We start from the raw sequence: 64,236 nt of genomic DNA, 5'->3' as shown, positions 1-64,236 counted from the left end.
GGCCCCAGCTAGGATGCATGGGAGGCCCGTGGGTTCGAAGGATGCTTTGGCACAACCTAATCCTTGGATCATCAACACTCAAAATCTATCTCATGAGAATCTTTCGGGTTATGGTTATCGTTGCGGGACGCCCCAACATTAGAACCTATTCCTGAGAATATAGAGCTCTATGAAACTTACACCAGTGTACATGAGACGTGGGATAGAAAATCCATCATAATTGATGATGTAGTTGCGCATTTCATTGCGCATGAGTTTGTTGAGTCCGATGATATCAAACCACACTCCGTTGATGAATGAATGCCAACGTAGAGAGATTTGGCCTAAATGGAAAGATGCGATCTAGGTTAAGTTGGATTCTTTAACGAAGAGGAAGGTTTTCGAGCCAGTGATGCCAACACCTCCTAACATAAAACCTATTGACTAATGGGCCTTCGTTAGAAAGCGTGATGAGAAAAAAAGATGGCAATCTCGCCTTATGGCGCAAGGCTTCTCACAAAACGCCCTGGAATCGACTACAATGAGACATATTCTCTCGTAATGGATGTCATTGCACTCCACTACCCTGTCAGTTTGGTAGTTTCCCAAGAACTGAACATGCAGCCTACAAATGTGGTCACTATGTATCTATATGGGGATCTATATATGAAATATACATGAAGGTTCATGGTGAACTTCATTTACCCAAGTCAAGTGGCTCTAGACCACGGAGCGCGTTTACAAAAAGGTTGAAACGCTCACTAAAGTGACTACTTGATTGGGAAGGGATATGCCCACGCGTTTCCATAATAAGTTTCAGATTCTATCGCGGTTCATGTTGGACATGATCTTCATTAGAAACCCTTAAAGAGTTAAGGGAAACCGCTGAACACTTGAAATCTGAGTTTGAGATGAAGGATTTTGGGAGAACACGATTATGTCTCGGTTTGGAACTTGAGCATCGTGTTGATAGATGCTTAGGCATTTTGACAAGCTCAAACCTTCAAGCACCCCCATGATCGTTCGTAGTCTTGATCCTAAAAATGATCCTCTTCGTTCGAAGGATGATAATGAAGATGTGCTAGAGGCAGGAATGCCTTACTTGAGTACAATAGGCGTATTATTGTACTTAGCTCAATGCATAAGACCGAACATCTTATTTGCCATGAACTTGTTAGCTAGATATAGCCCTGCGCTAACGCGACGCCATTGGATTGGTGTAAAAGATATCTTTCGATACTTGAGATGTATGATTGATATGGGCTTGTTCTATCCCTACAAAGAGATGATAGATTCGGACCCATCACACACCAGGAACGCCGCCAACACTGGCCTGCGTCCACTATCCCCATCCCAAAATGATATGTGTTTTGGAAGGTTTTGCTGATGTTGGGTATCTCTCTTACCCACACAAAGGTCATTCCCAAAATGGTTAAGTGTTCACCATGGGTAAAGACCTTGATATCTTGGAGGTCTACAGAAATAGACCCTAGTCGCTATATCTTCGAACAATGCAGAGATTATTGCTCTTCACAAAGTGGTTCGTGAATGTATATGGATTGGATTCATGTTCGAATAATTGTGGTTTGAAGTTTACCAAAGATGAGCCTACGAGCATTTAATATAATGCTGCTTGTTTTGAATAAAGAAGCAAAAGCTACATCAAAAGCGACAACACCAAGCATAATCAGCAACAACAGACTCTCCTCAAGATCAAAGTGAACTAGGTTCGATCTGAGTACAGTGTGGCGGACTTGCTCATTAAGTCATTGCCTAAATTCCACTTTCGAGAAACATGTTGGTAGCATCTTTTGCGGAAGTTATCCGAACTCCCATGACCGTTGTCATCAGGGGGAGATACAGACATTAGGAGGAGATGTCTACATGTATGGTCTCGAAACGTGAAGGGTGTGTTGTGCTATTTTTCCCCTTCGACCGAGGTTATTTTTGTCCCACAAGGTTTTTGTTACTCAGCAAGGTTTTTAATGAGGCAACGAAATGAGCACCACGTTTGTGAGACACAAGGGGGAGTGTTTAAGTAAATCCAGAATATGTGTCTGGCCCAAACTCGAGGTTACTTGCTCTAGTTGAAATAGGGTTTATATTAGAGATATTCACGGAGAATCTTAGGAGATATCCAATCAATGTACGATTATGTTTCCATATACAATTCTATCTCTATGCTTGTAATCATCTATATAAAGAGGCCTCTATTATCAATGAAAGTACGATTCAATTTTCTCCCAATTCAGTTTCCCTTAAACATGTACATGTATATACAAATTTAGTATTAGTAATATCATTCATATGTCTTGCCTTATTTATCTTGTGCGTGGAGGAGATCTTTAAATTCTATATGATCATACACTCACACATATAAAACACATCCCAATTGGGTATGAAGAATTAATTTGGGTATTATGAAGATTAGTTTAATGTGAAAACACAAGAATGTAAAGTGTGATTAGTGCAAAGAAAATACGAAATGAAGAGCGGCATAGACCGGCACATATGATATATGGAAATGGAAAACGACGTGCCGTCATTTATCTCTAATGACATACTCTCACACAAGCTAGGACTTTACCAAACCCATCTTGCTCTTTTTAGGGGTCAACTCCTTTAGGTTTCAAACCGTGACAAGAACAACACCACCACCTTTGAGATACTCAAATGGATTATTGTATAGGAAAGTAACCACACAAAATTATCCAACCTCATTCCCCCAAATATCTGAGATTGAGTTTGGCTTAGGCTTAAGCTATAGCAAACAATTTAAGGCGATGCAGGCCCGGATATAGAAGGAGAACAAGGCACGTTTGGTTTGAGGTATCTCTTTGACCAAATTCATATAAAATTATTCAAGGCAGACCAAAGACCTAATGAAATCTTGAATTATTGAGAGGCTCTCACTAGCCCTACAATTAGATTTTTATCATTTTTATTTTATTTTCTCACTATGGGAAAATCATTCATGTTACAATGACAGAATGACAAGGCATTGAGCAGGTTTTTTAGTTGAATACGTAGGAATCTTGTGTAAAAGATGTCTTGTGTTCGACCGTCATGAATATTGATGGTGAGAAGCACTAAAACTCATGCAGGATATAAATGTCATGTGTAGCTTCTCTGGAGATGTCACCCTCTCTCATTTGAAGTTTTTTATTTCACAATAAAAAAATATTAGAAAAATAACACATTAAACATTAACTTTTTTTTTTTTTTTTTTTGAGAATGACATTAAACATTAACTTAATTATTAAAATTCAATAAATCCACACATTGCATGGGTCAACGTCTTTGGCTAGCTATTGGGATTGTACTAAATAAGTTTTATACATCCACTTGGTTAATTTGGTCTTTGGATATAGATACATGAAACCAGATCATGCCTCCAATCTTGATTCAGAAAGCCACCTTGTGTTTGTTATTTTCCGAAAGTGTGGATTTGATGACGGTGGATTCCTCTATTTCTGTTAAGAAAATGACAAAAGCCTTATAAATGTCACCATGAAATGGAAGTATCTCTCCGCGCGATACTAACACTGCTTAGCTGTGTTTGACAGTGTTGAAAACAATGCTTTGATTCAACATGCCTAAGGAAAGTGATTTCCCACTTTTTGAATTGAGGTGTTTGATTTGTTCAAAGTTGTGTTTGCTAGTGATTCTGGTTTTTATCCTTGGAAGGGAATGATTTTTGGTTCATATACAGAAAAATAGTGTTTCGTTTTCAACGAATATTGAAAATGATAAGTCTGTAACCATTATACATATAGATGTTAATAAAACATTTTTCAAGAATTGAGGATGAAACTTTGAGCCTTCGTATAATATTTGAATGAGAAAACAAAAGGGTTTCTCAATTTAAGAAAAGAATTAATTAAGTGAAGAAAAAATGGACATGGTTGGCCAAAAGAATCAAAGAAAACATTTATGTCCTCCCACAAGAATTTGTTACACTAAGCAACTTTGAAAATTTTCTATGTACAGTGTGAATGGCTTGCTTTACATTGTTATACGAGTACTCTATGCTCCCTTGACTCCATGGTGCAAAGGAGAGTTCAAATCAAGACTTCTGCGACGTTGGCGCACCAAATTTTCCGAGTAACAGTTAGGAGACTTTGGAGGAGTCCTTTGATGATGCCTATGGCCATGGTGGAGCTGCTGGTTTTGGTGATGGTGGCCGCACTTCTTCTTTGATTCCCTCTGTGCATTGCCTTCCTTCACATCCTTAATTGAATTATCGGATTTATCAGTAGGAACTGTGTACACAAAGGGTCCAATGGGAATGTCATCAAAATCCTTGAGGGGTTCTAATGTCTTCACCACATCACACATTTTCGGTCTTTGTTTAGGCCGGTGGCTTAGGCATTGGTAAGCCAATGCAGCAGCCTTTCTGGCCCCCATTTCAGAGTATTGTCCTTCTAGTCTCGGATCCATTATTCTGCTGAGTTTTCGGGGTTCATTCAGCATTGGCCTTGCCCATTCTACCAAGTTCTGCTCTCTATGAGGACGGCTCTTTTCCACCGATCTCCTTCCTGTTAGTAGCTCCAATAGTACCACTCCGAAGCTATACACATCACTCATCGCCGTCAAGTGACCTAAAAACAATTGAAATCATCAAGCAAATTAGTCTAAGAACTTATAGCCTAAATTACCAATCTGTGAACAGAGTTGAACTGAATGGTGTGAGAATTAGTACCTGTCATAATGTATTCAGGAGCAGCATAGCCTTGTGTTCCCATGACTCTTGTCGAAACATGTGTGTCATCTCCTTCTGGACCATCTTTTGCTAGACCAAAATCTGAGAGCTTGGGAGTATAGTCCTGGAAATCAAAAAGAGAAATACTTAAGCATTTAGAATTAACAAAAGGAATACTACCCTGTTATAAATGCTAAGCAGAGCAATACTTACAGAATCTAACAAGATGTTCGAAGCTTTGAAATCTCGGTATATAACTGGTTTCTCTGCTTCATGTAGGAAAGCAAGACCCTTTGCAGCTCCAAGAGCAATCTTCATTCTGGTTGACCATGGCAGTGATACTGAATACCCTGTAGACCAGATTTTAGACATTAAAGTTACTGACTGAGATTTTTAAAGCTTCTAAAAATGAAAATCTGTACGTAGAGGGAAAAAAAAAACTCAGAAAGCATACTTCTGAATAGCTGATTCTCTAAGCTGCCTCTTGGCATATATTCATACACCAGTAGCCTATGTTCATCTTCACAGCAATACCCTATGAGCTTCACAAGGTGTGGATGCCTCAATTGCCCAAGAAAGATAACCTCAGTCTGCAAACCAGAATCAAGAATATGATTGAAACAGAGGATTCAAGAAAACCCCAAGTAATTATTTCTCAGTAGTGCAAAAAAAAAAAAAATACTCACCAACCACTCTCTATGCCCCTGTGTTCCATCCAAGTCCAAGAGCTTAACAGCCACAGGCTGAGCAGCCAAACCGGGTCTAAGCTTGTCATCGATGAACCCTTTGTGGACGGGCCCAAACCCGCCCTCTCCAAGAAAGTTGCTGGATGAGAAGCTCTGTGTGATCACCTTCAGCTCCCCAAGTGTGAAAATATGAAGATTGGAACCCGCAAGAGATATGGAGAGATCTTCTGAAAGTGTAGTCGAGCTGGGATTGCTCAAATCCGAAAGCGAAAGCCTCTGGAATGAGTTCTGCTTTGCTATCACCTTTGCTTTGTTCTTGGGAGCTTGGAACTCAGACTTGTAGCAACTTGGGACTATAGACCAACATGTGATTTTCTTGACTGTCATTGTTCTTGATGATCAAAATGCCTTCAAACTTGTCTGTGCTGGTTTTTCTAAGATTGAATGGATTATCCAGAAGTTCAACAATGTTTGAAGAAGGGAGAATTGGGTTAGGAAATGACAAGGGAGAGATGGTGGAAATGAGCAATGGTAGGGAAGACTTTTAAAGGAGAAGACAAGGCCTATTATTCAAAATCACCAACTGCCCTCCAAACTAGACAATGGAGAAAGAGGTCTGCAACTTCTTTCTATCAACCCCTCTTGATTTGTTTTTGTAACATTCTATGCATCACCTTCTAATATATTTATAGATTTCAGATATAGATGTCAGACTATATCATATCATAAAAAGGGGTAATGAGTCCTTAGTCCACATAGTTGGTTTTAACCTAAAATTACATGGCTGCCCTCCTTGACCTTGACTTCTAATTAGCATAAGGGTGATTAAAATTAATAACTAAGCTGCAATCAAGAAGTTATTATAGTTTTTAAATCACTGATTTTCTTTCTGTCATTGGGTTAGATCATGGAAAGCATTAGAACTTAGCAGCCTATAGGGGATATTGACAAAAGTGGCTGAAGAAGAACTTAATGCTCCCAATAGAACAAAGAAATCCAGCTATGATATTGAAAAGTTTGCAAAGAGTGTTTGAGAAAACCAGCTGTTTCACACCGAGGTATGAAATGGTTGGAGGTTTCCTAGTAGTTTAGAGTTTAGACTTGTGGTTAATTAGCAAAAAAGGGTTGGTCCAGTTGCAATAAACTTCAGGTTCTAGAATATTGGTTGATCAATATAATGCATTATCCCCAAAATGCAATCATCAACCCTCAAATACAATGCGTCATCTTAAGCATCACACTATGTTTATATCATCATAACCCTTTAGTTTAAATGTTTAATAGAGTTTTCTCTCTGGGGTGCACACCTGCGGATTTAAGTTTGATAGAGTCCGCTCAACATCTATTAAAGCATGTTTTGCCATGCTCTTTGAGGGGCAAAGATATCATTGGAGCTGAAAAAGTGATCAGTGAATTTTTTTTCCTAAATAAGTTCCTTTTTATTTAGAAAAAAGGTGGGTCCCCTTGTATGGCGGTTAAGGTGTCACTAGTTGCATTATGCTAATGAAATGTTTAATCTTGTTTTTAACAAGTGTTTCAAAGAGATGTCATCGATCAAAAAAAAAAAAAAAAGTAGTGTTTCAAAGAGATTAATAGGAATCTTGCAGACGAATTGAACTAGTAGGAAGAGTCAATGTCTCAGACTCTCTGAAAGAAGCTTCGGCAGCTTAACTAGATGTGGGGATTAGGTAAAAGGATATATTTTATTGATTCATCCATGTAAGATGTCACAAAATCCGGTGGGCAATTCTTGGTGGGGAAGAGAACATTGTTTTACTCGTCACTTCATGAAAGTCAATGGGCATTATCGTCATTTCTGATCATAAACAACGACTGTTTCATTGCCTAATAGCAGAAAGATGTAATCAGAGCAGAAACTGCCAAACTACCCTGCGATATACAAATGAGTCGATATGACGTGGTACTTAAAGGTTGTTTTAATTAGTAAAAAAGTAAATCTTTATTGACTTTGCGTTGGTAAGAAGTGGAAAATGAACCAGCACGAGCAAAATGTATATGTGAGTTTAGAATATAAAGTGAGATGAAAAATAACGTGTTGAACTGAAAATATAAATAATATGAAAAAGATGTTTTTTCTACTTTGTACAATATAATCTTGAATGATATAGGTGTACACGCTTAGTTTGGATTTAGCAACTAGGAGCCAATACAATTAGTGGCTAGTGGATTGATCGAAGTTAGGGAAGACTAACACGATTATGATGAGGAAACCCTTTTTTTATGTGCCCTAACAAAGCCAAAACCATAAAGTTAGCTCATGATGAATTAGTAGGGATTTGAGAAAAGCTTAATCTATTGTATCCATCATCCTTGGACACTCTCTGCCCTGCAACAAGTTAAATTTTTCTGAACTTCTTAAATTTTTTTCTATTTTTAGAGAAAATGACCAGTATTTTATTGGTTATTATCAATATTACAGGATAATTAGATGCATAGATAGACCTAAAAATGTAGTACTTGCATTTGAGATGACCAAATAATCCTGAAACAAAATTTAATCTTACAAAACGATCTCAAACTTACTTGCTGAATAAAGCTCGCTAGAGTTATCAAAACTTGTAACAAGCTCATGGCCTAACAATAACCAAAAACTGGGACCGTTGTCCAATCAAGTATGGATATTTAGATTTAGAGTACACCTGAATTCGACTTGAGTCCCAAATTAATTTCCGGCCGAAACTTGCCCGAAAGCCGAATTCAAATCTCAAACTCGTGCCCCAAACCGAGCGCCCTAGTCGAAGATGACATGTCTGGAACTCAGGGTCATCATGCTACCCGCCAAACTAACAAATCCGGCACGGAGGTCACAGCATGCACAACCCTAGCCGTCCAAATCATTATATTCGCAATCCTAGTTTAAGCCTTATTTTAAATTACGAATAATGTGTGCCAATAATGTTCTTCACTTCTTCTCATTCGCATTCATGCATCTATATCCAATTATCCACCCAAACCCTGTTGTTTGCAATGATCACGTGAGGAAACTAGTTATCGTTAATCTTTCAAATTAAGGTCAAGAACTAAAAATTCAAAATGATAAAACATTCAATCAATCTCCAACCACCCTCTACCTTCTCTATATGGAATTTCACCAAACGACCAAACACAGCAACAAAAATTCTTGAAACTAATTCGCATGCAGTTATGTAATCTCCCACCTTGACTCAATTCGAAAACATGTTCCATCAATCTTTTCAGAGTTGTTTCCATCATGCTAACAACTTGGAGAATACGATTATACAAACCAGAAAGACTTGTAAATCACCTAATAGAATATTAAGGGACGGTGATGATTTATGCCTAATATCAAATAACGAATATGAATGTGTGTGATCTCATCTAATTACTAAGACCATGCTAAAATAATGGTAGGCATGACGTAGATTATGCTCAGTTCAACTACCAAAGACTGCATGCAACTCTCTGTTCCGATGGAGTTGAAGTTTTCTTGGTGTACAAACTTTAATTTGGTATAGACTTAATTAGCAAATACGTGTGCTTCAAACTTCCGTGTATACAAGTTAGGCAAGAAGATCTTACTATCTACGCAAGGAAAATAATTCGAGTGTTTTGGAGGAACTAAAACAAGAAGTGAATTACTTATATGGTGGTCAAAGGTCAAAGGAAACTACTAGGGCTACTGGCCTATTATTTGTTATTAAGGAATGCAAAGCTTGATTTGGTCTATGAATTCGATCTTCTTCTTAAGCGTGTGAGAGTCTCAATCAATTAATTAGCATGTGTTTGCTGGGTGTGAAAGGCTTTGTATAGCTTTGTGTGCAAGAACCGTCCACTACATACCTTTATCGATCTCCAGGGAGAGAGGAGAATTGAGGCTAGCCAGGAAAATGATGGGAAATTATGTTTAGATCATGCTCAGTTCACTCGTACGTAATGTAATCATCTGTGTTTGGAAATTGCCTAGTGCAAATTATTGATGTTATCCAAATACGAGTGGTGTATACCCATATGGCCATATGCAGAATTGCGTTCTACCTGAGAGAGCGAAGTCAAAAAAATTTACAGACAATGCTCATTCATTCTATTAGGTGTTTGTCGATTTTTCGCATGTCATTATATCATATGATGAGAGAGATAGACACATAATTATGTATAATTAGAATGGAGAAATTCTTTTTCAATCACCAGGTGTTAGGTAATAAAATGAGAAATTGTTACTCATCATATGATCATATTAAGCCAGCAATAGGGAAAGATATAGAATCATATTATTGATTGTTGAAGCTCTCCATGTTGAACGGTATAGTTTTTGGGCTTGGTTTCGGTTCCTTGGCAGTAGAAGGAGTATTTCTGGATCGTCCCGCAGGGCTGCTAAGGCCCGAAACTGGTCATTTGAATTTGATGCAAAGCCCAATACAAGGTTTGGGAATCTAAAATATGACAAATGAAGCCGACAACAAACTCACATTAATCTAATCTCTGTTCTTATCTTTAATCCTTGTTATTCATAAACAGGAAAATCACTATAAAATACAACAACATGATCAAGAATACTGCGAGAGCTTGAATATTCTAATGGCCCCAAAACTTGTACTAAATGTAAATTTGATTAATGAAGATTCTTCTGTCACCACCACCATATAAATATCTTATGTTATTTTCAAACAAGCTATTGGAGAAAAAGAATGACAATTGAATCTAGACCAAAGAAATGTATGAGTTCAAACTTATCTACAGTTGATGGGTACCTCAAAATTATTGCTTACATTATATCTTCAAGAAATTTGGTATTTATATTTGTTATGTTAGGGTTTATTGAGATATTTCTAGGTCAAGTGTCAAGCTCTACAACTTTTTTCAGATCTTTAAAAAACGTTTCGTGCCAACACAAATAGTCACTGAGTATTTCTAGTGGTATTCTATTGAGATGTAAGTACTTTTAACATGAATAAGTTCATATAAAAATGCTGAAATCAGAATAAAATATGATTTTCGTCAATTTTTTTAGTGGCGTATTATTTTCCTGGTTCAAAAGAAGCTATGGTTAACATGAATAACTTCATATAAAAATGCTGAAATCAGAATAAAATATGATTTTCGTCAATTTTTTTAGTGGCTTATTATTTCCCTGGTTCAAAAGAAGCTATGGTCCGATCTCTTTTGGTGATCATGATTCTCCTTGATATTTCCATTGAATCTTGTTTGATTGATAAAGACTCTGCGAGGTGATTCATTGTGGCACAATAAGCACCCATACTTGCCGTTTGCATTGTTTTATTCAACAGCACAATTCTCATAGTGTCACCTATCTCTTTCCATCTTTTGTTGTTTTCCAATTGATAACCGCACTTTTTTTCTTCCGGTGCATATTTAATCAAGGGATTCCAAAATAGTCATGGTAGTAGAGTCCAATACTACAATAAAACCAAAAGCTAACAGAATTCAATAATTGTGTTCTTGTGGAGTAGAAAATTCCTCCTTATAGACACAAATTTTTTTGGCTTGGAAGTAAGATTCAGGCCGTTGTGGTTATGGTGCCGTTTTTCATGACTATAGAGGAGAATTCCTTGGTGACTTTACTTCTAATCTTAACATTCATAGTTCATTAGCAACGGCGGTAATGGCTATCATTCAGGCTATTAAGCTAGCCTGGGTAAGGGACTGAAAACATATATGGCTAGAAGTTGACTCTCTCTAGTTCTAAATTTCTTGTGGTCACCTGATTTGGTGCCTTGGCAACTTCGTATTAAGTGGGGCAATTTCTTCTACCGTATTTCTCAATTGCAATTCCGATCTTCATATATCTTCGGGAAGAGAATTAAGTTGCAAATGTATTGGTGAATTAGGGTTTGATTTCTAGTGAATTGATTTGGTGTGACCTAACTATTTTCATTCATAAACATTTTTAGAATGGCATTTTGGGTATTGCTGAACTTTCGTTTTCGATAGTTTGGTTTTTCTATAGCTTGATTATGTTTTTTATGGGACGTTTTGGTTTTTTGGTCCCCCTCCTGTTGTAATTCTTTTTCTTCTTCAATAAATTTCAGACGTTAAGGTGGCATTTTGCGGCTCTTAATCTCTAACTTCAGCCAAAAAAAAAAAAACATAAATACTTTGCTGGTAAGAGAAGAAAGCACATAAACATGTTCAAATGGATACGTTAATCATTACATAGGGAACATAACATGTTAACCTCAAGGGTTGCTAAAATCATATAAACACCTAAACGCACATGTGAATATGTGATAGAAGTTAAGAAATAGAATGTGGGGAGAGTTTTCTATGCAGGAATTGAAAAACAAAAATATGTATGATTGTTTGTAATCACATCTTAGTGTAAAATTTAATCATTTATGATCCCCTTGTATAATTTTATAAATTAAATGAATTTTTCTCTTTCTCTTTAAGAAATAAAATTCATGTTGGTAGGCCGTGGCCTGTTAGTTAACTAGTCTAACTAACACCGTAGAGGTTATGAGTTCAAATCTTACTGACAGAAGGGGTGGGGTGGGCAATTACATTATTGTCCAGAATCCAAAAGATAAAAAATAAAAAATAAAAGGAAGAAGAAGAAGAAAAATAAATAAAATTCATCAAAGTCATTAATAAGTATTACAATATCATCAAAACATACGTCATAAATGAAATTAACCCTTTCAAAATGATTTTTAACACATATGCTATGAAAATAACATGAAATTGCGATTGTGCATGAAGAAGTATTTGGTCAATATCTCCTTTTATATAATAGGAAACTTAATTGACATTTTCTTTTAATCAAATGACTTTAATTAGATATGTCTTTACATTTGAAAGACGATATAGAACTCATTCAATTCCAATTAGATCTTTATAGTCTACCAATGTTAAACCTAGTTCTCTAAGGTGAGAGTGTCGCGTCTTTTAGCTGTCACTGCTGGCACATTTTCATTTGGTATGGAGAGACCATGTTTAGCTTTTGTCTAGCTATTATGTTCTATGCTGCTCTTGTGGGCAGCATAGTTGGCCTAGTGTTATGGGCAAAGATTTTGGACAACGATGGTCGTCGAGGAAAGGAGACGGGAATCCTTTGTGATACAACGGTTTCAGTAATAGCGGATCGTGGGTAGATAGCAATGGTGACGGCCTTGGCTTGGGATCCTGGTCGAACTGTTGGAACATGTGGAGGCGTCATTATCGAGGGTGGTTCTGAAGATGGTGTTAGCGGCCTCGACATGGGAAGCAATGGCTTCGGTGCTGGTAGTCGTGGAGGCAGACTTTGGGAGACGATTGGCAAGTGTACAGTGGGCGGCGACGAAGGCAATGGTTGTGGCCGTGTTAACCAAATAGTCACCCTCAAGTATAAGGGCCAAGTTATAGTGTAGGGATTATAAGTAGGGGATATCGTACCCAAGGGATTGGAAAACCCACTCTAGCTAGGGAAAAACTAAAGGGTGCTAGATGAATATGCAAATGTACAAATTGAAAATAAGGGCTCACAAGTGAACCAAAGTTCATTGTGAATATATGCAAGATATTGTAGTGGTTTGATTTTGTTTTTGGAGATGGTTTCAATTCAAATGAACACACAATAAAAACTTGAAATGTAAACTAGGCTATGCTAAACTAGATGTGATAGAATGGATGGAAGTTAGAGCTTTGGGTTGTTCACCATAGCCTTCCTTGCATGCATTGATATTCACACTCTAAGTAATGCAATCCAAAGTACCCAATTACCCTCTTAGCATCCGGATAAGACTACTAAGGCCTAAACTCATTTGATGTTATCAATTCCCACCGGATAAGTGCGAAACTAACTACCCAAGAACAAGTTATATTACCGGATAAGTATCAATTTCTTACTCCTAGATGCATAAAGGTTTGAGTTTACATAATTAAGCAAGTAAACCAATTCTAGGTCTAGGTGATTTTAACGCACTACCCTCACATACACACCTAGTGTGCTATCATGCTATTAATGTTCAAAGCATGACAGATGCAAAGTATCCAAATTAATGCTCTCTAAACATTGTTCATGTAATGACAAATGCATAGTATCCAAATTAGCTAGATTCAAATACAAGCATTCACTTCTTGAATTAGCATGTGAAGATGATCATGGAAATTGCATCAAATAAGATTCAAACATCAATTCATTACAAGTTTGGCTAGGGCTTTCAACCATAGTCCCAACAATAGACTACTCACACATATCTACATAAACTAGCATCAACATAATAAAAACATTAAGCTATCAAAGAATAGAGTTTAGAAATGACTAGGGATGATCACAAGTGAAGGGTGATGAAGTGGTTGATCATGGAGATGATGTGGTGGCTCCCCTTGTGCTCTAGCTTCTTCCTTGAACTCCTTCTTCAAGACTTGAGATGATGATGATGCTTGGTATATGTGAGATATTATGAGTAGGGATGTAGTTGGAAAATGAAGTGGTAGAGATAGAGGTTTTATGGAGGAGATGGTGGTGGATTGTGTAAAGAATAGAGAGAGAAAATGATGTAGTGGCTAAGTATGGGTGATGCCTTCTTCCTTGAGACAATGTGTGCTTAAATAGATGGAGAGAGAGAGGTGTGAAATGGTTTGAGAAGCGAAAGGGAGCAGCTCAAGCCTTGTAAGGAGCATGGAGGTGGAGTATAAAAATCGTAATAGATCCCAAAATCAAGAGAAAATGGCATGGGAGTGATGGTGTAGATTGGAGTAGGAAATGATGAGTGAGTGATGGTGATTAAACCTAAAACATGATAAATATATATTGGAGTATTGATGATGATGGACTTTTGGGTAATAGAGAGTGTTTGGTTGAATTGGAACCAAAATGGTTGGAATTTGGTTGAGATAGAATGATGGTGAATGGATGTAATGGAATAGATGCTATGGTACTCATCCTCCTTGCTCCTCCATGAATGTGGCCGAAAAATACATGGCACCACTGTGAGTGGTGGTGTGCCGCCTCTTGTGCAGTCAAAAGTGGTGGTGCACGGAAAATTTACCGAAATTTCACTTTTTTCTCCTCCTGTCAAGATTTTCTACAAAACATGGAATTAGATTAGTCAACATTAAATTGGACTTTAGAACAAGTAATTTTCAAGTTTTAGAACACAAATATGTATATGAATTAGGCTGGGCATTTTAGCCCAAAAGACCGAAAACCCGGACCGAATCGATCCGGACAGTCAGGTCCTGGACCGGCTTTGAAGAAAAAAGACACACAAAAAAAAGCCCGTACCATTTATGTATAAACGGGCCGGTCCCGGGCCCTGGAGTCCATAATCCCCAAAGCCCGAAGATAAGCCCGATTAATATAATCCTAATTTCAGCCTGTCTTTGTGGTGACTTCAGTCAACATTCAGACGCAAACTTTCGCAGCCATCCCCGAGACCTCGACCCTTTCCCAAACACGAGTCTTGTCAGCTTGACCTCAGTTCTTCAAACCCAGTCAAATCCAGTCGCAATCAGTCGAACCCAGTCGAAGCCTCGAAGTCTCGAACCCAGTCAAATCTAGTCGATCCCAATCGAAGCCTCAAAGTCTCGAACCCAGTCGCAATCAGTTGATCCCAGTCGAAGCCTCGAAGTCTCGAACCCAATCGAAGCCTCGAAGTCTCGAACCCAGTTGAAGCCTCGAACCCAGTCCCAATCAGTCGAACCCAGTCGAATCTCTCAGTAAGTCTCTCTCTCTCTCTCTCTCAAACTGGGTAGCTTCTGATCTGGGTAGCTTCTGATCTGGGTCGTAATTGATTTGGCCATTTGGGGTTATCTGATTCCAATTTGTTTCTAGGTACAAGGATTCAAGAATCGATTTTGATAATGCCCGAAGTAGCAATGGAACCCGAAGCAACTGCAGTTATTGGGGCTGAGTTGGTGGTGGCTTCCAGCCAGTCTGAGGCCGATGATGATAGTGAGCTGGCAGGTGGTGCGGCTGGCACGAAGAGAAAGAGAGAATTTGGGAGCAGTAGCAACTCAGACTAAGAATGTATGTTATTCTCTTCGTTTGGGCCCGAAAACCCGGCAGGACCGGCCCGGGCCTATTTGATCCTGTCCTTTACGGTCCCTATAACTGAAAATCTTTATTTGAGCCCGGCCCGAAATAAATGGGCTTGGTCTCGGGCCTAGCTAATTGACACGCGGTCCCGGCCCGTGCCCAGGCCTAATATGAATTATAATCCAACACATGGTGCAGGCATGGTTGTTGATGGCTTTGAGTAGTGGAGGTAGAGATATGTGAATCAACTCAGTGCTAAGTTGGATCGCTGGGTCATTGATGGAGCCAGTCAGGGGCGGAGCCACATTGGGGCCCAGTGAGTCCCGTGCCCCAGTAATATATATAGTTTAGTTTGCTTTTAATTGAACCTGCTAGTCTAGTGCAGTGGATGGCTGATGAGATAGCAACATGAAGGTCATGGGTTCGAAACAAACAACCAAGTTCTTTTTTCTGTTGGTATGAACATTTTCTGTTTATATTATTATGTTTTGGACATTAACATTATTTTAATCTACTAGTTAATTATTTTTCAAAAACTTTAATATAGTTATTGACCAATTGCATTTGACAATTTATACGATATCATTTTGAGTTTTTTTTTATTTGTTTTTTTTTTTAATGAAGTTTTGACATTTTGTGAATGTGTTTTTTTTTCCTTATTATGTTGTGTGCCCTACTTGAAATCTAATCTTGGCTCTGTCACTGGAGCCAGTCTCGATTTTGGCGGCGGTGGCACAAACAGTAGTGATGGGTCTAAAGGTGGGGGTGGCGGCTGCACTCCATCTAGGGTGCCCATACCTTTGGGTGCCTTTAGAATATGGGTTTGGGCTCTCAGTTAGGCCTTGTTCTTGAGCCCGATTAGGGTTTTAGTTACTGGGCTGGGCTGGAGTTGAGACTTTGGTGGGTTAGGGCCATTAGAGATGACACCTCACTCTACTATTGCTTCAGATATGACGCCAGGGGCATTCGGTTCATCTAGGTCTTTTTGATTTTCCATGGATGAATTAGAACTTTTTTGGATGAGCTTCATTGTTTATTAAAATGGTTGAATTGTTTAGGTAATGATTTTTTTGTCAACCCCATGTAGGTAAATCGTTATGTATGATTCCGCTAATCAATAAAAGAATTGTCATATTTCATAAAAAAAATATAAAAAATAAAAAAAACAAAATACAGAACTCAATATCGATCTGAAGCTTGTTTATAGAACCTATTCTCGTATACATATTATATAAGATAATATTGAAAGACAAAAAAGATTTACAAGAACACTTTCCATTTATGCATAGCTGCACAATTAAGATACGTTTAGTCTCAACCCATTCTCTCTTATTCTTGTACTTTATACAACCTCTTTGCTACATTTTATGAACTTTTCTATTGTTATGCAAAGTTGCAAACACATGCAATGTATGTGAAGCTCTTCCATAACTTACCAAAAATTTAACGAGCAGTAGTGATTTACACTCCTTTCAGTTCAAAAATAAGAAAAAACTTATTTATTTTTTTCTAGAAATTAAGATACGTTTGGTCCCAATGCCTTTTTCTTTTTTTTTTTACTCTTGTACATGGTACGTTCTACGAACTTTCTGTCTTTATATATGTTATGCAAATACATGTAATTTATGTGAAGCTCTTTCATAACTTACAAAAAATTCAACAAGCAGTAGTTCTTTGGGTTAATTACATATAAGTGCATCTTTGAATGTTTTTTTTAGCTCTAAGGCCACCAACTAGTTTTTTTTCCCTCATAAGGCTACTAGATTAAAAAATGTGTTATATTTTGGATATTAAAAATAAATATATTTACATAAATGCCACTAGAGTACAAAATCAACAGTCATTCTCTCTCTCTCCTCTCCGGCGAGGTCTTCGGCCGACCTTCTGCGAACTCCGGCGGGTCTCTGGCCAACTTCCTATAAACTCTGGCAACCACAAAAGCTACTGTCACTAACACAAAAAGGTACTGTAACTAGCAACAAAAGCTACTCTGATGAGATTTCTGGCAATCTCCGGCGATGTCACAAAAACTACTATCACTAGCAACAAAAGGTATTGTCATTAGCAACAAAAGCTACTCTGGTGAGATTTCCGACGACCTCCAGGGAGGTCACAAAAGCTACTGTCACCGGCAACAAAAGCTACTCCTGAGATTTTCGACAGCCTCCGGTGAGATAATAAAATCTACTGTCACCAACACCAAAAGTTACTCTCACCAGCAACAAAAACTACTCTAGTGAGATTTCTCGCGAGGTAAGAAAAGCTACTGTCATCAACAGTATAAGCTACTCTCACCAACCAAAAAAGATACTCTTACCAACAACAAAAGCTACTCCAGTGATAGTTTCGACGAGGTAAGAAAAGCTAATGTCATCAACACTAAAAGTTACTTTTGTCAACAACAAAAAATACTTTTACCAAGAATAAAAGCTACGCTTATCAACAACAAAAGCTATTATCACCAACATCAAAAGTTATTATCAACAACATCATAAAGCTGCTCTCACAAATAACAAAATCTACTCTGACCAACTATTAAAGCTACTCTTACCAACACCAAAAGCTACTCTTACCAACAACAAAAACTACGATCATCACCAACAAAAGCTACTCTAATAAACAACAAAAGATACTCTTAATAACGTCAAAAGCTACTCAAACAAACAACAAAATCTACTCTCACCAATAACAAAATCTACTACCAAGTAACACAAGAGCTAATCCCTTAAATTAAGACTAATAACACTACTCACAATGACTAAGAAATCTGTTCTCAACCATACAGAAGCTACTATGAAACATCAAACAAATATAAATTGAAAATGTCCACTACTTGAATCAAATTACTCTGATTTCAACTTCAAACAAACACAACACAAGAACTTGATAAAGTAATCATCACATTCATCCATCTATACCAGAACAAAATGACAATCCTTCTTAATAGAAACTTCAGCAATTCTTATTCTGTCCTACAATTATGATCTAATACAATTACAAAATCACAATGGATCTACAACATTACATAGGCAACAAGCGATAATCATTTGATCAAATAGAGATCAAACTGAAACAATTTCAATCACAGCATGACTAATCTGATGATTTGTTAATACGAAATCAAGGATAACAGTGCCAGAATTCACCGAATCAAGTTATAGAGTGGAGACCGAAGGTTCCAGGCTTCTGGTCGTCGAAGGTCATCGTCCGGATCCACAACCTTAGCTTGCTGAAGCTTCTCGACTGTAGCTGCGCTACCCTTTGGATTCCCTGGCGTTTGACCGTGTTCAACCACGAGTACAACAGACCTCGTTCTTGTCATTAGCCGGAACAACGGATCTCCTGACCTCAATCTGATCTCAATTCATTGCACCCGCGATCCAAGATCTGAAGGTTAACCTGCTAGTGGAGAACCAGATGTTTAGGGTTAGGCTCGAACTGCTTGCTGTCGACGATCAAGTGTTTTGTCGGCGGGCTTGTGAGGTCTGAGGTCTGCAACAGTGAAGGGGAGAGAGAGAGGCAACGACGTCGTGTGGGTCTATGAAGGGGTCTGCAACGAGAGAGAGAGAGAGAGAGAGAGAGAGAGAGAGAGAGAGAGAGAGAGAGAGAGAGAGAGAGAGAGAGAGAGAGAGTTGAAGCATTAGGTGGCCTTATGAAGACAAAAAATAAAGTGACCTTATGACTAATTAAAGTTACAAAAGATTACTTATGTATAATTTTCTATAGTTAGTTCTTTACAGTCATTCGCCTAAGAATCTGCCCTCTACGACACTCTTAGCCAGACTAATCCTCCTTTTCCCACACTTAAAATCATCCTTTTATATAGTAACAAAGCTGAAAAACCGACTCCCCTTCGGTTCAAAAGCAAGAAAAATCTGCCTCAGGACTGACGTCCTTTCCGGAAATGTCACACAATACAGGCGGTTTTAACAGAGAACATTCTCCCGCCGTTAAACTGCAAAAAGCAAACCTAGGTCATCCCTCACGTCATCCACGACGAACGTTAACCAGAACCCCAAAATTACCAGATACGTATGGAACCAGACAATGTACGCAGTCACAGCAAACGTGGCAAGCTCTGATTAGTTCACCTCCTCCAATAAAAACCCTACTCCTACATATAAAACACAGTTCACTCGCCCCCACGGTTATCGGAGAAGAACATAATCATTACATTAAAACATGGCTCCTCCTCGTTTGACGCTGGTCCTGTCCCTCTTGGCCGTGGTTCTGATCACCTGCGCCGCCTCGAGCTTCGATGAGTCCAACCCCATCCGGTTGGTCCCCGACGGCCTCCGTGAACTGGAGGACCAGGTCGTCCAAGTCCTCGGCCAGGTTTGCCACGTCCGCTCCTTTGCTCGGTTTGCTTACAGGTGAGTGAGAGCCAGAGCCACCGGTTAGTTCTGTCACTGGTTTATCGCCGTCCGATCTTCGTGATCGGTTGAGTTGACTGGTTTTGCCTTTGACTGGTTTTGAAGGTACGAGAAGAGGTACGAGAGCGTGGAGGAGATGAGGCGGCGATTCGAGATTTTCGCCGAGAACAAGAAGCTGATTCGATCCACCAACAGGAAGGGCTTGTCTTACAAGCTCGGTGTTAACCGTAAGTCAACTTTTTCCTTTCATTTCTCTGTTTGTTAAATTAAAAAAAAAAATTGATTATTTTGTGCTTAGTAGACTTGATTTGAGATTTAGGGTTCATTGTTGTTATGGTTGTATTGGTTACAGGCTTTGCTGATTGGACTTGGGAAGAGTTCCAGAGGCATAGGTTGGGGGCTGCTCAGAACTGCTCTGCCACCACTAAGGGCAACCACAAGCTCACCGACGCTGTTCCACCTCTCACGGTAATTCTATACTATTTTTGAGTCACCATAGTGTTGAACCACACCGGTGTTGGATGAATTTGAATGGCCTGATTTAACTTTTCAATGGATTTAGTCTTTGATTGAACCTTAATCTAACTGTTCTAATTTCACTAACGTGGAAGCTAAACAACATGAATTTTCCGGATTTTAAATGTTTTAGAGTTTACAAGATTGCTAGTGGGGGTAAGACTTGATTATATATGAAATTTTGAATTTGTCAATCATTTGCTAAACAAATTTGGAGCCTAGGAGTATTTTATTAGAACTTCTCTGAGTCAAAGCTGAAAATTCCGGTCTCAGATTCTTGTAATGTTAATCCCTTCCTTGTATGTACAGAAAAACTGGAGAGACGAAGGCATAGTCACCCCAGTTAAAGACCAAGGCCACTGTGGATCTTGCTGGACATTCAGGTTGATTAGTTAGCTTAATTTGAGTTTACAGGTTACATAATCCAATTGATGTTTAAATTATACTAGTTCTAATGATCTTCAACTTATATATGACTGTGCTGCAGTACCACTGGAGCTCTTGAGGCAGCTTATGTACAAGCATTTGGCAAGCCAATCTCTCTGTCCGAACAGCAGCTTGTGGATTGTGCCGGAGCTTTCAACAACTTTGGGTGCAGCGGTGGGTTGCCATCTCAAGCCTTTGAGTACATCAAATACAATGGCGGTCTTGACACTGAGCAAGCATATCCTTACACCGCAGTAGATGGTGCCTGTAAATTTTCATCTGAAAATGTCGGTGTCCGAGTCCTCGACTCTGTCAATATTACCCTGGTAAGCCAAAATTGGGTGTCAAAATTCTTGTATTAACTGTGAGCAGAGCAGGCACAACTATTTTTTTGAACTAGATATTCCAACTGAATTCGTTTTGTATATGCAGAATGATGAGGAAGAATTGAAGCACGCAGTTGCATTTGTTAGGCCAGTCAGCGTAGCATTCCAGGTGGTCCAAGATTTCCGATTGTACAAGTCGGGAGTTTACACCAGTGAGACATGCGGCAACACTCCCATGGTCAGTTAAAATTTTCTGATTAGGTGAATGAGAGACTAGTCAAAATGCACTTGTTCTTCACTAATCTGATCCCATTTTTATTTGCCAGGATGTGAACCATGCTGTTCTTGCTGTTGGATATGGAGTGGAAAACGGTGTCCCATACTGGCTTATCAAGAACTCCTGGGGGCAAAGCTGGGGTGACAATGGCTACTTCAAGATGGAGTATGGGAAGAACATGTGTGGTAAGTGATGCTCGAATGAACTGCTATCAATGTGAATTATGTGTTTCTGAGTGCAGCGTTTTATTAATATTATGATTTTGATGCAGGTGTTGCAACTTGTGCTTCCTACCCGGTTGTCGCTTAAGTCTCTTCTCAGAAGCAATGGTGATCGTTATGTGGATAATATGTAATACAAGAATCATCTTGTTTCAGTCTTGGATTTAGTAGGGCTCCAACTTTAAGGTGAAGAAAGGCCACGATGTTGTGGTGATTGTAATGTTTCTCTTGATGCATAGAATAAGTTCAGATTGTACTTATAGCCATTGTAATGCAAACAGCAAAGATCTTGTTTAATTCTCTCAAATGGCGACGCCAAAACATTATCAATAGTACAGTTTTAATACTTAATATTTACTTTTGTTGTTGGTTCTGGAAGTTCAAAACTTATAATGAATTATATCAGTGTTAAACATGCCTCGAAGCAATTTTGGTTGTGAAGTGAATGCCTGTTCAGACTAGCTAACAAAACAAAGACCGAATTTGAAATTCCACGATTTTTAGTAACAAACTTTGTTTCCAAAATTTATGAGCTTGTTTAGCCTTCCATCATTTGAATTGAAGCTCGGACAATACAAGTTCTAAACTAGTTGGAAGGTCTTCCTCTTAATGGTTAGGCTCCCTTCCTTATGGTAATACTACTTTTTGTATTGGTTGAAGTTCAACATGACATTCACTTCACTAACACTCGCATCTTAAATGTGAAACCAAGGCAGAACACAAAAGAATCATGTCAGTATATATCGTTTGGTGAAAGTATTGGCATCAATGGAATTCACACAACAGCATTACAGCAACTTCTTTATAATTCAGTAAAGAATCCAGTTGTGCCAATGATCTTCATGATTTAGAAGAATCATTTGGAAACCAACAAAAGAAACAAGATAATCACAATCACTTGTGCCATAGAGAACTTGATGACGAAGTATTTATATGAACTTGTATATGCACAACAAGCATTTGCTGCAAAGTTATTTCGTGTGTTTATGAAGCACTGAATTTCCCTCCCTCCCATCTCTCTTTCCCTCTCTCCATAGTTGCCTCGCAGGTCAGCCTATTGAAAATAAAATCACTTAGCAGAATGCTGCAAGGCAAATGAAATATACAATCCAGCAAAAAGTCCTAGTTGCCTCCCTCCCATCTCTCTTTGCCGACGACTCTGCGTCTCCATGTCCTGGACGTTGCCTCGCAGGGCAAGGCTATTGAAAAATTAAAACACTGACCAAAGGATGTATGGCAGAATGGCAAATGAAATATAGAATCGAGCAAAAATGACCATGGCCAAAGTACTTAAAAGGCTGTTGGCTCATCCATGCCACTAAACAGAGCACGTTGCATTTAGTATTGGGCGTACAATCATTGCAAGAAGACCTTCTTGCCATGTCCAACCACTGTAACTTAGAATTGTTGCATTTAGTGTTAGTTTGTTTTTGACGGCATTTCTTAAGCTAAAAATGATGATGCCAAATTTGAGACCTTTCAGTAAATTTGAACTATTTTTTCTAAGTAGATATATAACCAACAATTTTTCAAGAAGTTTCACAACTTTCGATAATCGAATAACGGAGCCTCATAAAAAGCAACAACTTTTATTGTATTTTATGGAATGCGACAACTTTTCATCGGTATTTTATGAAATGCTATAACTTTTCATCGGCATTTTATGGACGGCTTATTACATGTGATTCAATGAAAAAATTAAAAATTTTCAAAGGATTGAAAGAGTAAATTATGAAAATTAAAAGGACCTAATGGAAAACGGCAGTTTACCCACATCTCACAAAACAAAAAAGCTCCGTGACACTGAACTCCTTTGAGTTTGAAAGCCCAAAACTTTCCCGAGCGAGATCGCAAATCCAATTTTCCACCAGAAACTTTGAGGTGCCCGGATTCCGATTCCTATTCCAGATTGGAAACAAATGGCAACAGAGCGAGAGAGGCACGCTTCGATGCCCTCAACCTCACCCGAAGACGATGCACTGTAAGTCACTCCACCGCCACCATTTCCCCCCAATTCAAATCCCAATGTTGCTCACTTTCTGTACCCTAATTCCAATCCAGGTTTCTGGATATAATGCACGAGGCTCCGTTGTTCGGCCACCGGAAGTCGCGAAGCCTCTTCGGAAGTGTCTTCTACTTGATCGTACTCGCCGGTTACGCTTCTGTCGCCGTCGCTTCGATGTGGATATTCAAGCCTATTCACGAATATATATCCCAAGTGCTTTGCAGCTGCAACGTTCTTCTTCTAGTTCTCACAGGTTTTGGTTACTCTTTTTTTTTGATGTGGGGTTTCTGAAATTTTGTAGCTTTTAGCTGATTTCATATCAAAGTTTCGATCTTTGATGCTGTGGTTAACTTTTGCAGGCATCTTTCAGCAGTATTTGGTTTACCAGGTGCAGAAAATACGGTTACAGGTAACGGTTTAGTTCTGTTAGATTTTCGATTTTACTAGTGTGGGACCAGCATTATACAGAATCACATCAAGAATAGATCATACTACTTGAAAATTGGAATTGCTCTTTGAATTGTGTTTGTGCATCAAGACCACAAGTTCATGTGTGGGAGGGAGTGATTCTGATGATTGAATTCAGTTTCTGTTTCTATTCTGGTTGAGTAGTAGTTTACCGTGTTGTGATGCTAATTGTGTTTGGTTTGTAGGCTGCGAGTTACATGATTTGTTAACCATGAGATGCACATTCTTTTGTAGGGTTATTATAGCTTCAGCCAGAAGTTGAAGCATATTGTTCGCCTACCTTTTGCAGCTACTGCATATGGTGTGTACTCTGCCTTAGAGTTATTTCTTTGTTCTTTTCATCATTTGAAATGTTTAGTGCTGGCTCCCTTTTTATTTTTTTTATTTTTATTTTTTATCATCTTGCAAAGACAAAAGCATATTGGAGTATTACACACAGTTTCCAGTTATCTGTGAGTATTGTTACCTGGCAACTTTTTTCTCATCATTGTTTGTGACTGATTCTGTCTCTGAATATCTTGCTTGAATGTTAGGAACTGCTGCGATGTTACTGTTCATGGTCTGGAAACCCCACATCAATTTCCTTTCTCTACCATCAATATTGAGGTATACAAATCACCATTTCTATTATGAAGCTGGGACTTCTTTATCACAGTCTGTTGCTCTCATCCCTTTTCAAAAACATTTATAATGTGGCCAGAATATGAGCTGGTTTTCAGATCTCGCCCATATCTATTGATATTCACAGTTTCTTGTTTAGTACGATGTAGACTTTGTACAAGTCTATTATGACAAGTAGTTTTGTGAACTGGTCCATGACTGAATATTGTTTATCCATAATATTTTCAGGGTTATTATGGTAGTTGAAGCAATATGTGCCGGAACTTTTATTAGTCTATATATTGGTGAGTTTATTTGTGCATCTTGATTATGAAACTTGGAGTATTGTCACATTAGTTAGTGGAGCCAACTTTCTTGGTTGTCACTTGTGGATTAGAGACCTGGAGTGTCATCTGGTCTTATTTAGAGACTTGAAAACCCCTATATCCCCTAGTTTGATGTTCAATGACATTTTCGGTTAGAATTATTAATGGTGAGGAGGAGAAAAATAGGTCCTTATACTCAATAGTGCATTTGATCCAAAGCAGTTCTCCACCAAGCATGCCTGCATACAGAGCATAAGCTCTTAATTTGATGGAGGTTAAATCTCATTTTATTGCTTTTCTGTTTCCAGGTTATGTTCATCAGTACAACTCATTAAATTCCCAGCCTGATGTCTTAAAGTCATTATATTCTCCTCTTCAACCCTCAAGTTCTTTGGAAGGTTTGAGGTAATCATACTTATTTAGTTATTTTCTTGTGATGCCACACAATCTTGCTTCCTACCTTTCTTCCATTCCTATTGGCATCCATCACTATAATTTCTGATAGTTCATAGCCAGAAGATATGTCTCTTAGTTGATGTTACTGGAAGCTGCTATAGATGCATCCTAGTGGAAGAACTTGCATTTTGCTCATGCATACTAATATTCCTGTTCAAACTTATGCAATGTGTGGGCTAAATTATATTGATAGGTATCATGATGTTGGTCGACTTTCTGATCAACAAATGGCTTTGTTGCAATATCAACGTGAAAATCTCCATTTTTTGAGTGAAGAGGTACTTCTGAAAATGTTTTCATTACATGCTAATATTCTATACATGTCGTAATGAACATATACCTAACATATATTTATTGCAGATCCTTCGATTGCAAGAGTCCTTAAGTAAATATGAACGGTCTAGTGATGGTAGTACACCTCAGGTAATTGATTACTACTAGTGCTGACCAGAGTTATACATTTCTTGATGATTGCATAGATATATACTTAATGGTTCTCTAATTTGAGTAGAAGACGTAGATAGGTGTGGAAATTTTATCTTGTTAATCAAATTGTTATTTCTAAAAACAGCCAGAATAATGTGTACTTGGTCATATTGCAGGTTGATCTTGCTCATCTATTGGCAGCACGTGATCAGGAATTACGGACACTTTCTGCTGAGGTAATATCCAATGCCAAGCAGAGTTTGTCTTTTTAGTCTTTGAAAAATAAAAGGTAGTTTTATTCTATTCACTCAGTCATCTAGCCTGTATCTTCTGACTGAATTGTTTCAATTTTTTGTTTCCTGTTTTTCTTCGACTGCTACCCATTATCTTAGACACCATTGCACATTGCAATTTCAAGCTTAAAAGGTTTACTTGAGAGATATTTTCACATTGCAGATGAATCAACTGCAGTCTGAGCTACGGCTTGCTCGTTCTTTGATAGCTGAGAGGGATACTGAAATCCAGCAAGTCCGAACAACCAACAATCAGGTCTATACAACAGTATATATTTTGTTTAAATTTGTCTGAGAATGTTTTGCTATTCAACCACACATGTTTTGTTCTATGTGCCCTCATATTCCTGTATTGTCCAAGTTCTTTTCCGTTTTCTTATCTTTAACTGTAGTATGCTAATCCTTGAACAGTACGTGGAGGAGAATGAAAGATTGAGAGCTATTTTAGGAGAATGGAGTACCCGAGCAGCAAAGGTATTGTTATCTTGACTCCATTATATATGAACCATCAAGTTTGTAATTGCACAATGTTTGCTAACATAAATTTTCTGATTTGGGATATTAAAGCTTGAACGAGCATTAGAAGCTGAGCGGATGTCCAATCTTGAACTACAAAAGAAGATCCCCACTCTCAGAAACCAACCGCAATCGTCAGCTGAACCAACCAAGTAGACGTGGATATTTGTAATTCTCACTGTATTCTTTTACTTTTTTAGTTTAGAAAACAAAACCTAGGAAGAAAAATGGAAAAGAGGGATTACACGTGTAAATAACATTTGTGAAGAGGAAGAGCTTTGAACTCATTTTCAAAAAGAAAGCCTTTGCACCCAAGAGAGTTTAATTTATGAAAATGTTAACAAGATATTTGTTGGAGTACTTGGTAAAAGTATGCTTTTGAGGTAGAGACCTTGGGGTTTTGATAGAGAGGTGGTGAACCCAAGCTTGGCATTCGACTTGGTTGAGTTCTGCGGCGCCTTAGAACTGCAGGTGTCGCTTGTCACACCTTATCCGTCTCACTCAAGAGGTTGTTTGTGCCTCTCCATTTTCAGCACTCGCTTGCTTATCTCTGCTCCCTGCTTTAGCTTGTCTACAACACCCCTTGTCTACAACCCCTGTGGAGCTTGGTCATTAGTTTTCGGGTTTGACCTGATCAGAGTCGTTTGCTAGGAATATTTAAGTCAGGGAGTTGTGTAAAAGGAGTTTGGTTGGTGTGGCCTAACCTCTTAATCCTGGTCCTTTTTCTTTTCTTTATTAAGCGTTTTCATAACAAACAAAAAAATGGAGGAAATCTTGGAAATCATCTTCACAAGTCAAGATTCGAACTACAGAGCAAAAACGAAATGCTTCCATAGAATAGCCTGCAGGTATTTTGACAACTAAAATTCGAACTAGATGTTACACAACTAAAATTAGTTATTTTGACACTTAACGTTTCAACACATTTACCACTGCACTCTGCAGGTAATTAGAAGTGTAATACAAACATAAAACTGAGTGTCAAAATCACTTTCCAAGATTATAGTTTTTGAAACTTATGCAGCAAGATCAATAGGTATCCAAAATCTAATAATCAAGGTGAAAGAAACTAAAGTGAGGCTCCATGTAAAAGATGAGGCAAGAGAGCTCCAGAAAGTAACTAATGCTGATTGCAGAGGTCCAAATGAAGAGAAGACGAGCCACTGACGATTCTGCAATTCACCAATGGAATATTCAACGGTTCTTTAAGGTGAAAGTGCTTCAATCCTGCTGTTGGAGTGATTCATTGTTTTGATCATCTCTTGCACATCTTGTTCATATATCGGACGGACACCACATCTTTCCACCTTCAGGCCAGGCCCTTTGGTTTCAAATAAGAACTCAATCTGATTGCTAGTCTTCCACTCTGTACCAAAGTAATCGCAGGGAACATAGAATAGCCAAATGTGATGAGACTCAACCCGGCAAAATTCTTCACTAAAGCGAAACGCAGGTTGTCTGCCACACACTTCTAGTTCTCTTCCATTGACTTTCAGGCAACATACCAGATGATGTGTAGCTTTAAATGTCTTGAATTGATCTGTGTTGAGTTCATTAATGTGATGGTGCTCATGGAGTCTAAACACAACACAGAGAGCAAAACCCATCAAAGATTTGGTATCCCAGAAATCGAAATCTGGCCTTTGCCTATGACTTAACGAAACTCCAGGCCTTCCATGGCTGAACCAGCTGGGAATTATCCCTCCAGGAAGTACAACTTGAAAAGTTTGCTTTGCATTAGAGATGCCCTGTGTCATGATTCATGAAAATATAGGAGGGTAATTGATTAATACAGGTGTGGTTTTGGTCAACAATGAATTAATGTCAGTGTATATATATCAATATATATGTGTTAAAACACTCACACCGGCCTACAAAGAAGAGATAGAAGTACCTGGCAAAGGAATAACTTCAGCATTTCAATTGACATGCTATTGCAGCCTTGATAGTCCTTTATTTTGAAGCAGTTGATGAAATTCAAATATGATATGTTCAATCTATCAAAATTGAATGCATGAAGCAACATTTCCAGTGAAGAACAACCATCTGCTCTTATATCCAATGTACTATTTGAAGGAAGGCCAGACAAGTCTTGAAGACTCATGCAGTTTTCCAAGTTAATCTTCTCTAGTTTCAAACATGATCTGATGCCTGGGGGAAGCTTAGAAAAATTATTTCCACTGAGATTTAATGCCAGTAAAGAGGGAAAGTAGCCGAAGTTGTTGGCAAATGCTGTATCACCAAGATTGCAGTTACTTAGGTTTAGATCTGTTAAATTACAAAGACCAAATAAAGGCAACCGCATGCTCAGTGATCTGTTCATTCTTTGCTCTGTAGAGCTACACAGATCAGATACAGACAACGGCATACTAGTTGGTTCTGTATCGTCGCTTTGCATCCATACAGAAGACAAGGACCATGAGAAATATTCCCAAACCACTTCACAACCGTGTCTTAAAAGATCCTTCCATTCTGTTACACTGGCATGGCTTTGGCCAAGTTTCAAGCATCCAGAAAGATTCAGCTTTTTAAGAGACTTCAACGAATGAATTGTGCTCGGAAGTGAAACAAGGTCTTTGCAGTTGCTTAGATCCAAAGAAGCAAGGCCACTGAGGTGTTCAATTGAGGAAGGTAGTTCTTTTATGGCAGTCTTGTCGAGACAAAGCGTCGACAAGTGTTTCATATTTTCAACAAACTCAGGGATCTTCTTAACTTTTGAGCAGCCAGAAAGAATAAAAGTTTCAAGAGACTGTGATTCGATTTTACCTGGCAGGCCCTCAAGACTTTTGCAGTCTTTAAGATTCAGTACAACAAGCCTCTTGAGAAATCGAAGGGATTGATGAACTCGTGTCAGATTTATGCATCCTTCAAGATCTAATGTCTCAAGATTTTGAACGCCCGTGAAGTCTGGCGTTTTGACAATGTTATGGGAATGGCAGAGTTTGAGGAGCTTCAACTTGTCCAAACACTGCTCAATACGCAATTATACAAACTATCAAAACCATGACTTACCACGTATAAATCAAATTGCTTTAGAATATAAAATAACAGTAGGCCGTTGCTAACAGTCATACCTGTTTTCCCTTCCAAAGCTGATCAATGTTGCTGTGGCACAAGTTAAGTTCAATAAGTTCATCTGGTTTGAAATTTTGTGGGAGAGATCTTAAGGGGTACCCAATCCATTCCACAAGTCTCAAGGAGCTAGAAAGACAAGTGAGGCCCTTCGAGAGATTGACATTATGAATATGGAGAAGAGTAAGTTTAGACAAATTTGAGAAGGCTTCTGGGTGCCAATGAGCCATTTCTAATTCAGGCAAGTCCATTACAATGCCTTGAATTGCATCTGTTCCCTATTTACAAAAGAACAAGAATAATAAGTTCACTGTATAATACAAAGAATACCACAGGACATAACAGATTATTCGAATAAAATGAAAATATCTCTTACCTCATTTTTCTTCAGCACGTTGTGTATGTCTTCATGTGACCATAGTCTACTACGTTTGCCTGGCTCTTTAGGGGACTCTTGACGAACTATTTCCCTTCCCATTTCTTGTAGCAAATCATGCATGCAGATTTCGTTGTTTGAAATAGTAATGAGAGATTTATCAACAAGAACTCTTAAATTAATATCAGGGTGAAGCTGACAATAGTCTAGTATTTCTGTCACACGATTCCTATCCTTGCCCTTATAAAAACAAGCAATATGTAGGAATACTTCTTTTTCTATTTCCCTTAGTCCATCAAAACTTATATGAAGCACATCAGTGATACTTTTTTCAGGTGTTTTCTTGAGCATATCTATTGCACTTCTCCATTCATTGGTGCTTTTACCATACAGAAAGCAACCCATAACCACAAGAGCCAAGGGAAGTCCATGAGCATAGGTTAAAATGCTGTGGCATAGCTCCAAATAATTTTCAGGCGGGGGAATTTTCTTAAAAGCCTTTAAACTCATAAGTTGAAGTGCTTCATTAGGATCTAACACAGTAGCCTGATAGACAGCATCAACACCATGCGTGTTCAGCAGATGAATATCTGTGCTTGTTATGATAATTCTACTGCCCGGACCGAACCAGTTAGGATGTCCAGCTAGTTTTTCTAATTGTGTCAATTGATCCACATCATCAAGAACAAGAAGCACCCTTATTCTCCACAGGCATTTTTGTATCATAGCAGCACCATTATATTCATCCTCTACATTTCCAGTTTTTTCCATGAGGATCCTGGAAAGAAGTTTTTCTTGCAAGGAAACTAGGCCATCTTTTTTAGAAAATTCTCTAACATTAGAAAGACAGCATCTACCGTCAAAATCTTCACAAATTCGATCAGAAACAGCTCGAGCAAGGGTTGTCTTTCCAATTCCTCACATTCCATGGATCCCTATAATTCGCACACCATTAAACCATGGACATATGTGATTATGTACAAGATCTTCAACGCGGCGATCCATTCCTACGAAGCCCTTGTCAACATTCGAACATGTGTATGACATATGTTTTTCTGTTGCGCGAACAATATGTCTGATGGCATTTGCCTCATCACTGACAAAAAGAATTGTTTTAGCATGTTATGCAAAATGCAAAAGTAAATGAAAAATGTCGTCAGACATCTGGCGAGAATTAGTAGTTACTCACATGCCATCTTCAACAACAAATCCTGAAAGATTGGCCAGGTTTGTCAAAGCATCGCTCCATTCCTGTACTTTGCTCTCTTTCCCTTCTAATTCACGTTCAGTGGAGGCCTGCAAGAACTTCCCCTCATTTTTCTGCCTCAAAAAATTCTTCCGTATAACAGAAGGCTGCAGTTGGTAAAAGACTGGCATGACCACTTGTGCCATATCTTGTCTGCATTGCATAATCTTCAGCAGCTCATTCAAGCACCATGTTGAAGAACCATAGTTTCGTGAAAGAATGACAAGCGCAACTTTTGAATCCTCAATAGCTTTCAAAAGTTCTGGAGAAATGGATCTTCCTCTCTCAAGCCTTATGTCATCCTTAAAGGTGACAATTCCATTCCGCTCTAATGCAGCATGTAAGTGGCTCACAAAATTCGAGCGCGTGTCTTCCCCTCTGAAACTCAAAAAGACATCGTATTTGTGTGATTTGTGAGGAAAGGAAGAAGATGACGGCTGGAAGGACTCATATTTGATGTGATTGTGTAACAAACCATTAACGAGGTGATCTGTGCCTAGGAAGCTCTTGTCAACATTTGAACCTTTATAAGATACATGTTTTGCTGTTGCAGAAATGATACTTTTGATGACATTTGCCTCGTCCCTGACAGAAAGATCGCAAAAGTAAAAAATCGAAAGGTGTTAAAGTTAGTCAGAGTTTAATTACAAATAATAAAACAAACAAAGAAATTCAAAAGTAAACTGCAAATGCTAATTTGACATTGACATCAATTGAAATAATTAATCTGACTGTCAGTTGGTAGTCCAGACCAAACAAGGATATCTGATCCAAATTCAAGCATAACAGTCAATTTGTTTGTTAAACCTTCCAGATCACTAAACAAGAGCCGAGTACATTGTTTTTGTTTTTCAAATTAGAAAACACTTGAGATATAATAGTACGTATAAGAAAAGCAGAGAGCAGTTACTCACATTCCATCTTGAAGAACGTAGCCGGAAAGGTTGGCCAACCTTGCCAAAGCAGCGGTCCTTTTTCAAATATTTCCCATTGTCCTTGTTCTGCATATAGATGCCCCGTACAACAGAAGCCGGGATATTGTAAAAGATGGGCAGTACTAGTTGCCCCATATCTTGTCTGCACTCTAGAATCTTCACTAGCTCATCCACGCACCATGTTGCCGTACCATAGTCTCGTGAAAAAATGACAAGGGCAACTTTTGAGTCCTCGATAGCTTTTGAAACTAGTTGTGGATCAGAACTAGGGAATTCCCCTCTGTCACGCCTTTGGTCATCTTTAAAGGAGACCAATCCACTCCGATCTAATGCTGCATATAGATGGCTCACAAAACTCGAGACGGTGTGTTCGTTACTGAAACTTAGGAAAACATCGTATCTGTACGACCCAGGGGACTCACTGCTACTAGTATCCTCATATTCGTTGTCTATGTCGTCGTCACGGTCAAGGTGCTGGTCACCACGGAAATAATAGTTAAGGTGCTCATCCGCGAAGGTGCAGGCAACAGTCCTGCGTTCATCGCCAAAAGTGACAAACAAAATTTTTCAAGACAATGAAAAATGGATCGCACGACACCCGAGGCAGTGCGATCCCGATCCGGATCGTGAGATTTATCCATCTAAAATTCCAAAGTGCAAAAAAACTTACCGGTATCTTGCCATCAGATACATATCAACATGTGGGATTTCAGATCGCCATCGAGAGAGAGAATTTCAGATCGAAATCGAGAGAAAGCTCTAGATCTTGTCATGATAATAACGAATCTGGCCATCTTGGATTTCAAATCGAGATCGCGAAGAAGTTTTTCGGTTCGAGTTTTTGGGAACAGACCAATTCCTTTCTGATTCTGGAAAAAAAAAAAAAAAAAAAAAGAAGCAATCTTTGAAGACGATGAACGAATGAAGATGAGCTATTTGAGGCATTTGACAGTTTTGGGAGATCTGTCAAATTTGACAGATTAGAGCATCTTCAATGGAGTTTTCTTTTTGCTTGTGTCAAATTCAAATTTGACATGTGACATGGCAGCCTTCAGTTTTGCCTAATCTTATTCCAACCGATATGTCAAAATTGTATGTTGTTTTAATATATTTTATTCTATTTATTTTGTTTTTCTCAGATCTCATCCTCATATCTTTCTCTGTTCTTCTGTTTCATTCAGTATCTTCTTTCTTTTCTCTCTCTGTAATCAAGCCCCACCCATCTACCCACTGATCAATCTTCCTTTCTATAATCAAATGGTACCCAACTACGATCTTCTTTACTCTTCTCTTTGTTTATGTTTTCTGCAAAATTTTCCATCTAACCTGCAATGACATTAAAACTAGTTCTCTCAAAGTTCAGGCATGCCCTTCCTTGTTTTGGCATCATACGTCTTCTCTAACACAAGATTCATAGGAGTATCATTTGAACCAACTGCAACCAAATCAAGTGGTACCCGACTATTCTTCCCATATCAATCAAAATTTGCTTGATTCTCAGCTTTATGTTCTACGCCTTCACGAATTCCAGATCTCAAATTGCCATTCCATCAAAGCCCAGAAGCATTCATGAAGGTTTTTTATGAGTTGCTTTGGTCTAGGTAGGATGTGAGAGAGAGAGAGAGAGAGAGAGAGAGAGGAGAGAGATTTGCATATCCCCTTCTGTTTCTACTTTCTTCCTCCATCTTCCTTCCCACTAGGATGAACTATTCTTATACGTACTGAGATTGATTGCTTTTTCCTACTAGGATGAGAATGATGAATCTGGGTGTTCTAAGATAGTTGTTCTAATTGGTGATTTTATTGGATCAGATTGTATTTGCTTGGGTTTAAGCAATTGGGTCAAAGAACTAGGTTTAAGCAGCTGCAATGAACTGGGTTTCTTGCAAATCGATCATTGCAATAAACTGGATTGATTGCAATTAGGGAATGGGTTTTCAAAACTCGAATCTGTTGTACAAGTTTAGAAGCTTATTGAGATTGGGGAAATTTGATTTGGCATGGGTTTTCTAAAAACAATTTTGGTAGGCTGCTATCACACTGGAAGTCTGGTTCTGGCTTCTGGGTATGAAGAAAGAGAGAGAGAGAGACGAGAGAGAAGGAGAGAGAAAGAATAAAAAAAGAAAAGACAGAAAGGTTTGGATCTGTCAAATTTGACAGATTTGTTTGATATGTCAAATCCACGTAGGATTTGACAGATCTATTGGAGTTGAGTTGTTGTGTCATTTCTTACCGTTGTCTTGTCCATCTGGCAAAAGGCCTATCCGTTGGAGATGGTCTTAGGTTGATATGTCAAATACACGTAGGATTTGACAAATTTGTTGGAGTTGGTTTCACAGGCCTTATGTTACCGTTGGAGCTCCACGGTGGATTTTGACACCACAGTTGGAGATGGTCTTAAAACATCAAAATAAAAGCCCAAGTCAAATTTTAGGGCTGGCATTTTCAGCCGAGTCAAACCAGCCAGCCGTGTTCGAGCCGAGTCAAAGAATTCGGTAGCCGAACTATTGGTACCGTATTACCGAATCGAGATACAGCTGACGGTACGGTATTGGTATTGATTTTTAGAAAAATACGGTATACTGTACCGAACTGTATATAATATATATATTATTTATTTATTTATTTATATTTTTATATCTATTGATCTGAACCGCTGATTATTAATAGTTTTATTGCATATTAAATTATAACCGTTGGATTAAACTAAAACTTTCCAAACCCTGAGGGTGGATTCAGAAAGATCATTCAGTCCCTCACAGCCTCACTCTCGAGTCTCTCTCAGACTCAAACCCTCTCCACCTCTCGTTGACTCGATCTCTCCTTCGAAGTCCGAACTATCCAAGAATCAAACACAGAAAGTGTTAATCTGTTCATTCAAATCGTGTCTACGGCCGGTGAGTCTTCTCTTTTGGTTAATTTTTGTTAGAAGCTCTTGGATTCATTCAATTCATGTTCTAAGTTGAGTGATTTCTAATGTTTTTGACTTTTTGTTGTTTTGCATCTTACTTGGTCATTTTGCAGGTTGATCTTGCTCATCTATTGGCAGCTCGTGATCAGGAATTACGGACACTTTCTGCTGAGGTAATATCCAATGCCAAGCAGAGTTTGTCTTTTTAGTCTTTGAAAAATAAAAGGTAGATTTATTCTATTCACTCAGTCATCTAGCTTGTATCTTCTGACTGAATTGTTTCAATTTTTCGTTTCCTGTTTTCTTCTACTGCTACTTATTATCTTAGACACAATTGCACTTGCAATTTCAAGCTTAAAAGGTTTACTTGAGTGATATTTTCACATTGCAGATGAATCAACTGCAGACTGAGCTACGGCTTGCTCGTTCTTTGATAGCTGAGAGGGATACTGAAATCCAGCAAGTCCGAACAACCAACAATCAGGTCTATACAATACTAAATATCTTGTTTAAATTTGTCTGAGAATGTTTTGCTATTCAATCACACATGTTTTGTTCTATGTGCCTTCATATTCCTGTATTGTCGCAGTTCTTTCCCGTTTTCTTATCTTAACTGTAGTAAACTAATACTTGAACAGTACGTGGAGGAGAATGAAAGATTGAGAGCTATTTTAGGAGAATGGAGTACCCGAGCAGCAAAGGTATTGTCATCTTGACTCCATTATATGTGAATCATCAACATTGTCATTGCACAATGTTTGCTAACATAAATTTTCTGATTTGGGATATTAAAGCTTGAACGAGCATTAGAAGCTGAGCGGATGTCCAATCTTGAACTACAAAAGAAGATCCCAACTCTCAGAAACCAATCGCAATCGTCAGCTGAATCAAGCAAGTAGACGTGGATATTTGTAATTCTCATTGTATTCTATTACTTTTTTAGTTTAGAAAACAAAACTTAGGGGAAAAAAATGGAAAAGAGGGTTTACACGTGTAAATAACATTTGTGAAGAGGAAGAGCTTTCAACTCATTTTCAAAAAAGAAAGGCTTTGCACCCAAGAAAGTTTAATTTATGAAATAGAACTTAAATGTCAACAAGATATTTGTTGGAGTACTTGGTAAAAGTATGCTTTTGGGGTAGAGACCTTGGGGTTTTGATAGACTGGTGGTGAAGCCAACCTCGGCATTCGACTTAGTTGAGTTCTGCGGCGGCCTTAGAACTGCGGGTGTCGTTTGTCACACCTTCTCCGTCTCACTCAAGAGGTTGTTTGTGCCTCTCCATTTTCAGCACTCGCTTGCTTATCTCTGCTCCCTGCTTTAGCTTGTCTACAGCACCCCTTGTCTACAACCCCTGTGGAGCTTGGTCATTAGTTTTTGGGTTTGACCCGATCAGAGTCGTTCGCTAGGAATATTTAAGTAAGGGAGTTGTGTAAAACGAGTTTGGTTGGCGTGGCTAAACCTCTTAATCCTGGTCCTTTTCTTTTCTTTATTAAGCGTTTTCATAACAAACAAAAAAAATGGAGGAAATCTTAGAAATCATCTTCACAAGTCAAGATTCGAACTACAGAGCAAAAACGAAATGCTTCCATATGTTTCAGATTATGACATGGAGCCTTTGTTGGTACTAGATGTTACACAACTAAAATTAGTTGTTTTGACACTTGACGTTTCAACACATTTACCACCGCACTCTGCAGGTAAATTAGAAGTGTAATACAAACATAAAACTGAGTGTCATAATCACTTTCCAAGATTCTAGTCTTACAAAAAATAATCAAGGTGAAAGAAACTAAAGTGAGGTTCCATGTAAAAGATGAGGCAGGAGAGCTCCAGACAGTAACTAATGCTGATTGCAGAGGTCCAAATGAAGAGAAGAGCCACTGACCATTCTGCAATTCACCGATGGAATATTCAACGGTTCTTTAAGGTGAAAGTGCTTCAATCCTGCTGTTGGACTGAGTCATTATTTTGATCATCTCTTGCACATCTTGTTCATATATCGAACGGACACCGCATCTTTTCACCTTCAGGCCAGGCCCTTTGGTTTCAAATAAGAACTCAATCTGCTTGCTTAGTCTTCCACTCTGTGCCAAAGTAATAATCGCAGGGATTGCGAACATAGAATAGCCAAATGTGATGTGACTCAACCCGGCAAAATTCTTCACTAAAGCGAAACGCAGGTTGTCTGCCACACACTTCTAGTTCTCTTCCATTGATTTTCAGGCAACATACCAGATGATGTGTAGCTTTAAATGTCTTGAATTGATCTGTGTTGAGTTCATTAATGTGATGATGCTCATGGAGTCTAAACACAACTGAAAACACCAAATGGAACAAAAACTCAATGACTTGAATAAAGAACAAGACTAGATAATCAAACAACTCAAGTAAAAAGAACACAAGCTTTTGCTGACGCAATGTAAACCTCTCCACTGAGGAAACTTCATTGCGAGGCTGTTTACGTAGCCCACACGAAGGATAAATCCACTATGTGTAAAGAGAATACAATTACAAGTAGTGATGTTGATCACAATCACTTTACTAGCACACAATGCTAACTTGTTTACAATTGCAGAAACTATCCTACACACGTAGCCAATGCTTAGTGTATTCTCTATACTATAGATCTCCCCCTCTGTTACTTGTATCAAGAACTCACTGATCTCAAATATGACACATGATATGTATGTAGTGAGAAAGCAAACTATATAAGAAACAAAGAGAGTTTTGGCATAAAACAGTTGGTGAAGACTAAGCAACACACAAAGAAAACAATTATTTTTGAAAGCCAAAAAACCCCACCTCAGAAAACAGTTTCAAAACCTTTTATAGAGGAGCAAGACTCCCCCTCAATCAAATCTCTTATTGCATCACCGAATAAGATATGTATGTAAAGGTTTTAAAACAGTAAATAAATTTTCCTATTTTTGTGCATATCCAATCTCCATGTGATATGCAAGATAAAAACATTTTAATGAAGATAAGCATATCAGATCATCTATCCGATATGCAAATCAAATTAAATCATGTAAAATGATATGCATGAGTCCTACCTTTAACGCAAGATCAGTGAGGCGATCCTCCTGGATTTTCTCTGCAATATCTGATTCTGCAATCTTCTTCTTGTTCCCTTGATTTACCGAGAATGCAGGAGAAGTATTCTCCTAATGTTTTGTAATCTCTGATCTACTAGAGGCAATTGGAAAGTGTGTGTTGAATGGCATTGACCCAAATATTTACAATCTCCCCATTTGGGCATTCCCATTCACACATGATGTTTTTCTTGTTTGAACCCCTGCATGTTAAATTATTACAGATAATAATAGAGAACAAAGAGTAGCTTCTCGGATCAAGGAATCAGTTTCCATCCTTTTCCAGATCCAAGTTGCCAAAAATAAATCTCACATAATATAGTAAAAATAAGCATCCCAGTTAGTTTGTGCTTATGCACTTAAAACCCCAAAAGCAAAAATAAATATTGTCCAACAGAATTTAAAATGCATAAAACAGAAATTTCAAAATAAAATAATGAAAAATGTCACTTCTCCCCCTTTGAAGGGGAAGGCCCGTCGAACTCCTCCAAAAGCTTGGTGACATTGTCCTGAAATTCCTCGCTGTCCATCGAAGTCGAGCTCTCCTCAGGTGCGACTACCTCCGGAACAGTGGTGGATGGACAGGGAGCGTCAAACCCGGGAGGGTGGCGCTGCATGTTCCGGATCTCCTTGGTGAGGTTGGTCACGGCATGATGAGTACGAACCAGAAGAGAGTGCATGTCGTCCATGTCGGTAGTAAGACAAGCAATCCTCCAGTCAGCCACTAGGATGGTGTCGCGAAGGCTATCCAGAGAAACAAGAGGAGGAGGAACAGCAGAAGGGGCACCAGAAGGAGGGGGGCGAAGAGGAGGGCTCCGACTGCGTTCATGGTGCATGCCAGGATGAAGGATGCCGGCTCTGACAGCGGCCTGACGGCCCTCCTCTGGAGAAGAAAGACGTCGATGTCCACCAAATCGAGTAGTGATCTTTGTGCGAACCATGATGAGAGAACCTGCACACTGAGACAAACAAGAGTAAAATCCGAGCGACAGGAGAGACTAGATATATGGAACCAGTAGGGTTAGAGAAAACCAAAGGACACACCGATTGGGATAGGGTCTCAAAGGGGAGAAGAATTATGACAATTTATTTCTCTGAGATACATGCATGCAAATTTCTTCTCCCCCTCAATTTAGGCGTAAACAATAAGAGAATTAAGTGCAACCATATGGCAATTAAGTCAGGACTCGAAGAGACAACCAGAAGCACAAAATCAGCAAATTTATCACACAATCTGTTCTTGTGCTAAGTATCAAGGTAATGAATGCAGTTGTCATATTGAATAGAGAAAATATAGCATAGTTGAAACACAAGGAGCACGAATCAATTAATGAAAGTAACATATTTCCATGTAGCAACGACGATGTATTCCATCAACAAATAAAGTTTGTACTCATTATTAGACATGACCTAGTAAATCGGTGAAGAATGTGAGCATGAGCAGTACATGGGGCTTAGAGACATGTTCAGTGAAAGAGAGAAGAAGTGAAGAGGAAAAACTTCACACATAGACTGAGCTCAGAAGATCTCCTAGAAGAAGTGGGACACATTTTTCCCAGATACTTATGTGATTTGAGTCATAGACTTCTTTATATTGTAAACAAGAACTCATGTAACAAGACCCTTCTTAGCAACTCCCAGACCAGACGATCTTAGGGTGCTGAGCATAACAAGGATGCTCGAAGAAGAGAGTCTCGAGTTGTTGTTTGAATTTTCACAATTTACGTACACGTTGCACCTACCAACTCGTTTCTTGCAAACCTTGGAAAGTTCACCACAACCAAGGCCTGATTACTTTGAGTGATAGGATACATAGAACCATTCTCGTTTCTTACAAATCCTTGAAAGTTCACCACAACAAGGACCTGATAACTTTGAGAAGAGGAAATTAGCCATATGAGCATATTAAGCATTTTGCCTACTTCACCTATTCTCCCATGACAAGGAACACGAAACATGCCACCACATAAAGCTATAAGTGAACTACATAGTAACGTGACGTGAGTCAATGACTAATCATGTGTACATAAGCATTTGTCCAGAATAAGGCATGGTCATAGAATGTACATAGCCAAAAATATATGCATTTCACTAGTGATAGTGGTCAAAGTGTATTAAGATCATGAATTTCTCAATCAACAGTGGACAGACATTCTTGTACCTTACTGCTTAGAACATATCCCAAGTGCATTTCTCAACATCTCAAACCTAGCAGTGTCAAGAGGATTAGTGAACAGATCAGCAAGTTGACTCTCAGTGGGCACAAAACTTAACTCAAGTATATTTTGCTCAACCAAATCCCGAATGAAATGATATCGAAGATCAATGTGCTTTGTTCTAGAATGTTGAACAGGATTCTTTGTGATGTTAATAGCACTTGTGTTGTCACAGAAGATAGACAACTTACCTTGAGAAATGCCATAATCATGAAGCATTTTCTTCATCCACAGCATTTGTGTGCAACAACTCCCAACTGCAACATATTCAGCCTCTGCAGTAGATAGGGAAATGCAATTTTGTTTCTTGCTATGCCAAGCTACAAGATTGTTTCCAATAAAAAAACAGCCTGAAGAAGTGCTTTTTCTATCCTTTAGGTTTCTTCCCCAGTCAGTATCAGAATACCCTGCAATTTCCACGTTAGTATCGAAGGTATAGAAAATACCACAGTGAACTGTACCTGAAATATATCGGATGATTCTTTTGACAGCTTCTAAGTGGGATTCTTTGGGATTTGCTTGAAAGCGAGCACACACTCCCACACTGTAGGAAATATCAGGTCGATTGGCAGTGAGATACAGTAAGCTTCCAATCATGCTACGAAAGAGTGTTGGATCAACTGATTTCCCTTCCTGGTCTTCATGCAGCTTAGTAGTGGTACTCATGGGATTGCTCACTGTCTTCTTGGATTCAAGACCAAATTTCTTGATCAGATTCTCAGCGTATTTGGTTTGAGAGAGAAACAACCCTATATCCATTTGCCTTACTTGCAATCCAAGAAAGAAAGTTAGTTCACCACACATGCTCATTTCAAATTCACTTTCCATGACAGATTGAAACTCTTTGACAAGGTATCTGGATGTGGAACCAAAAACAATATCGTCAACATACACTTGGGCAATGATAATATCATTTTTAGTTCATTTGACAAACAATGTTTTATCAATGGACCCTCTAGTATATCTTTTTCCCACAAGATGAGTAGAAAGCCTCTCATACCAAGCTCTAGGAGCTTGCTTCAGTCCATACAGGGCTTTCTTGAGCCGGTAGACATGATCTAAGTTATGTGGATCTTTGAAACCTAGTGGTTGTTCCACATAAACTTCTTCCTGAAGAATCCCATTCAAAATGGCAGTTTTGACGTCCATTTGAAATAATGTGAACCTGAGATGACATGCAACAGAAAGAAGTAACCGAACTGATTCTAGTCTAGCTACAGGAGCAAAGGTCTCGTCAAAGTCAAGACCTTCAACCTGAGAGTATCCCTGAGCAACTAGTCTGGCTTTATTTCTAATCACATTCCCTTTTTCATCACTTTTGTTTCTGAAAATCCACTTGGTTCCTATAACATTGCACTTACTAGGTCGAGGTACCAAGTACCACACATCATTCCTAGTAAACTGATTTAGCTCATCCTGCATAGCACTAATCTAGTTATCATCCAACAAAGCTTCCTTAATATTTTTTGGTTCAATAATGGACACAAAACCAAAATGGGATATAATATTCATGCTTAGTAGATTTTTGGTAACAAAACACAGTAACACATTCTCTTGACTTACCTCGGAGGGGCTTACCTGTGTTGCAGCTTTTCTCCTAGTTGTCGTTTCATCTGTTAGATTTCCGATGATATCTTGACTAGAGTGGTCTTTTTGAACCTGCTTGAACCCTCTCCTCAGAGTTGGAGCTGGTTCAAAAATGCTGTCAGGGATTTCCTCTCCTTCTTCCTCAGTTGGATGTTCTGTGTTCAGAGGTTGTGTGACAGAAGAGGGAGATGGATCTGCAAATGATTCTTCCTGTTTCACACATTAATCATTAATAGAGACATTAATGGATTCTATAACAATTCGAGTTCTTTTATTGTAAACCCGATAAGCTCTACTGTTCGGAGAATATCCCAAGTACACACCATCATCACTTCTAGCATCAAATTTACCGAGGTATTCTCTATCTCGTAAAATGTAGCAAGGACTTCCAAAAACATGAAAGTATCCCACATTTGGTTTCTTACCTTTCCACAGCTCATACACTGTTTGATCAGTACCTGGTCTGAGAAAGACTTTATTTATTGTATAGCACGTAGTGCTGACAGCCTCAGCTGAAAAATTTGTGCTAAGACCTGCAGCATATAGCATCACTCGAGCCATGTCTAGCAATACCCTATTTTTCCTTTCCACAATGCCATTTTGCTGTGGAGTGATTGGAGCTGAGAATTCATGTGACAAACCAAGCTCATGAAAATAGTTAGAAAAAGCGGCATTTTAAAATTCAGTACCATTATCCGACCTTACTCTCACCATACTGGTATTAGATGATTGCTTCTCAACGATCAATTTTTGACTCAAGTTTTTAAAAGACTCAAACGTTTCAGTCTTGTCTTTTAAGAAATTTACCCAAGTGTATCTGGAGAAATCATCTACAACTACTAGCATATAGCTCTTACCTCCAATACTTTCAGATTGAGCTGGTCCTATGAGGTCTATGTGTAATAGCTCCAACACCATTGTGGTTGTTGTAGAATTCATCACCCTGTGAGGTGCCTTTGTTTGCTTTCCTATTTTGCATTCGCCACATATCTTGTCAGTTTTGCCCTTTAAATTGGGTAAGCCTCTGACACATTGCTTGGAAGATAATTTCAGCAAGTCCTGATAGTTTACATGTCCCATCTTCCTGTGCCAAAGTTCAAAGGTCTCCTCTGTAGATTTTACAGACAAACAAGACTGCAAGCTGGAAGATTCATTAGCTTGAATAGGATAACAGTTATCAACAGATCTCTTACCTCCTATGATGCATTCTCCTTTCTGATTTAAGACCAAACATCTTTGTTTGTTAAACCACACGTCTTCATAGTCATCAGCCAAATGACTGACGCTAATCAGATTTGCAGTTAATCCTTTAACGAATAAAACATTTTTAAGGTTAGGTATACCTGAAGTGTTTACTGTGCCTCGAGCTAGAATATTTGCTTTCCTTCCATCTCCAAACGTGACTAATCCAGTTGTGTTTTCATCCTCAAAAGATGTGAACCAAGATTTGTCTCCAGTCATGTGTCTAGAGCAACCACTGTCAACATACCAGAAATCTCGTCGCTTGTCAGCTAATGCAGTCAAGGCTACTAAACAAGTTGCCTCAATGTGAGAGCTTTGTTGAGCTTTGCTTGCACACGCGAAAAGACATGTATCATTAGTTTCATAAGAACGAAGACACTTACTTTCATTTTTCTTGGTCCAGACCTCTTTTCTTCTTTCAGTTTGAAAGTTCTTCTTAGAAACAATTTCAACTAGTCTGGTAATGAGTTCTTTTTGTTCTTTAAGCTCAAACTGTAGGGATTCAACCGTACATTTTTCTTGACAAAACTGTGAGTTTGAAAGCCTTTCATTACACCTAGGTCTGATATGACCTATCTTACCACAGTGATGACAAATAGGAACAAAAGTTCTAGAGTTTGCGTACCTGTTTTGACCAGTGAGGAACTCTTGGTCAATTTTTACCTGAAAGTTTGGGTTTGGTTTGCCTTCCTTCACAATCTTGACATGATCATTAGTGGAGACTTCTTCTTTTTCTGCAGAAGGTCTTGATGCTCTTACGAATTTGTTACTTTTGGAATTCTCTCTAGTGTATCCTAACCCATAAGTGTCATGAGGAGCTTTTCCTGATCCGAGCAATTTTGACATGGAGCTAGAGCTGACATCAAACTTGGTGAATCTTTCTTGAGTCAATTTTAATTCATGTTGCAGAGACTCATTTTTAGCCGACAATTCCAAGTTCAATGCTTGTTGTCCTTTAACATCCAATTCCAACAATTTGATCCTGTTGAGATACTCATCTTTTTCAGTCTTCCATGTCAATAACTCTTGGTCATTTTGTAAATCACTCACATGTTTGCTTTTCTCTGGTTTCCATGCAGATTGTGAGGATTCCAATAGACGCTCCACCCTTTCTTTTTCAGTTCTCAGAAATTCAACTTCTTTTTCCAAATTCAAGTTTCTAAGCAGAGTTGCCTTTGAAGCTTTGTAGAGTTGTCTGCAGTGGACATTTGTTTCATCATCAGAGAAGGTCTCGTCACTGTCTGAATCAGGTAGAAGTGATGATACAAGAGCCAGATTTTCAACTTCTTGAGACTCATCATCACTCCAAGTTGAAAGAAGAGACTTGTTGTTGCTGTTTCCATGCTTCCTATTTCCATAGTCAGTAGAGATATGACCATAGCCACCACACTCATAACATTTAGGCTTTCCTGAGTGGTTTCCCTTGAAGCTTCCTTTTCCACTCTTGCTGTTGTAGTCACTGCTGCTACTGCTTCCTCCGTAAGTGTTTTTCCTAGGAGCATTGGGATTTCTAGAGGAGTTCTTGCTTTTGAGAAATCTTTTGAATTCCTTCATCAGTAGAGCAAGATCTAGTGTTTCTTCTTCTTCTACTACTCCTTTTACAGCCTTGAAGGCTACACCCTTATTTTTCTTCTCAAGTTTTAACCTCATCTCATAGGTTTTGAGATTGCTGATGAGCTCATCGAGTGGATACTCATCAATGTCAAATGAGTCCTCTATACTAGTGACTTTTGAATGAAACTTTTCTGGCAAGGCCCTGAGGATTTTTTTGACAATCTTATCTTCATCGAAAGGTGCTCCCACACTACGACACTGACCGGAAATTTTAAGAATTCTACCATGGAAGTCATCAACGGTTTCATCATCTCCCATAGTCATAGTTTTGAACTCAAAGATCAGTGCTTATAATTTCTGTGCACGTACCTTTTTATTCCCTTCATATGTAGTCTGTAGAAGGTCCCATGCCTGCTTGGCAGTATCACAGTGACTAATCCTCAGTTTTTCCCGTTCAGATAAGACTGTGAAAATACTATTCTTAGCCTTGAAATCTGCTTGCAGATCACGAACTTCTTCCTCAGTCCAGTCCTTCCTTGGTTTGGGATTAGCAGTGGAAGAGCTTTTTCCTTTTGCTTTTACCATAGGTATAGTCCAGCCATTTTCTACAATATTCCACACATGTTCATCTTGAGCATAGAGATATGATTTCATGTATATCTTCCACTGAGTATATTTTTCACATCCACCATCGAACCATGGAGGACTATTTATAGATCCACCAGTAGCCCTATCACGTGAATGTTCCATCTTTCCTGGGATCATTAGAAAGTTCTAGAACCCGCTCTGATGCCAATTGAAAACACCAGATGGAACAAAAACTCAATGACTTGAATAAAGAACAAGACTAGATAATTAAACAACTCAAGTAAAAAGAACACAAGCTTTTGCTGACGCAGTGTAAACCTCTCCACTGAGGAAACTTCACTACGAGGCTGTTTACGTAGCCTACACGAAGGATAAATCCACTATGTGTAAAGAGAATACAATTACAAGTAGTGATGTTGATCACAATCACTTTACTAGCACACAATGCTAACTTGTTTACAATTGTAGAAACTATCCTACACACGTAGCCAATGCTTAGTGTATTCTCTATACTATAGATCTTCCCCTCTGTTGCTTGTATCAAGAACCCACTGATCTCAAATATGACACATGATATGTATGTAGTGAGAAAGCAAACTATATAAGAAACAAAGAGAGTTTTGGCATAAAACAGTTGGTGAAGACTAAGCAACACACAAAGAAAACAATTATTTTTGAAAGCCAAAAAACCCCACCTCAGAAAACAGTTTCAAAACCTTTTATAGAGGAGCAAGACTCCCCCTCAATCAAATCTCTTATTGCATCACCGAATAAGAAATGTATGTAAAGGTTTTAAAACAGTAAATAAATTTTCCTATTTTTGTGCATATCCAATCTCCATGTGATATGCAAGATAAAAACATTTTAATGAAGATAAGCATATCAGATCATCTATCCGATATGCAAATCAAATTAAATCATGTAAAATGATATGCATGAGTCCTACCTTTAACGCAAGATCAGTGAGGCGATCCTCCTTGATTTTCTCTGCAATATCTGATTCTGCAATCTTCTTCTTGTTCCCTTGATTTACCGAGAATGCAGGAGAAGTATTCTCCTAATGTTCTGTAATCTCTGATCTCCTAGAGGCAATAGGAAAGTGTGTGTTGAATGGCATTGACCATTTGACCCAAATACTTACAACAACACAGAGAGCAAAACCCATCAAAGATTTGGTATCCCAGCAATCGAAATCTGGACTTCGCCATAGACTTAACGAAACTCCAGGCCTTTCATGGCTCAACCAGCTGGGAATTTTGAATTTTCCTTCCAGGAAGTACAACTTGAAAAGTTTGCTCTGCATTAGAGATGCCCTGTGTCATGTGATTCATGAAAATATAGGACGGTAATTGATTAATACAGGTGTCGTTTTAGTCAATAATTAATTAATTAATGTCGGTGTCTATATATCAATATATATATGTGTGTGTAAAAACACTCACACCGGCCTACAAAGAAGAGATAGAAGTACATGGCAAAGGAATAACTTCAGCATTTCAAATGAAATGCTATTGCAGCCTTGATTGTCCTTTATTTTGAAGCAGTTGATGAAATTCAAATATGATATGTTCAATCTATCAAAATTGAATGCATGAAGCAACATTTCCAGTGAGGAACAACCATCTGCTCTTATATCCAATGTACTATTTGAAGGAAGGCCTGACAACTCTTGAAGACTCATGCAGTTCTCCAAGTTAATCTTCTCTAGTTTCAAACATGGTCTGATGCCTGGGGGAAGCTTAGAAAAATTATTTCCACTGAGATTTAATGCCAGTAAAGAGGGAAAGCAGCCGAAGTTGTTGGCAAATGCTGTGTCACCAAGATTGCAGTTACTTAGGTTTAGATCTGTTAAATTACAAAGACCAAATAAAGGCAACCGCTTGCTCAGTGATCTGTTCATTCTTTGCTCTGTAGAGCTACACAGATCAGATAAAGACAACGGCATACGCGTTGGCTCTGTATTGTCGCTTTGCATCCATACAGAAGACGAGGACCATGAGAAATATTCCCAAACCACTTCACAAGTCACAACCATGTGTTAGAATATCGTTCCATTCTGTTACACTTGCATGGCTTTGGCCAAGTTTCAAGCATCCAGAAAGATTAAGCTTTTTAAGAGACTTCAACGTATTAATTGTGCTCGGAAGTGAAACAAGGTTTATGCAGTTGCTTAGATCCAAAGAAGCAAGGCCACTGAGGTATTCAATTGTTTTATGGCAGTCTTCTCGAGACAAAGCGTCAACAAATGTTTCATATTCTCAACAAACTCAGGGATCTTCTTAACCTTTGAGCAGCCAGAAAGAATAAAAGTTTCAAGAGACTGTGATCCGATTTTAATTACCTGGAAGGCTCTCAAGACTTTTGCAGTCTTTAAGATTAAGGACAACAAGCCTCTTGAGAAATCCAAGGGATTGATGAACTCGAGTCAAATTTATACATCCTTCAAGATCTAAAGTCTCAAGATTTTGAACGCCCGTGAAGTCTGGCGATTTGACAATGTTATGGGAATGGCAGAGTTTGATGAGCTTCAACTTCTCCAAACACTGCTCGCTAAACAATTATACAAAATATCAAAACTATGACTTATCACGGATAAATCAAATTGCTTTAGAATATAAAATAACAGTAAGCTATTGCTAACAGGCATACCTCTTACTTTCCCTAAAGCAGAAACGTCTTCTCTCTTTGAGAAAACCCTAAGGAGGCGGCTTCAAGACGTGTGAGCATTCTCGTCCGGCAACGGCTCTAGCCTAGGCTGGCCTCTTGGCTTTGCTGCAGGGCGGGATTTGAATGATTGCCTATGTAACTCTTGGGATGGAGTGGTTTGAATCAAGGTATTTGCATGGGTTTGTTCTTGGGATTCCGGTGGTCATCTTCCTACTCCGGTAGCCGTGTTGCCGGGGACCGGAGGAACTTGTTTTGACAGCGTTGGCTTGTGGTTTCGATGGAGGCAGAGGCCGTGTGTTGTTGGGTCGAGCAATCCGGCGTGGAGGTATCATGGCGGCGTGCGGGATGGATCGTGGTGGCTTGCGATGTTGGTCGTGGCGGCGTGCTATTTGGTCGTGACGGTGTGCGATGTTGGTCGTGAAGGCGTCAAGGCAGTGGTGCATCAGGGCTTCTGGTACGACGGTGGTTGTCGGGTCAAGTCAAGGGTGCCTTGATAGGCCTTGGTTGGGTCACTCCTCTCTGGGCTGCGTTTTTGGGCTTCTATGGTGGATTAGGGTTTTGCCTTAGGCTCATCCCTATGTTTTTAGTTTGTCTAATTACAATAAATTCATTGTTTTTAGGAAATCAAAGCATCGGTGGGCACTTTATGTATCTCTTGTGCCTCTGTAGTAGTACCGAAGAAGGGTATTCACTACCTCTACATATTTGATTTTATAATGAGTAGGCAGCTTTATGGCCTATTTAGAGGCCTATATGGAATCAGTCAAGTAATTTTAGTCAAGCCAATACAAGTGGCTTTGGAGCAACGACATCATAAGAGCAGTGCTGATCCAAGACCTCTTCAGTCAAGATGGAGACATTTTGACTTTGAGGTCTGGGGGGTAATGTTTGAACCCAAAATGAGCATTTTGGCCTAATAAGACGTGTCTTGGAGAAATTGAGTCAATGTCAGTGGCTCAAACTATATATTATCGACAAGTTCGAAATATATTATTTAGAGGCTAAATAAAGCCTACTTGTAGAATTATGGAAGATTATGCAAGCTGCAAGAAAAGGCACGCCTATGCGAATATTTATACTCCATTCAATTAAAGAATATGGCATACATGTGGGGAAGCATTCAACTACATTTCATGGTGGCCAACAGGGAAAACCCATCATGATTCCATTAGTGCTTAAGTGGAAAACCCATCATGATTCCATTAGTGCTTCATTGGAAAACCCATCATGATTCCATTAGTGCTTAATTAGAAAACCCATCATGATTTGTTTAAGGCCAACCACTGTGGCCTGGTGGCCTATATATATATAGGCTACGACGAAGTAACAAGACACAAATCATCAATTAATCTCTATGATCATCTAAGCCTTTCCAAAGCAACCCCTCTCCTTCTCTTACAGGTGACCACATTTCAGTCCCAGAATCCTTAGGAGCCGACTGTCAGTGCCACCAAACCCTTTGTCAACGTGCTTCGGTCCTAGTCTCCTCAGGAGCCGACTGTAGTACTGCGACCACAACGGTTACGGAACCAACCAAGCAAGGGTAACGCCCTCGCAAACCAGTCAAGCTAAAGTCATGCTTTAGCAAGTTCTCCCCACTTCCCAATGATTTTCGCTCTGCTCGATCTACAACGTCGGGTATCGATTGTGTGATTTGGAACAAAGAGATAGCATTCTCGTCAAGCTCAAGGAGAAAGCCAACGAAGCCTTCGTGAGGAACATTTCGCGAAGAACATTTTCATCAAGCTCAAAGGGATTTCTCCTCACTCGGATCTTCCTTGAGTAGATTTCTCCACACTCGAATTTCCCTTAAGCCATCGATTGTGTGATTTTGAAGAAGCTTAGCAAAAGTCCTCACCAGGAGGCACAAAGAATCCCTCGACGAGGTTGGTGCTCTCCTCGTCCACAATCGCTCGAAAGAAGTCAGGTCAATGGAAACCCCCGACGACTTCACCCGAACGGTGCTGGCATGCCAGCACAGAAAAGAGACTGTTGACCAGCTGCATCAAAACTGGAGCCAAACATTGGTCAACAAGTTACTTAATTAAATATCGACATGTGTCATTTTTAAAAATAAAATTTACCATGTTAACAACACATCCTTTCTTGACATGTAACATTGTTCAAAATCGTGTAAAACATATTGTCAAAATAATAAATTACACCTAGTTGAACTGCAATTACGACTTATGACAACACTTATTGTGATTATTGTAATTGAGTGGTCAAAGATGTAAATATCATATTCGGACAACTTTTATCGAATGAAAAACCTTGATTATCAAGTGGAGAACCTCCTTACGATACAAAGTTCTTACATATTTTTTTGTCTAATTTTAATTTTACCATGTTCACAACACAAAATATTGGTCTAATCAACTTGCCTTTGATTGGTTTGTTGAAGTCTCATGGAAAGCTTGTTATGCTTGATGCACCAGAAAAACCTCTTGAGCTTCCGGTTTTTCCTTTACTCATGGGTAAGCATGTAACGAGGAGTAGTTGCCTTTACCTGTTATCTTTCGCAGTGTAGGGTTATTAATGTTCGACTTAACAGGAAGGAAGATGGTAGCTGGTAGCCTCATTGGAGGTATGAAAGAGAAATAAAAGATGATCAATTTTGCAGCCAAGCACAACATAACAGCAGACATCGAGGTTATCCCAGTTGACTACTTGAACAATGCCATGGAGCGCCTTGCCAAAGCAGACGTCAGATACCATTTTGTCATTGACATTGGAAACACACTGAAGGCCAGCCCTTAAATTTTGCAACCCAGACTGTATCAATGAAGAAACAAGAACATAAGTCGAGACTGATTTGGGGTCATATTCAGTGTTGTTCTTTCTCCAGAGCATTTTTTGTTGTTCGCTACATTCATTCTTCTTCTTTTAAACTCTCTTATCCTCATCACAGTATAAGCAGAATGTAATGTGATAATTTGAGATAAATGATTACATGAATAATGTTACTGCCTTCTGTGATGATTTGAATAAATGAATACATGAATAATGTTATTGTCTTCTATGGGGGTCGTCTAGAGTACCTTGATGTATGTCATATTTTTATTTTTTTTACTTTTAATAAATTAATATAGTGAAAACCTATTGAACTGGTCAACAGGTTACTCAATTAAATATTGACATATGTCATTTTTAAAAATAAAATTTACCATGTTAACAACACATCCTTTCTTAACATATAACATTGTTCAAAATCATGTAACAAATATTGTCAAAATTTCTGGGTTTTGCCAAGCTCGCAGTTTTTTTCTATCACGTTCTGTTTTGTATCTTGGAGTTTTGATATGTTCTTGGATGTGCAGAAATTGTGTGTAGAGGGAGAGTACCTTTGTTGGGGGAAAGGAGAGAAGAGAAGCAGAGATTGGGGTTGAAGTGAAGTGGCAGTGGCAGTGGCAGTGGCAGTGGCAAGGATGGGGTTGAAGCGCTGTGGTGATGGGGAGGGGAGGGGAAGAGATAAACAGAAGAAAAAAAAAGAGATAAAGAATAAATAAATAAATAAAAGAATAAATTGGAAAAAAAAAAAAAAGTAAGTGAGTGTAGAATAGACATTTTACTGTAGAAGAATTGCCACATCAGCAATTTAACAGAATTTTTGGACGGAGAGTAACGGAATGGACCTATTGGTCTAAAATTGAGAGATGAGGGAGTAAACGTGTGAAATTGAAAAGGAATGGACTGAACTGTTTTTTTCCCTAAAAGTTCAGGGAGTAAACAGTATTTAACCCTAAAATTTTTTATATGGAAAAAAAATTTAAAAACGAGGCGTTAGGCGTGATCAAGATTTTAAATATCGGTATCTTCATATGTATCGATATTTTGAAAAAGGGAGATATCGGAAATATAGGGGATACAGGGTAACAAAATGTCGTTTTTGCAAAAAGTCAATTTATTAGAAATTTAGAACTACATATAAATACATATGAATGTCAATTTCATCTATATCCAAAAAGAGATTCTAGGCGGTTAAAAAGCCGCTCGCTGGTATATGAAAATGCAATAATCAGACCAAGACATATGACCCATATATAAGGGGATAATAAGGATGAACCCAACTGGATGACTGATCATATACTTCTCCATATTAATTATATCCATAAACATTATAACCAAATTGATTATTGCCTTCATGAGATTCATTTGGATCCCACTGCGCTCTGTGCCTAAATTGATAGAGTCAAAACTTAAGGCAATTGAAGAAACATCAGATAACCAGGCCTAGTTGGGTGTGCTCCCCAACCTAGGTTCGAATCCCGAAGCTGTCAAAGTGGCTAGACACTGTGCTGCAATGCACAGTTTGAGCATTTCACATGCGCCGAAAGGGTTTATCTTGGGCCTAGAAAGCCTTTGGGTTTCCCTTGACAAAGTAAAAAAAGAAACATCAGATGTGGTACTTTGATCATCAGTTGCACCTCTAATCCTCCTCCCATATCGGGTCTTCTCTTGAGCACCATGACCAACTATTCTCACTCCGTGTGCTTCATCTTGGGTGGTATGATCAAAATTACCTTCACAGGTAAATTGGAATCCTCCATCCACAGAAAATTGTCCATATTCATATCTTTCAGCTCCACCACCTGTTCCGCTTCCACCCTCTCCACCATCATCAGAACTATCTGGAGTTGTTGTATGTACTTACATAGGCATTTGCAAGCATAATTAGCTATAATGAGCCACGCTCATAATACAGCCAGCTGTACCAACTACAACCAATTGTGTGACCTATGGAAACACAGCCAAACAGGCTACCGCCTGAGCCCCGACTCACCCCCAGATCACCTCTGACCCGTCGCCACGTGCTGCGCCAAGTTAGCATCAGAAGCTCCAGAAGTTGGGAACTGAAGCACATCAGTCCCACATCGAAAACATGGAAGAGCTCAGCCTCTTCCCCACCTATAAAAGGTTCTCTCATCTCTCCTCATTAATCACGCATTTGCTACTTACCTACTGTAACTTTGTCAACATAAATACATTGACTGACTTTGGCATCGGAGAAGAGAAGACCGCCCAACGCGGTCTCCCTCTGACGCCCTCTGTATTTTACTTGACAGGTAGCGGAAGCTCTGAGAATATTGAGAGTGGCGGTCCGCCCATCAGACCTGTGTAAACCAAGATTAAGCTACCGCTCAATCTTAAACATTAACACTGTACCACCCCACACATCATCACTATCTGAATTATCTTCTAGGTTTTTAACAACTTCTTCAGATAAGACTCTCTCTACATTGATTGCAGCATTAGTTGCAGTTTCTACAACTTGTGGAAGATGTCTTCCAGCTTCATCATCGAGTTGTGCAGATAATCCAATCATGAAGTGGATTAATGTCATTATCAAGCGGCTCGCTTGCAACATGAAGTAAATGTAAATCTATATAGTTGTTTTCATTGACCACATTATTCTTTGCCTGTTTATCTCGCAGCCACAGCTTCATGTTGTAGTAGTAGTTAACCTTTTCCAACTTCTGATATGCCAAACGGTTCATTTGCTTGGTATGAATAATAGCAAATGTACTCCAATTTCTCTCACACACAGAAGAAGAAGCCGTTTGTGCCAAAATACGCATTGCAATTTTCTGCATGTTTGGTGCAGAATACCCACATTGTGCCCATCAATCAGCTTGTAACTAGCTACTACAATGAGTTACTGCTACAGTACGTATATCAACATTTTCACCTAGATTCGCCTTGAGGGGATTTTCTACTCACCTAGATTCACTTTAAGGGGATTTCTCCTCACTCAGATTTGCCTTTAGGAGATCTCTCTTCACACAGATTTTCATTTAAAGAATTACTGAGGTTTTTTTTTAATTTTTTCCTCAAATTTTACTGATATTTCTTCACTTTATCAGGGATATATCGCAAATATCTAATATATCCCTGATATTTGATGATGTCGGAGAAATTTGGCTGAAACGATAAAAGATAAAATATTTACCTCTCTAAATATATCGGTACGTCGAAAAAAAAGGAGATATCGCAATATTTAAAATCTTACACACTTAACCCGCCAAACCCCGTGATCAAAACAAACTCTGAACCGCGAACCGGATCAACTAATCTAGGGTTTCTCTCTCAATTCCGCCCAAAATTGAAGGCATGGAAACCCTAAACCCCACCACCAGCACCACCGTGGACGACGCCGCGGCGAACATCGGCTTCTCAATCCTGATGCGCTTCTCTGACAGCCGTCGCGAAATCGACCTCGAAATCCGCAAGCTCATAACCGTCATGTGCCAGGTATTCCGAGACCACAAGGCTCCTCCGACGCCGCTGGCCTACTTGAGCGCCACGTGCTCCTCCCTCGACCTGATCGCCGCTTCGAAGCCCCGACCTTCCGATGACATGCTCCACGCCCACATCACAATTCTGTCCATCGTCATCCCCAAAGTCCCGCCAGCATTTCTCATCAACAATCTCCAGTTGGTCTGCAATTCCTTAGCCTTAGCTCTCCGTTCTTCATCTCCAAGTGCAAGCTTTGACAGTGCCGCCTGCACAGGAGTTAAATACATAGCTCAGTTGCTCATTAGCAGCGCTAACTGCGTCAACAACTGGTCACAAGTTTCGAAACCCTTCAGGTCCTTGTTCAGCTTCGCTTATGTCGTCTTCAGCATCGAGGTACATTACCTTTTCACTCTTTCGTTATTGCTCTATATTCATAATAATTGAACTTTACTGCAATTGGAATGGTGATGAGGATTTTTAGAGGTTTAGATGTAGTTGAGACTTGATAATTTAGTGAAATTGGAATGGTGATGAATGCTAACGGGTCTTTTGAACAGGTAAGAGAACAAGCAGGTTTGTGTGTTCACGACACACTGCAAAGTTTTCGAGGAACTCCCCTGTTTGGCCCTGCAAGTAAAACCATTACTGACTTGTTAATGAAAAAGTATCTTCCGCCACGTGTGGAATCAAATACTGATGGAGTTAATAGAATCAACCAACTCAAGGCCATGTATACTTTGAATCTTGTGATGCTATGCCTTGGCGCTATGTCAACCGAGGACAGAACTGCTGTGCTCGTCTACTTTAAGGATCTCTTGGAACTGCACCATACCTATGTTACAAGACTCATCACAGATGCTCTGTACAGACTCTGCCTCCATCCATCATCACCAGATGTTGACCTCGAATTGTTGCTCGATCTAATATGCTCAATATGTCTTTCTGTCTCCCAACACAAGATGAATTTCATCATGAAAACTATAGCTGGTTTGCTCAATTTTGGAGTGCCTAAAGTCTATTCCCTGAACAAGGAAATCTGCAAAATTAAACTCCCTATTATGTTTGATGCACTCATTGGTATAGACTCTTGTTTTCCCTCAACTCTTCTCTTAACCAACTTTTATTGCATATAATACAGCTTTGAGTACGTTAGATACCGTCTCCTCTTACTGACGTACTTTCTTTGCATTTGACAGTTTTACTCGAACAGTCTGACTTAAGGAACGTCCAAGATGCAGCAAACGCTCTTATGCGTCTTGTTGCTTATATTGATGAAGGCATGATTAAACAGGGAGTTGACCGTGCTCTGATGAATGCAAATATGGAAAATGGAAGCCAGTCTGAGCCAACTCTAATTGAAAAATTGTGTGCTACTTTTCCAAAGTTACTTTCTTATCGCTGCACTAATATCCGGCACCTTGTTTTTGAAATAGTCTCAACAATGTTCAATAAATTAGGTTAGTGTTTTCTGTCTCTCTGAAATTATGTTGTATAATCACTTAAACTTTTTGTGCATTTGTTTTCTACATGTAATAGAAGAAGTGTAATAGCTGTTATCCTACAGGAGTACACTCTGCTTATTTGATGAGGGGTACAGTCAAGACCTTGGCAGACATGCAGATTTTGCCTGATAGAGAATTCCCTTTCAAGGAAGAGGTGCTTGTTTTTCCTATATTAGATTTTAATAGACAAGGATGCTACTATCATTTTGTTCATGACTTTAAGTTTTAATGACTCAAATCTGAACATTTTTTCAGGTTAAGCTTCTTCTAGAAATGGTTAGTGAGAAATGTGGGCTTGATGCTATTTTGGCCATTATCCCTCAAGAACACATGGAACTGCTTGCAGAGGTCTGTTGAGAGAAGTCTTGAAATAAGAATGATCATGGTGTTCACTATTTGGTTCTCATCTAAATTACCCTTTTTTTTTTGTAATTGTGTTGAAAACAGATCAATCAACAACTGGGTTCTAAATCTGTGGATGCTAGTTCTCATGTATCCAAAGCAATTACATCTGGGAATAACTTATCTCAGTAAGTGTTTCATCCAATTTTGAAATAGATTAGCAGACTAGAAACAGCAGTCAATATTCTTCATACTCCCTCTTTCATGAGTGCTAACTTCATTTGCTCTTTGTGGTCGTGATTAATAACTAGTTGTCTAGACTGTTGAATTGAGTCATGTATTTTTCAATTGTATCTTGTTTCTGTTCGCATTAACACACTGTGTTTGTTACTACCAGGTCCAAGTATGTGGACAATTATCGTCGATACTACAATATGAAACGGAAATTGGCTGGTAAAGAGAGTTTGTCTGATCTCCAGTGGAGAGCAGTTTTGGATAGGCAGGCTAGGAGAGATGCCAGGCAGGCTATCAGTAAAGGGATATTAGGTGCAGCCAGGATGGCAAAGAAGCTTAAACTCTAAATAGATTAGAGCTTAAACTAGTTCGTACTTACCTAATTATTTTGTTAACTTGCTTACGAAATATATATTATATCATTCAGTCAGTTATTTCTGTTAAATTGAAGCTTATGTTGGTACTGTATAGCTCCCCTACATTGTTCTGGTTATGTTGTTATTGGGGCTCCATTTATGGGCTAATATCTATTATACTCTGACTGAAAAATTGTGTGCCACACTATGGTGGTCTGTGACTGCTGTTTGGTTCTGATATTGCTGCTGTCTAAGAGTATGTTGTTATCTTTGGTAATTGAATGCATCCAAGTTGAGAAACGTTGGACCAGATGACAATGGATTAATTGGTAAGGGGTGTTATTTTGTTGCTCTCCACTTATTGCTGCTGCTGCTTCGTTTGTAAGTCTTGAAGCCATACATTGGGGAAGTTGCATGTTAACCGAAATACAGAGACTATTCTATTAAATGAACAGTTAACTCATCGTTTAAATATGTATAATTTGTCGGCCAATTTGTGGCAAAGGAAGGTATTGGTTTGGATTCTTCTCTATTTAATGTTGTTTTGAACCATTGTTCTTGAAGTCCATTCTATTATCTTCATTAGTTATTGAGAATGCAGCACTCAAGCTTCTGCAGTGCAGGAAGTCAGTAAGGCAATGCCTGTCGAGGATGTTGTTGCAGCTGAACATGTTGAAAATAACCTGTTGAGATAATGAATAATGAAGGAGCAAGTGTATCATCTTTTGCTTTAGGAGTTTCCATCAATATCATTTCTTTCCTCCCAAGTTCTAATCAAATTTTCTTTGGTGGTGAACATTGCCTTGGTCATACCATTGAGTTTGGCTTCAATAGTATTAGCAGAATGAAACACAATTCTTTCGTACAGTGCTTCTCAAAAGGCTGCACTTCCTGCATCTGCAAAGACTTGATGCAATCTCCATAAAGTCTAGTAAAGAACTGTATCACCTCAAACTCTTGAACCAGGTATCCCTTAAAGAATGTGACAAACTTGGTCCTTGTTTCTTCTCACTGGCAGTGACTGTTGGCTGGTATTGGAAGGTGATAGTAGACCTGTAAATGGATCGGATTTGGATCGGATCGACTTAAATCCAAATCCGTTTACTTAAAAAAAAATTCGATCCAAACCCGCTCCATTAACCCGGCGGATCATTGATAGCTCGATCCAAATCCGTATCCGCCGGGTTAATGGATACCCGATCCGCTAATCCGACCCGTTTATAATTTCAAATATTTTAAAATTTTAAATAGTAATATTAAATTTATATCATTATACCTCATAAGATATTAATAAAATATTAAAACAACATGAAAACTATCACCAAAAGTAGAATTACGTTATCAAAATTCTTAATGCTACCCATTCCTTAAATTTCTGCAAAAAATTTGTATTAGAAATTCTTCATATTTTATATTTTATATTTAAAAAAAATAATAATATATTAATAAAAAATAATATTTTATTATTACAAAAACGGGCCGGATCATTAACGGATCGGATCGACTTAAATATGTATTTGATCCGTTAAATAAACGGGTTAACGGATTCGGATCATTAACGGATCAACGGATCATAATTTTCGATCCAAACCCGTCCAATAGTCATGGATCTGGAGCTGGTCCGGATCAAAATCCTGTCCATTTATAGGTCTAGGTGATAGCATCACCTGGCTTTGATTTGCTGCTGTTGAGTTATGATAAGCAGCAACATTTCTTTTAATGGCATGTGCCAGGATGTCACTTAATGCTTTGACGCACACATCCCACCAACTTCAGCGATACCCATGGGAGCAACCAGGCTGTGTTGATAGAAGAAGTTTACTGAAATTTCTCTGGCCATGAAGGCTTGTAGGAGTGGAATGTCATAGCTGTCGGATAAGCAGGAGAAAAGGGGTTCCATTGATGGCATTGGGGCATGTGAGTGATGTGACAGTCTCATCTGCTAGTTCATAACTCAACAGCATCCTCTTCACAACATTTTGAAACCCGAACATCTCTAGCCACAGCCACAAGGCCATAACCTTCATAGACTCCACCAGATCACGACAGAGAAGGATCACCAGAATGGTGTACAGCTCTCCTCCATTGCAGGTCACAGAAAAAGAAGGTATCGAGTTTGAAGCCATAATGTTGCACCAATTATGTATTGTGCAACATAAATCTTTGCTTGTTGTGCATGGAATACTAGCTGATAGCTAGGTTCATTTCCTCGGATCTTTATCGAGTCTCGATCTCGCAGAACTAGCTCAAAAGATAAAGAAGTATCTGTGGAAAGTATAGGAACAATAATCAATGTTGGCAGCAGCCAACATCTTGTACGTGTTTTTCCTTATAGCTATTGTAAGCTAAGGTACCGATATAAAGCTAGGATGTTGTATAATCTCAATATCAGAAATGAGATCAAGAGGAATGATATTCTTCCTCTCATATTTCAACATGATATCAGAGCAGAAATCCTCACAGGACCTGCATCTGTATTGTTCTTTCAAAATTCTATTGTGTTCCTCTATCATCCTCATTAAGACGACAGAAGGAGAAGGTTCTCTCGTTGCAAAGACAAAAAGCCCAGATGGGAACCCAAATCAGCGTCTGTGCTCAGGGTTTCTAAATGAGTTCAACTACCTTCCTTGGTCAAGAGCCATCACTCTAGCTCTTGGTGGAAGATCAAATTTAGCTTCATCAACGACAAAAACAACATCCTAGATGCCTCATCATCTGAATATGAAAGTTGGTTATCCAAAGACCAACTTGTTATGTCATGGCTCCTTAATTCAATGGAGCCAAAACTTGCTGAAATCTTCAGCTATTCAGAGTCATCTCCACATCTTTGGGATGATGTCTAAGACATGTATGGCAACCTAAACAATGCAGCAAGAGTGTTCCAACTCAAAAAGGATCTTGCAGGGATTCAACAAAGTATACTCTCATTTGTTCAACATCTTGGCAACCTAAAAGTCAAGTGGAATGAACTTGATATGTATAGACCTCACACCATTGACGCCACCATATTGTTGAAAAGAGCTGAAGAAGAAAAAGTGTTCCAACTGCTTGCAAGTTTGGGATCTGAATATGAAGATCTCAAAATCCATTTTTGATAAGCCCTGAGCTTTCTTCATTCATAACAGTATGCAACTCCATTCAACGTGAAGAAGTGCGCAAAAAGGTAATGAATGTGGACACCATTGCTGGAGGGTCAAAAGCTAGAGCATTTGCTGCAAACAAAAGTGTCATAAGCAACAGAACTACAAGGGCAAGAGGCCAGATCTGAAGTGCACACATTGTGAACGCATTGGACGAATTGGTATAGGCCACATAAGAGAGAGATGTTGGATATTGCATCCAGAACTAAAATCTAAGTTCAATGAGGAGCAGAAGAATCAAAGAGGCACCATTCAGAGAAGCTCTTATATCTCTAATCCAAATGCAAACTTCAGCAACACTTATGAAGATATGATGAACTTCACATCCAATCCAATAACTCTCATAAATGAGTTTGCTACATATCTTCAAAAGAAGCAAGGCAGTTTAGATAGCAATGAAAATGGAAGCACAATTGCTATGCTTGGAAAGTTTGATGGTTTTCTGGAAAAATCAAATATGGCTTCTTTAGAGGATATACCGGGTATTATTTGTGCCATTTCTACTACTTTAGATGTCAGTAAGAATCATGATTTTTAGATAGTGGATTCAGGTGCCTCAGATCACATGACAAACAATTCTTCCATATTACATGATTTTCAAATCTTGTCAAAACCTTCACATGTCTCAATTGCAAATGGCAACAATGTTCCCATCTTAGGGAAAAGGAAAATTAAATCTTTTTTCAGATAGTGTTGAGTCATTTGTATTATTGTACCCTCATTCCCATTCCAACTCCTGTCTGTAGGAAGGTTAACAAACTTGTTGGATTGTCTAGCTATTTTCTCTTCTTATAATGTTGTGATTCAGGATCAAGTGTCCAAGAACAAGATTGGTGAAGGGTTCTTTCTAAATCGATTGTACTACATATCAACTTCATCAAGCTTTTCAAAGTGTTTTCTAACAGAGTCCAAATCTGGAACACATGAACAATTGTGGCATAAATGCCTAGCTCATCCTGATAGTTTTGTATGAAAAGCAGAGAAAAACATAGAGAAAACAAACTTGTATTGAGAAATAGAGTTCTGATTCACCGAGAAAGAATAGTAGATGCAGTACTTATACTATGTGAGAATGCACAGATGCAAGCCACGTGTTATCTAACTAATGATCAGGATTGAAAAGCTAATGGTGCCTCAACACCCCTCCTCAGCTTGAAGATACGATACAAGCTTCAAGCTGACTAACACTCCGGCTTGGAGCATCAAGCTGCTGCTCTTTGGTGAAGATATCAGGCTAGATACTCGCTTCATCCAGGAGGAATGAGTGGCAGTGATTGGCATAGCTTCAGAGGATAAGAGGCATGCCTACAGTTCAACATAGTAGTATCTGGAGGAGTTGCCATAACTGTAGTCATTGGAGCAGAATTTACAAGGCCATCAACTTCAAATGTGGTAGTAGTAGATGTACTTGGCACAATGGCCGATAATAGGGAACCAAGTAAGTCCATTGCAGCATTGTTTGAATTAGGTGGCGCAGCTGAAACAGAACTAAATGGACCACCCGAAACAGAACCATGCGGATCAAATTCATCAAAAAGCTGTAGTTCCTGTTTTGCAGAGGATGCTGAAGTAACTGAAGCACTAGTTACTTGACTTGGATTATAGCTTGCAGGAGTAGAAGAAGATCTGGGAACAAAAGAAGTTTGAGCAGTGGTTGCTTTGCTTGGACTACTGGTTGCAGGTGGAGAAGAAGCTCTAGGAGTAGAAGAAGATCTGAGAACATAAGAAGTTTGAATAGTGGTTGCTTTGCTTGGACTACTGGTTGCAGGTGGAGAAGAAGCTCTGGGAGTAGAAACTCTGATATCAACAACAGGGACACTAGCTTGTGCCTTTCGATCATCCCTTATCTTGTAATCCCCCATGACTTGATCAAATTTATTGACAGCTGTATTTGAGTTGAAGGTGCCTCTGAAAGTGACAAGACCCGCCTCGGATTGCACCCTGGAATCCGAAGTGGCCCTACGGGACCCACTTTTAAAGAAGATTTACCAAAAATTTTGGCATAACCTCCCTTAAAAATGGACAATCCAAAAACCTGTGGAAAACAAATTTCACTTCTAATAATCCAACCACATACTCCTGGAGCTACCCTGCTCCCATCATTCAACCAACTCAAACCCACAAATAATAGTAGTATATCAAGTACTTAAAGTCTAAGAAACTCCAAGGTTTAAGATACTACAATTCACAAAGTTAGGTCGTAGACCTCTAATATAATTCATTACAAGTCTGGGTCACAAATCCTATAGTAATCAAAGCAATTCTAGGAACGTAAATTAACATAGAGTACAGTAGGTTAAACAGGTAACCTACGAAATATGATGACGAAAGCGGATGCAGTCACTATGGCTCACTCCCGGACGCCGAGCAGCAATACTAAAAACTGGGCATTTGAAACCGAAGGGCCCAGGGGAAAGTACATAAAAACATTAGCGTGAGTGGACAAAAATAAATGTTTGTAAAACGAAAGAAATAGAGTTTATACTTTCCCACATTTATTTCCTTTAAAAACCCGATGCATGCAATGATTAACGAAAATAAAACAAGAGGAGTTCCACTCATAAAAACCGACTAGCCCCGCTAGTCACAAATGATTAAAAGAAAAGGTTGAAACTCTGACACTCAAGGAAATAAAACCAGCCCCGCTGGCTAAAATAAATCGGACTAGCCCCACTAGTCGTAAATAGTATAATGAGCATACGAGTGAGCCTCCCAGGCTAAAGTACTCCCATTACTCCCGTAATATACCCTTACGCCACTAAGTGTAGCGATAGGATACTGGGCTTCAGAATTACTGTCACATAGACAGTAACCAGCGCCACAAAGGCGGAGGGCTTCGGTGATCCCATCACCTCGCCACAAAGGTGGAAGATCAAAGCTAGCAATGATAAGTCACCCATAGTATGGCAAAAGAAAATCCGAAAACCTCATAAATCCATAAAACTTCCCCAACTCTCGTAAATGAATTTCCAACGACGTGTCCCACATGGCAAGATAATCTCAAGTTCAAAAATAAATAGGAGATAAATAAATATAAAGACTAACTCCATCGAAATCTCATTTCGAAAATATCTTAAAAATCTCAAATCGACGAATATAAATATAATATAAATAGTATAAATCCGGAAATCACATCGGAAATAAATAAATAAGAGAAGATAAGCATAATCCAATGACGTGACCCCGCACGCCATAAAATCTTCAAATAATCAAATAACCAAAAATGTTTCCGAAAATAACCATATGCTCGAGAAAGTAATACGATAAACAAATTATCATCTCAGAAATAAATAATTAAATGCATGCATCATTCTTTGAAAATAAAAGTCCACTCATAGTATATGGTCAATCCTGACGTCGCTCGGTATTTTCCTCGTACGAAGACTCCTCTCGTCCTGTACTAATAGCACTCGTAAAAATATATTTACAGGACATAAATTAACTTTACGATAATTAGAAATTGAAATTCATAACGTCCCCCCATCAAAATCCAACTCCTGAATTCACATCGAATCCATCCACAATACTCCAACAATATTCATTCATCGATATATAAATTCTAAAGTGAATTCGAAAGAAATTTGGCGATCGAATTCACGTAAATCGATAATTAACCATTTATACTCAATTCGTAATTCCTCCAATTTCCACCGAACTTGATGTATAAAATTCTACAATCATTATAGGATTTTTGGAGCCAAAACAGTAATTAAAACTCAGCTCTACGCGCCACCCACAGTGGCCGCGCGTGGGACCTACGCGCTGGCGACCACTACCTCCGATGGCCACCAAATTCCGGCCACAGCAACATCACAACAGACCCAATAATTTTCTCAACTACAACACATTCCAATTTTACTTTTAAACGCTCGAAAATGGCCGGTGAAGAAAACCCAGAAATTTCAAACCCTAGGTTTGAAATTTCCTTCAATTCGTCCTCCACACGGTAAATTGGAGCTAGAAACTTGAGGGCAAACGATCACCGGCTCGAGGCGCCCCTATTAGACTAGGTTTGGCGGTCGGAGATGGCCGGAAATGAAGGAATTGCCGGAAGAAGCCAAACTGCAGCTGTCATGGTTCTTGCTTCAATTTGAGGTTTCTTGGCCAAATCGTTGAAATCCCAGGGCACCAGTGTGGGAAGGGAGAAGAGGCGACCTTATGGTGGCCGGTTGTCCACTGATTGATGGCCGGACGGTGGAGAATTTAGGGGAAGAAGAAACCGGCGAAAATGAGGGAGGAAGAGATCGGGGGAGAGAAAAGGGAGAGTTACCGTGGGTTTCCGAAAATGGAAACCTACAGTGGTAACTTTCCACATATATATATATATTTTTATTACCATGAACAGTAACTTCAACATTTTAAGCTATAACTTTCATATAAGAAC

General features: G+C 38.9%; 7 protein-coding genes across 9 annotated transcripts; 4 read left to right on the top strand and 3 right to left on the bottom strand.

The window, feature by feature from the left end:
- Positions 1-3,807: 3,807 nt before the first annotated feature.
- LOC112190092 (serine/threonine-protein kinase RIPK) lies at positions 3,808-6,040 on the bottom strand. The gene is made up of 5 exons (XM_024329519.2): positions 5,368-6,040; positions 5,136-5,271; positions 4,895-5,031; positions 4,682-4,805; positions 3,808-4,580 (listed from the first exon to the last, which is right to left on the bottom strand). The coding sequence occupies exons 1-5, from the start codon at positions 5,752-5,754 to the stop codon at positions 4,006-4,008; spliced, it is 1,359 nt and encodes a 452-aa protein (XP_024185287.1). The 5' UTR covers positions 5,755-6,040; the 3' UTR covers positions 3,808-4,005.
- Positions 6,041-19,446: 13,406 nt separating this feature from the next.
- LOC112188415 (thiol protease aleurain) lies at positions 19,447-21,821 on the top strand. Its single transcript, XM_024327524.2, has 8 exons — positions 19,447-19,698; positions 19,804-19,925; positions 20,051-20,166; positions 20,524-20,597; positions 20,702-20,966; positions 21,073-21,204; positions 21,293-21,428; positions 21,515-21,821. Exons 1-8 carry the CDS (start codon positions 19,508-19,510, stop codon positions 21,550-21,552), a joined length of 1,074 nt encoding a protein of 357 aa, XP_024183292.1. The 5' UTR covers positions 19,447-19,507; the 3' UTR covers positions 21,553-21,821.
- A 1,418-nt stretch (positions 21,822-23,239) lies between these two features.
- On the top strand, positions 23,240-26,902 carry LOC112188613 (protein FIP1). The gene is made up of 13 exons (XM_024327765.2): positions 23,240-23,445; positions 23,526-23,722; positions 23,829-23,878; positions 24,172-24,238; positions 24,471-24,543; positions 24,787-24,842; positions 25,172-25,268; positions 25,513-25,597; positions 25,680-25,742; positions 25,922-25,981; positions 26,202-26,294; positions 26,450-26,512; positions 26,606-26,902. Exons 1-13 carry the CDS (start codon positions 23,384-23,386, stop codon positions 26,708-26,710), a joined length of 1,071 nt encoding a protein of 356 aa, XP_024183533.1. The 5' UTR covers positions 23,240-23,383; the 3' UTR covers positions 26,711-26,902.
- A 503-nt stretch (positions 26,903-27,405) lies between these two features.
- LOC112187924 (disease resistance protein RPP2B-like) lies at positions 27,406-33,261 on the bottom strand. Of its 3 annotated transcripts, none has more exons than XM_024326892.2 (8): positions 32,854-33,261; positions 32,163-32,715; positions 31,957-32,013; positions 31,192-31,833; positions 30,003-31,098; positions 29,629-29,904; positions 28,449-29,522; positions 27,406-28,302 (listed from the first exon to the last, which is right to left on the bottom strand). In XM_024326892.2, exons 5-8 carry the CDS (start codon positions 30,771-30,773, stop codon positions 27,760-27,762), a joined length of 2,664 nt encoding a protein of 887 aa, XP_024182660.1. In that variant the 5' UTR covers positions 30,774-31,098; positions 31,192-31,833; positions 31,957-32,013; positions 32,163-32,715; positions 32,854-33,261; the 3' UTR covers positions 27,406-27,759. The 3 variants fall into 3 exon arrangements, with proteins under 3 accessions (XP_024182660.1, XP_024182659.1, XP_024182658.1); XM_024326891.2 differs by lacking the exon at positions 31,957-32,013 and having other exon boundaries at positions 31,192-31,626; positions 31,724-31,833; XM_024326890.2 differs by lacking the exon at positions 31,957-32,013.
- On the bottom strand, positions 30,809-32,867 carry LOC112183608. Its single transcript, XM_024321978.1, has 6 exons — positions 32,854-32,867; positions 32,163-32,715; positions 32,006-32,013; positions 31,192-31,833; positions 30,984-31,098; positions 30,809-30,937 (listed from the first exon to the last, which is right to left on the bottom strand). The coding sequence occupies exons 1-6, from the start codon at positions 32,865-32,867 to the stop codon at positions 30,809-30,811; spliced, it is 1,461 nt and encodes a 486-aa protein (XP_024177746.1).
- A 1,706-nt stretch (positions 33,262-34,967) lies between the features above and the next one.
- LOC121051553 (protein FIP1-like) lies at positions 34,968-36,036 on the top strand. The gene is made up of 5 exons (XM_040514104.1): positions 34,968-35,080; positions 35,208-35,267; positions 35,486-35,578; positions 35,733-35,795; positions 35,889-36,036. The coding sequence occupies exons 3-5, from the start codon at positions 35,486-35,488 to the stop codon at positions 35,991-35,993; spliced, it is 261 nt and encodes an 86-aa protein (XP_040370038.1). The 5' UTR covers positions 34,968-35,080; positions 35,208-35,267; the 3' UTR covers positions 35,994-36,036.
- An 18,019-nt stretch (positions 36,037-54,055) lies between these two features.
- On the top strand, positions 54,056-57,024 carry LOC112183440. The gene is made up of 7 exons (XM_024321819.2): positions 54,056-54,671; positions 54,836-55,355; positions 55,475-55,735; positions 55,843-55,934; positions 56,036-56,128; positions 56,228-56,310; positions 56,520-57,024. Exons 1-7 carry the CDS (start codon positions 54,153-54,155, stop codon positions 56,701-56,703), a joined length of 1,752 nt encoding a protein of 583 aa, XP_024177587.1. The 5' UTR covers positions 54,056-54,152; the 3' UTR covers positions 56,704-57,024.
- The last annotated feature ends 7,212 nt before the right edge of the window (positions 57,025-64,236 follow it).

The sequence above is a fragment of the Rosa chinensis genome, chromosome 2 (assembly GCF_002994745.2).
Source record: "Rosa chinensis cultivar Old Blush chromosome 2, RchiOBHm-V2, whole genome shotgun sequence".
Lineage (NCBI taxonomy): Eukaryota > Viridiplantae > Streptophyta > Magnoliopsida > Rosales > Rosaceae > Rosa > Rosa chinensis.
This window is presented reverse-complemented; position numbering and strand designations above follow the sequence as displayed.

Coding starts and splice junctions, on each gene's coding strand:
- LOC112190092 (XM_024329519.2), bottom strand. CDS start 5,754: ATGACAGTCAAGAAAATCACATGTTGGTCTATAGTCCCAAGTTGCTAC. Junction 5,032..5,135: donor AGAGAATCAGCTATTCAGAA/GTATGCTTTCTG, acceptor TCTGGTCTACAG/GGTATTCAGTATCACTGCCA. Junction 4,806..4,894: donor CGAACATCTTGTTAGATTCT/GTAAGTATTGCT, acceptor TTTGATTTCCAG/GACTATACTCCCAAGCTCTC.
- LOC112188415 (XM_024327524.2), top strand. CDS start 19,508: ATGGCTCCTCCTCGTTTGACGCTGGTCCTGTCCCTCTTGGCCGTGGTT. Junction 20,967..21,072: donor ACTCTGTCAATATTACCCTG/GTAAGCCAAAAT, acceptor TTGTATATGCAG/AATGATGAGGAAGAATTGAA. Junction 21,429..21,514: donor GTATGGGAAGAACATGTGTG/GTAAGTGATGCT, acceptor ATTTTGATGCAG/GTGTTGCAACTTGTGCTTCC.
- LOC112188613 (XM_024327765.2), top strand. CDS start 23,384: ATGGCAACAGAGCGAGAGAGGCACGCTTCGATGCCCTCAACCTCACCC. Junction 23,723..23,828: donor TCTTCTTCTAGTTCTCACAG/GTTTTGGTTACT, acceptor TAACTTTTGCAG/GCATCTTTCAGCAGTATTTG. Junction 25,982..26,201: donor TACGGACACTTTCTGCTGAG/GTAATATCCAAT, acceptor TTCACATTGCAG/ATGAATCAACTGCAGTCTGA.
- LOC112187924 (XM_024326892.2), bottom strand. CDS start 30,773: ATGGAAAAAACTGGAAATGTAGAGGATGAATATAATGGTGCTGCTATG. Junction 29,905..30,002: donor ACGTGCTGAAGAAAAATGAG/GTAAGAGATATT, acceptor TTTTGTAAATAG/GGAACAGATGCAATTCAAGG. Junction 29,523..29,628: donor AGCTTTGGAAGGGAAAACAG/GTATGACTGTTA, acceptor CGTATTGAGCAG/TGTTTGGACAAGTTGAAGCT.
- LOC112183608 (XM_024321978.1), bottom strand. Junction 31,099..31,191: donor TTTGTTGTTGAAGATGGCAT/GTGAGTAACTAC, acceptor TCTTTTTGTCAG/TGATGAGGCAAATGCCATCA. Junction 30,938..30,983: donor ATCGCCGCGTTGAAGATCTT/GTACATAATCAC, acceptor TGCGAATTATAG/GGATCCATGGAATGTGAGGA.
- LOC121051553 (XM_040514104.1), top strand. CDS start 35,486: ATGAATCAACTGCAGACTGAGCTACGGCTTGCTCGTTCTTTGATAGCT. Junction 35,579..35,732: donor TCCGAACAACCAACAATCAG/GTCTATACAATA, acceptor ATACTTGAACAG/TACGTGGAGGAGAATGAAAG. Junction 35,796..35,888: donor GGAGTACCCGAGCAGCAAAG/GTATTGTCATCT, acceptor GGGATATTAAAG/CTTGAACGAGCATTAGAAGC.
- LOC112183440 (XM_024321819.2), top strand. CDS start 54,153: ATGGAAACCCTAAACCCCACCACCAGCACCACCGTGGACGACGCCGCG. Junction 55,935..56,035: donor AATTCCCTTTCAAGGAAGAG/GTGCTTGTTTTT, acceptor ACATTTTTTCAG/GTTAAGCTTCTTCTAGAAAT. Junction 56,311..56,519: donor TCTGGGAATAACTTATCTCA/GTAAGTGTTTCA, acceptor TGTTACTACCAG/GTCCAAGTATGTGGACAATT.